At 35.6% G+C, this 64588-nt stretch overlaps 5 protein-coding genes across 7 annotated transcripts; 2 read left to right on the forward strand and 3 right to left on the reverse strand.

The window, feature by feature from the left end:
• Positions 1-5316: 5316 nt before the first annotated feature.
• On the reverse strand, positions 5317-6051 carry LOC111701798 (enhancer of split mbeta protein-like). Its single transcript, XM_023473225.1, has one exon. The coding sequence runs from the start codon at positions 6013-6015 to the stop codon at positions 5422-5424; it is 594 nt and encodes a 197-aa protein (XP_023328993.1). The 5' UTR covers positions 6016-6051; the 3' UTR covers positions 5317-5421.
• Positions 6052-8510: 2459 nt separating this feature from the next.
• On the forward strand, positions 8511-24204 carry LOC111701797 (phosphatidylinositol 4,5-bisphosphate 3-kinase catalytic subunit beta isoform). 3 transcript variants are annotated; one of them, XM_023473222.1, is made up of 33 exons: positions 8511-8817; positions 8876-8901; positions 9164-9264; positions 9997-10151; positions 10209-10291; positions 10802-10926; positions 11080-11173; positions 11285-11356; positions 11424-11510; positions 11623-11710; positions 12412-12497; positions 12634-12757; positions 13145-13338; positions 13960-14045; positions 14146-14179; positions 14235-14318; positions 14372-14483; positions 14617-14707; positions 15718-16163; positions 16864-16970; positions 17117-17233; positions 17675-17775; positions 18631-18774; positions 19332-19395; positions 19592-19662; positions 19861-20168; positions 20306-20440; positions 20497-20579; positions 21079-21186; positions 22574-22770; positions 23129-23200; positions 23426-23525; positions 24098-24204. In XM_023473222.1, the coding sequence occupies exons 1-33, from the start codon at positions 8752-8754 to the stop codon at positions 24174-24176; spliced, it is 3840 nt and encodes a 1279-aa protein (XP_023328990.1). In that variant the 5' UTR covers positions 8511-8751; the 3' UTR covers positions 24177-24204. The 3 variants fall into 3 exon arrangements, with proteins under 3 accessions (XP_023328990.1, XP_023328992.1, XP_023328991.1); XM_023473224.1 differs by having other exon boundaries at positions 23426-23506; XM_023473223.1 differs by having other exon boundaries at positions 8512-8817; positions 23129-23194.
• A 1045-nt stretch (positions 24205-25249) lies between these two features.
• On the reverse strand, positions 25250-34892 carry LOC111701804 (golgin subfamily A member 6-like protein 22). The gene is made up of 4 exons (XM_023473233.1): positions 34881-34892; positions 34654-34776; positions 33218-33361; positions 25250-26707 (listed from the first exon to the last, which is right to left on the reverse strand). Exons 1-4 carry the CDS (start codon positions 34890-34892, stop codon positions 25250-25252), a joined length of 1737 nt encoding a protein of 578 aa, XP_023329001.1.
• Positions 34893-39645: 4753 nt separating this feature from the next.
• Positions 39646-40802, reverse strand: LOC111701800 (enhancer of split mbeta protein). Its single transcript, XM_023473229.1, has one exon. It carries the CDS (start codon positions 40731-40733, stop codon positions 40119-40121), a length of 615 nt encoding a protein of 204 aa, XP_023328997.1. The 5' UTR covers positions 40734-40802; the 3' UTR covers positions 39646-40118.
• A 7860-nt stretch (positions 40803-48662) lies between these two features.
• Positions 48663-50053, forward strand: LOC111701799 (enhancer of split mdelta protein). The gene has a single exon (XM_023473226.1). The coding sequence runs from the start codon at positions 49308-49310 to the stop codon at positions 49899-49901; it is 594 nt and encodes a 197-aa protein (XP_023328994.1). The 5' UTR covers positions 48663-49307; the 3' UTR covers positions 49902-50053.
• Positions 50054-64588: the final 14535 nt, after the last annotated feature.

A 64588-nucleotide genomic window follows, 5' to 3' on the forward strand; every position in this document is an offset into this window, starting at 1 on the left:
CAAGACTAGTGGAACTATTAATAGATCAGAGATCAAGGGACTAGGATCTATATGCAAGACTAGTGGAACTATTAATAGATCGGAGATCAAGGGACTAGGATCTATATTCAAGACTAGTGGAACTATTAATAGATCGGAGATCAAGGGACTGGGATCTAAATTCAACTTGAAATAAAATCTTCTTTGTTCCCTCTGCTTGATTAATTAGTGTTGCATGGAAACTGTGTGGCTCGGTTTAGGTTTCACGATGCATTAATTTAATAAAAAAGTTGGGGCGTGAGAATTTTAAATACTTTTTACGAGTCTTAGGTCATCAGAGAATATTTAAACCCTCCTCCAACGTTAAAAAATATGCACCAATAACTTCTTAGATTAGGTTAGATTACAACCATGGCACGTTAAGAACAGAATCTGGGGCTATTTTACATTTCTAATGTTGTAGTGTGTCCTTGCGAACGTATCGTCTAATGCTGCAATGCACTGTGGTTGTGAGAAGGCGTGAAGAAGAGTAAATGACGTTTTTACGTGTGAGTTGATTGATTTGAAAAGGTTTCGTAGAATCATGTTGTTTCAGCCTCATTGTTAGATCTAGCTGTCTAACACAGGGTTGAATGTAACTAGTGTTTTTGTGCCCGGAGTACGGATCTATGACTGGGTGGTCCGAACCTTCACACCCTAGCTCCTATTCAGTATATTTAGCTCACCAGCTTACTCATCATACACCCTGAGAAAGAAGCTGAATGAGAGTAAACCAAGACTAAATCCAACCTTGTCTGATCCTAAGCCCGGATAATTGGAAACCTTAGCTCTCGACAAGATTTAAATAAACCTAGATTGCTCCGATATCAATTTTATCTGAATCTTTATGAATTTTGGTCGAGACGTGCACCTGAGTATTTGTGGATAGGTTTGGACTGGATAGGGTTGGGTCTCCCTACTTCTGTCATCTGTGACTTAGACGTGAATCTCAGGATATTCCAAGATTCTTAGATTTGAGCAAATTTAGAAGAGAGGAGGAGAGTAATCCAACCCAACCCTTATATCTCTCAACCTCATGAACTCATTAGTACATGATACAGATCTTAATTAGTTGGATTTTATAGATTTCAGTTCGGAGAAGGACTCGGAGACGCTTGCTCCGGATAGGATCTCAGATAGCTGTTAACTGTTCCAGACAAGAATAACACATGGTTCAGAACAAACAAGTTTATAATTTTTGAAACAAATACGGCGCCTACATTTATTTAATAGAGAATTAAGAAATTATTGGCGTTAATCCTTTTTGTTTAAAATATACTAATTTTAAAACATTTAATTTAATATTAAAACAACAAAAAAACAAACATTTTTATTTAACTAAGCCAACACAAATTCTGCTGGTCTTTTGTTGAATTCCGATATATTTAACTTTTTAAAAGATATTTTTAAGAATTTTAACACTTACCTGAAAGTCAAAGTTTGAAATATTAAAGATTGCAAAGATAAGAAAATTAGAGTTTGAGGCAAGAGTTCAATTCTGTAAAGATATTTAACTGTGTTAGGGGACTGTCCTTGTAATTTAAAGTTACCTTTCAATTAAAGAGGGCTATGTCCGTCCGCTAAACCTTTATCTGATCAATAATGTGGCAGTGGAAGATATCGTCGTTTTTCCAACTGGAAAAGTGTTTATTTCTAATAATTTCCCCAATCGTATCTGCAGTAAATATATGCAAATTACTTTTCTAGAGAAACCACAATTGAAAATAATGATTTGTTAAAGAGTTAAATATAGATATCTTCTTCATTCCTGATCAGATAAACCCTAAAGGGTGATGTTAGTCACGTTCCCAAAGGATTTTTTTCCAAGTGGCAACTTCCCAATGGTATTTTCCATAGTGGCAACTTCCCAAATGTGAAATTTCCCAAACGGCAACTTCCCAAATCTGACCTAGCCGCAGCACTCAGCCCCCCGCCTGTTCTAGCCGCGGCGCCCTAGCCCATCCTAGCCACAGCGCTCGGCCCTAACTTAACCTTTGGGAAGTTGCCGCAATTGTGACTCGGGAAGACGCCCTTGGGAAAATGCCTTTGGAAAGTGCCTAACGTCTAAAGTGTACTGTTTTTTTTAACGGAGAGTCACTTGCAATTCCGACTACAGTCCCTTTAACTAATTTAAAAAGTTATATAAAAGTATTTGCAGATGCAAGAACAAAACCAAATCCTTGACAAAAGAATTTCCAAATATTTTCTTAATGAATAATTGTTGTCTCCAATCCAAATTGAGATCATATCCGAGGAGATTAAGAAATTCCTCTGAAATATCTTGGATCCGTTGATGTAAAGAATGATCTAATATTGTCTAATCCTAGTCTAGTATTGAGTAGAGTGGGAGAGAGGAGCAGGTGTGGGTTGGAGAGGGTTTGACCGCAAGGGGGTTGGATGGAACCCATCCAGCTGCTCCAGGTCCCCAGTGCTCTGTATTCTCACGTTAATCTCTCCCACGCTCCATCTCTATATATACGGATATATTTCCCTGGGTTCAACATGTGGATATTTTAACTCACCAAATATTTTAATGCATAAAAGCGCTGGGAATTCCACACGTGCTTGGGTTAATGTATGTACGTAATTCTAGGCTATAGCTCTGGGTTGAAGGGCTTGATGGAAATTTAAATAAGGGGAAGGGTTGGAGATTTTAGGAACAGGATTAAATATTTTACATGCGGTGAAATATGTAAATAATCAAACTTTTCAAGGGTATCTGTAGTTTCCAAATGAAATCATAGTAAAAAATCTGATTTAAAAAATGTCTAGTTTTAAGCGGAACCAGTCTGCTGAAGTTAAAACAAGGGTTAACGCGTTTCTATCAACCTTAAAATTAACAAAATAGTTTTTATTTGGTTTTTTTTTGTGTAATACTATAGAGATTATTTTGCTTATGGAAGATACACCAGACACCCCAATATCTTTGTTTATACATTTGTGTACAGCCATTTCTAGGCAATCCAGAGCATTGAGTTTGTTTACCATGCTCCCAGAAACTGCAGTACACTCACTATGTAAACATAAATATATGAAAGGTTCCATTGTATCTTCATGACTTCATGTATCAAGTTTTTTATTCGGAGATTATTTCCTTGAACTATTATTACTTTGTTTTGTAATTTTAAACGTTCATTGTAAATCCCAACTCTTCAAAGAGTTACCGAGATATGGCCTGGATCAAAGTTTCGAGGACCAGCGAAACTGAGGTTTTAACAGAATCACTTTATCTTTGCAACCCAATGTCGTAGACCGTTTATATTTCAAACTATGAATCCAGTTTGATCAAATAATCTAAGTTAGGAATATCAAAGGTTTATAACATTAGGTTTCAAAGATATAAAGATCAGAAAATAAACTTAGTTACATTGAGAGTTTGAAAAAAATGTATAAATAAAGACGCCGAAAAACGTGATTTTCTTTTTGATCTGATGAAAAAGGGTGAAAAATAGAAAACAGAAAAATGTAATTTTATTTTGAAATCAGAAATAGATCCATCCGTGAAGAATTCAAAACTTAACCGTTTACAGGTAATCTACCGGCCCTCCCCCCCTCTCTCAACCACCCAACCAATCCCCGCCCCCAGCTCCCAACCACTGACCACCCCCGCAACCACTGGTATAAAAGCCAGGTGGAGGTGGAACCCATTTCAGTCATAATCCGATATTCAACCCCAAACCATCCTCATCATGAATACTAAACCCACCACCAGGAGAATCAAATCCATCCTCAAGAAACTCATTTCCGTCTACAGGAAGCAGGAGGACAACAAGGAGACCTTCAACACAGAAATGGAGGACAACGCCATCAACGAGGCTCTCGAGGCCAAACTTGCTCTGATGATTGCTCAGTCTCCGTCCTCCCAACAGATGAATCTGAGATTAGAATTGCCAGAGTTCGGACCAGTTTCAGTTTACTCCGGGTGCCAGGTTGCTGGACCTCAAGTAGCTTAAACAATACCGGAGAAGATGATTAAGAAACCTAGAAGAAACTGATATTAAAAAGGCCTGCAGTCCCGCTACAACCTGGAGAAATGAAACCAGAACAGCAGAAGCAATGCAGCAATAAGAAGAATTAAACTGAGAACGGATGGAAATATATAAATTTATGTACGCTATATAAAAAAATATAATCTAATAACTAAATCTAAAAATCTTATCATTAAAATTTGAGAAAAAGAGAGAGAAAACGTTAGATATTTTAGGGTTAAAACATATTGATGAAATCATTGTTTTAATTATTGTTTTGAACAACATATAAATTGATTTACACAATTTTATGAGTAACAAAAATCAACCAAAGCAAATTAACGATATGGGAGAGTTAGTTTATTGCTGGAGAAGAAATTTAAAACCGTTCTTAGAGTTGAACATTCGAGGTTGCGAGATTATTTTCCTAAAGTTTATTGCTAGAATTCAACATCTTTGTTTATTCAGTCGTCCACATCCATATTCTTTTTTAAGGTACTGTAAACGTAATTAGAACCGACCCTCCATGCAAAATGGGAATTCCCGATTCACAACGGTACCCTGATAAGTTTTGTCTGTTCAAGTATCGATGTTTATATTGTTGAAAACTAATCATTTTTAATTTTGGTTTCTCTACAAGTAAATTGCGCATTTCTGCTGCAGGAAAACATATTGGAATACAATATCTTTTACATTATTGATCAGATAAAGGTTTAAATGTAGGTTCGTTTAAGATTATACTTCTTGTCCCTTTCAGTGCTTTTAACAATTATTCTCACCAACCTGCGTTTCATACGCATTTATTCTTTATCTTTTACAATAATATAATAATGATATGATCTGGACCAAAGCTCGGTTTTTTCATTAGTTCTATTTTCTGTTCTTCCGTAAATATGGATTCTACGCTAGGCACTTTTATTAATCTAAATTTTGTCTCTTGTTTCTCAACTTAATTATTTTTATTCTTCTTATTCTCATCTTTAATTCTTTGCCTTTATTTATATATATCTCCTACATTGTTGAGTGTTTGCCACAAACTCTAATTTCTGATCCCTATATCTTTGCAACCCAATATTGCAGACACTAGATATTTCAAGCAATGAAACCTGTTAGATCAAATAATCAAAGTTTGCAAAGATAAAGGGATTGAAAAATTTAAGTTTGTGGCAAAGACTCAATCCCTTTTATAAATGATTTGATATTTAGTTCAAAACTTGTTTTTTTACCAAGGTAGTCTATAATGTGTAAATCTAACCTTTTAACCTTTCATATTTTCTCTATTATTCTTATTCCTACGATTTAAACTATCAATAAATAATGAACAAAGTTGTTTGAGATCAATATAGTTATATTTATTATTATATATTCTTGTACTTTATGTTGATAAACTATCACAGATGGGGAAGGTTGGAAAAATGAAGCTTCTAATTAAGGTTTAGAATGGTCTCCAGACAGGGCTGAGCTGAGGTTCAGGTTTGATGGAAGGACTGATCTGTAAAAGTCCGGAAACAGGAGAAATAATACTGCTCGGAGAAGGAGATGAATCTCTTCCTGAAGAGTATCCACAGTCTGATGAGGGAGAGGATGGAACTCTTACTCTCAAAGGAGAAACTCTTGAGGTTTCTATTGTGTTTAGTTTATGACCAAGATGAGACATAAGACGAGATCCAACTGTAATATCTACTCCGGTAGAAGCAAGACATTTGCTTACTTCAGTAGCACAGGCAGTATATCCTGCATGGAATCTATCCAGATCAAGTCCAGGGTTCAAGGCCAACATCTGCTGTCTCTTCAGCTTCCTCAAGTGTCTCACAGTCAACTCCAACACGTCAGCTTTCTCCAGCTTGGAGATGCTTTCTCCCTCTGTCTGCAGAGCGAACACCATGAGATCCTTGAGTTCATCAAGACAGGCATTAATCCGTGCTCTTCTCTTTCTCTCTAGGAGAGGTTTCATCACCTTCCTGTACTGATCCGTCCTGGACATTGGTTCTTCTTCAAAGTTATGTTCGGTTTTAATGACGGGTGCCATGTTGTTTTCTATGTGGTAGCTCTTTACTATGTGAAAGCCAGAAAGCGACTGCCCGTGCGCAGTACGTGCCTGGTTTATATAGGCTAGACGGGACGGGTCGGGACGCGTGGCGGCAGGTGAGCTGTAGCGTGGGAATGGATAATTGTGACTATATCTGCCAGATGCAAATTTTTAAATTGTGACATTAGAATTAAACATGGAAAAACTGAAATCATTAGCCATGTTTATCAAATATAGGAGAGTCGCTGCAATATAAGTTTCCATATCCGTCCTTATAGTAAAGAACATAGACCAAGTAAAATAATAATGGAAGAATAGATAATATGGAAACCAATGGAAGAATAGAGAATATGGAAACCAATGGAAGAATAGAGAATATGGAAACCAATGGAAGAATAGAGAATAGGGAAACCAATGGGAGAATAGAGAATATGGAAACCAATGGAAGAATATAGAATATGGAAACCAATGGAAGAATAGAGAATATGGAAACTAATGGGAGAATAGATAATATGGAAACTAATGGGAGAATAAATAATATGGAAACCAATGGAAGAATAGATAATATGGAAACCAATGGAATAATAGATAATATGGAAACCAGTGGAAGAATAGAGAATATGAAAACTAATGTAAGAATAGAGAATATGGAAACCAATGGAAGAATAGACAAGATGGAACCAAATGAAGAATAGAGAATAATAGAAAATATTAAACCCAATGGAAGAATAGTAAAGATGAAACCAATGAAAGAACAAAAAATATGGAATCAATGGAAGCAGAGAAAAATTAATCAACCAATGAAACTGAAGGAAGGAACCCAATAGAAGAAAAATCAATTTATCCTAATCCATCCTACCGTATCGCATCTAAGTGTGGATTGATTTAACACACCTTTTTAACCTTTTTATCTATCTATCAATCAATTGTTGTTTGATACACAACCCCAGGACTCAATATACTCCAGATATACTGTTGCTATTTTCGTAACAACTAGCTGGCTTTGTGTGGTGCTACCGTATAGGAAAGAAGGGGTGGGGGAGGTGTAAACATATATTGAACAGAAAAGTAAAATGAAGAGAAGGAAAAAAATTAGTAAAAAGAAATAAATGAGAAACATTGTTTCATTTTGATCTGGTCGCGATACGGAACTTGAATTAATACAATACTCTAAAATTAAATTGTTCACCTCAGACGTTCGATACACCTCCCCCCCATCTCCACCCCCCTCCTCCTCCTGCAATCTGCAAACTCTACGATTTAAAAGACATGCAGCTTTATGAGATCTTGCTGTGTTTATGGTTTAGAAGATGAAGCAGTATAAAAGAGAGTAGTAAACCCTGCCACCCACACTGATTTGAACCACCTGGAGCAGGACGGAGAAGAACTCAATCTCATCCTAGCTCTGATGAATGAATCCTAATTAAGTGATGTAATGACGGTCAGACTCAAATAGAATTATCATTAACACTTCTCCAGATGTTTCCAGCTTTCACGGGATTCCTTTAAATTAGATTCGCTCTAGGTAGGTGGTTAGGTAGGTAGGTACGTAAGTAGGAAGGTATGGAAGTGGCGGGAGATCGAGTTCAAGAGTTGGAGGGGAACGGAGAAATGAAATAAGAGGTGGGATTAAAAAAGGTTAAGAAGTGAAATAAAATAATGATAAGGAACACTTTCAGAATGATGATTGTGATCATATAAGGGGTAGAGAACAAGACTGGAGAAGATCATACAAGGGGTAGAGAACAAGACTGGAGAAGATCAAAAGAACCAGAACGAAAAATTAGAAATTAGAAGGATGGGAAAATGAAGAAGAAAGAGAAATAAACGAAGAAGAAGAAGGAGACAAAGGAGAAGAAGGGGGAGACAGAGGAGAAGGAGGAGTACGAGGAGAAAGAGGAAAAGAAGGTGATGGAGGAGACGGAGGAGCAGGAGAAGAAGGAGAAGAAGAAGGAGATGGAGGAGAAGAAGCAGATAGAAGAGAAAGAGGACAAGGATGAAACGGAGGAAAATGAATAAAAGGAGAAAAAGTAGGAAAAGGAAGAAAGGAAGAAAAAGAAGGAGAAGAAGGGGAAAGAGGATAAGGCAAAGGAGTCGGTGTAGATTGAGGAGGAGTAGGAGAACGAGAGGGGGGAAAAGTAGGAAGAAGTGAGAAGGTTAAGAAGGACTCAGTTCAGGATATAGACCGGAGTAAATGTATTTAAGATAGGATCATCTTTGAACCCTAGGACCCCCAAGAAGGGTGAAAATTGAGCCAAAAAAGATCAGATTTCCAGATTCAGTCAGATTTATTGTAGATTCAGTATTTGATGCACAGGAGAGATTTCAATTTTGGAAATTCAAGATTTCAAATAAAAAGTCAGGTTTTTGTCTCCTAAAAATATCCAGGGTTTTCAGTCCTGGTTTCTTATCAACATGTCGACTGTGAGAAGTTTATCAAGCTTAGTATCATTCACACAAGTTTAAGTTAACCATTTTAAATTAAGTAAATAAATTGTTTGTTTTTTCAAACACTAGATTGTTATTTGAATCGTTAATTATGTTCGCAGATCATTAAAAATTTGAAATGATACTATTTTTCAAAACACAATTTTATTTTTCTTAAAATCCAGAATTTAAAATTATCTTTCTTGGTTAGTGTTAAAAAGAGGTCGATTTGTGGTATATTTTCTGTCTTTCAATAACATAGAATTAGGAGCAGCGAGACACACTAGAAAAAGCTGTCTATGGTTTAAGATGAGAAAAAAGCGATGGCACAGAATTCGGAAACTCAGCTGGGTTAGTCCAACGTCTAACTCCAGGGTCAGTCAAATTTAATTTTAAAATGATAAAAAAAATTTCTTACATTTTCAAATTTTAGGGAGAAGATATTACAGGAGAAAGAAGGTGAACTAATTTTTAAAGAGATTATAAACGAAATTCTAATTGATACTAAAATAAATAACATAATTATGCTGGTGGAGAATTCGTCTTTTCCGTATTTTGATCAGGAACTTCAGCTCGGCCATTTGCCTGCTCGTCATTGTTACAAAAATCCACAAGACAATCTCTAGAAAATAATCGATAAAAAGTGGCTTTCAGAATTCCGTTCACAGTCCCTTTAATTTCTTTTATAACCAAGATAAATATCTATCTTGATCCTGTGCAGGTTGTCTAAGACTGATTTATCAATGGCTCGGGTTGAGACTGAATCCATATCTCAAGAAAAACCTTCTCCATGCAAATCTTACCACACCAGGATCAGACGAAGTATAAGATTCATAGTTTAAATCCTTCTTCACACCCATCTTACCACACCAAGATCAGAGGAAGTTTAAAATTCATAAGTTAAATCCTTCTCCATACCCATCTTACCACACCAAGATCAGAAGAAGTATAAGATTCATAATTTAAATCCTTCTCCATACCCATCTTACCACACCAAGATCAGAGGAAGTATAAAATTCATAATTTAAATCCTTCTCCATACCCATCTTACCACACCAGGATCAGACGAAATATATAATTCATAGTTTTAAACCTTCTCCATACACATCTTACCACTCCAGGGTCAGACGGAGCATGAAATTCATAGTTTTAATAAACAAAGGTTTTAAATATAGAAAATAACAAAAAAAATACAAAAAATCTTGATTCTATTTGATGAACTAAATGTGTTTTATAGTTTTTTTTTCTAAAGATGTCGATTGTTTACCCAAATATTTACATAGCTCGAGACTGTTGTTGTAATTTCAGGTGACCCTTTATTAAAAAAATGGCCTGCCCGATTTACAATGGTAGCCTCTCAACAATTATCTGATCAATAATGTGAAAGATATCTTCGTTATTCTAGCGCAAAATGTGTTTAATGATGCTAGTACGTGATCAGACTTAGCTTCTTAGGGTAAAGTTGTGAATAGGAGATTCATTAACTGATAAAAGAGGGTTTGAACGTCTTCTAAATTCCTAAGTATGTATGTTGAGACTCTTTGCACTTTATAGTTGATCCCCTGCTTGAGAAGCTACCGGAGAAGTTTATAAACCCGGAAACAGGAGAGCTAACCCTGGAGATTCTGCTCCCAACCGGTATGCTCATGAACCTGGTGGCTGAACCACAGATCCTTGTTGAAACTTTGAAGGGATTTATCATCGATCAGGTTAGATCAGGCAGGTTGGAAATATGATGTACAAAATATAAAACATGGACGTTTTAGATTCTCAACAGCTCCGAGGGGTTTCCCCTCTCTGGTTTGATGGTTGGGGACCCTGATCTATATACTCTATCCGCTATATCCAGGAACAGTTTCAGTTTCCAACATTTCTAAAAGTCTTGAGGAAATGTTCCAAATAAACTTTTTTCTAAGTTAACCTTTTCTTCAATGACTATTTAAATCAGTTAGCTTAGGCAAAGCAGTGTCGGTAACGCTAAGGGACCCAGCCCTAAGGGACCCAGCCCTACGGTAACGCTAAGGGACCCAGCCCTAATGCTAGGAATCTCGATCAATAGACAATTGGATAAATAAAGAAATTGAGTCTTTGCCACAAATTCTTAATCCTAATATCTTTGCAACCTAATGATTTAAACCTGTGATATGTTAAACTTAGATAATTTAATCTAACTGTGTAGTCATGGTTTGAAATATGTAAGGTATACGACATTAGGTTGCAAAGAAAGATATAGGGATTAGTTTATGGCAAAGACTCAATTCCTTTGAGAAATTATTATGTGTTATGGCTTAAATTTCGAATTTAATTAAGAGTTTGGATAAGAAATAAATGAACTATTTGATGATGAAACGATCTACAGGGAAGGGCTGCTAGAGGAGCTGGACGATGATATAAGTTTAGAAGATGTCAACCTAACCCAACCTATTATTAAGATGTCGAAACTACAACAACACCAACTCGGAGAAATCAGAGTCAAGAAAATAGGAAATAAATCATATATTTATTTTTGCAAAAATAGCTAGTTTGTTTAAGACAAATCTTTCCTTTGGGATAAAATACGATGTTTCAGAGACCTAGTTTTTTTGTTTTAATTTTAGATAAAATTTTTTATTTATATTTGAAATAATGGTTGGTTAGGAATTTTGGTTGGAAAGAACTTGAGTCAGCTTGAGAACTTGCAAAATACAGAAATAAAAGATTTTCGATGGAGATTACAGATTTTTGTTCTTAGGTAAGTTAACGTTCGAGAACCCTCCGAAAAACCCGGGGGCGGTAAACGACCCCCCCCCCCCCCCCTCCGTACCAAAATATTTGCCGATAAGATTGTCTAAAAACATTTTAGAATTGCCCAGGAGAGGAAACAGCTGTTGGAGCAGGATTGGAAGAATATACTCCGGTATTATTTCCCGCCCCGGTAGGTCAAAAGAAGACGACATTCAACAAATCCGTTAATAAAATTTTTTTCGTACACTTCATTGCAGAATCCGCGAAAATGAGGTTGGAACTTTCTCCTCCCAGTTCTCTCCTCAGATTGAGAGTAAACTTTATCGGACTGGAAATCATCTTTGGTAAACAAATTTTGTGAAAATGAAGAAAAAAATCAATCAATAAACGATTCAATATTTTGCGTCGAAAGCGGTTAATTTAGATGACTCAATTTGAATTTCATCTTTTTCTTAGGATTTCAGTTATTAAAGAGAACGGAGCCCAAATAAAGCTTAAAGTTTCATCAGACATTCTTCCTTCTCAGATACTAGAGTTGTGTAAGGTAAAAATATTAATATTCACATATATATAACAAGGCTTTTTAAAAATAATAAATTTCGACATTTTTTACAAGCAATATTTGTCAACATCGAACAGTCATAAACCTACCTTGGGGTAATGTGAGTTGCCTCAAAAATTTTGGACTCGATCGATTGAAGTATTAAAAAAAATTATGAAAATAAAAAGATGGAAACCGCTGTATATCTCAAGCATATACTGCTTGGAAGATATCTCTACCTATCTAAAGATCAACTGTTTAGGAAGATATCTCTACCTGTCCAAAGATCAACTGTTTAGGAAGATATCTCTACCTATCTAAAGATCAACTTTTTAGGAAGATATCTCTACCTATCTAAAGATCAACTGTTTAGGAAGATACTCTAGCTGTCTAAAGATCAACTGTTTAGGAAGATATCTCTACCTATCTAAAGATCAACTGTTTATGAAGATACTCTAGCTGTCTAAAGATCAACTGTTTAGGAAGATATCTCTACCTATCTAAAGATCAACTGTTTAGGAAGATATCTCTACCTATCTAAAGATCAACTGTTTAGGAAGATATCTCTACCTATCTAAAGATCAACTGTTTAGGAAGATATCTCTACCTATCTAAAGATCAACTGTTTAAGAAGATATCTCTACCTATCTAAAGATCAACTGTTTAGGAAGATATCTCTACCTATCTAAAGATCAACTGTTTAGGAAGATATCTCCAGCTGTCTAAAAATCAACTGTAGAGAGGAGTTCTTAGTGAGAGAATGTTCTCTTATCAACTATGATACTTTAAGGTCCAAATTATCATATTTAAAAATCATTTAATTTCTATAAATAATATAAAAATTTAGCCAAACCCAACCGTCTTTGTAAAGGAATAAATTTGGGAATAAATAAATAACAACAATTTTAATGTCTGTCTTTGTTCAGGGATCTATTCCTGCAGGGTTCGGAGATAATTCTCCTGGTGCGGACCCGGAGCAGTCTCTGTTTAGATATGGAACCGGAGATTGTAGATGAAGATATCTATTCCGACTACCAACTCCGCTCTAAAGTACGTTAAAAGAGATCTTCCCTCCTTTAGGACTGTTGCTTAAAGTGTCTGTTAATGTAATTTCGAATAACGGACTCTCCATGCAAAAAATGGCAGTGCCCGATTCACAACAGAACTCTTAAAAACTTTGTCTGATCAGGTATGAATTAGATCAATGTTTATAATTTTAAACACTAATCCTTTTCAATTGTGATTTCTGTACAAAAGTGAGTTAGGTGCATTTCTACTACAGAAAACGTAAAAGAAGTATCAGATTAAACCTAGAAATTGATTACATGAAGGTTTCAAGGGTACCGTTGTAAATCAGGCATTGCTATCTTCGAATAAAATGCCACTTGAAATTATTCTTGGATAAACCTGTCGTTCCCAGAACTTTATTTATTACAGAACAAGCTGGTGGAGGAAGTTCCCCGCAGTTTTAACTCTGTTTCCTCACTCCGGTTGCAGACAAGGTTTCTCCTACTCCTGGATTGTCTCATCCTTAAACCTGAACTCCATATGCTCAAACCTGAAGTTTACTCTGACCTTAAGCTAAGGATCGGAGTTTATCATGGCAGGAAATCCTTGTGCTCTGAAGTTAGGTGATTCAATGCCTAAAAACATTAAAGGAAATGAGTCATTGCCACAAATTCTGATTTCCTAATCCCTTTATCTCTACAACCCAATGTTGTAGACCTTAGATATTTCAAACTGTGAATTCTGATGGATCAAATAATCAAAGTTTGAAATATCAAAGGTTTACTATATCTTGTTTTAGAGATATAGGTATTAGAAAATTGGGATTTGTTGCAAAGACTCAACTCCTTTATGCTAAAAGCTTTAATCCAAACCCCTAGGAGAATTAATGTTCATTATAGTCTTTTTTTGAAAAGAGAAATTCTAATGATGAGGAGATAGACATTTAGGAGTTTTGCTAAGCAAAAACAGTAATAATAATGAATATAATCAAAATAGTCAAAATATTAATGTTAAAAATGATAAAACGTTAATGCTAATTGCTACGCTAGCCATAAAGTGAAATCCCAAACGATTAAATAAAAGATCTAAGCTCGTTATAAGAATGTTCATTCAAAATCCAGACTTGGTGGACTTGTACGTAAACTAATGAGAGGTAGGGTTAAAAATATTAACTAAATGGTTGAGATGCTTCTTAAGGTTGCCTGTTCAGTCGAGTTCTTTGCTATAAACATATATTTTTATAGTTTGAGTTTTGGAGAACGGGTAAAAACAATGGTGGATAAACATGGAACTTTCTTCAAATACGTTCTGGACCAGTGTGTTGAATTAGGAATTAATCCTTATCTTTAAAATGCATTTATTGTAGCGTGAGTCAATATCAAGCTTTCAATAAGAATTATTTACTCAGCGTTAAAGGATTAAAATCCTAGATATCCTGGTGTCTAATCTACCAAGAATGGCACGGTTAGTTCTCCAGGTATAAACTATAATACAGGAAAAATGTTTGATTCTACTCTAGGTTATGTTTTGGACTTTACAGGGAGAGGAAAAGAAGAATTTTACCGCTGGCCTGGGTTAACACGAATATCTTTGATTATAAAAGGTTGTATCTAGTCAACCAAAGGATCTAACAATGTTAATCTAATTATTTTTTAGAGTTTTAAAAAAGTGTCTTACTCTCCACTTCTGGTCCTACTCAGACACCGAGTCAATCCATCCTTGTCAATCATCCGTCCTGCAACCAACCCTTTTATCGGAGCAAAACAAGGTTAAAACTAAATTATATTTAAAAAAAGATGTTTTGATAATATCTTTTGAAATTCTGAATATACTTGATTTTTTGTGTGTTTGCCTTAGTTCTTTAAATCTTGATTTTTAAATGATGAGATTAAAAATTTTAGAACTTTAAGCTGGCGTCCTCTCTTGTCTTCAAGTTTGGAAACCAGAAGAAAGGAAACCTTGTCGAGTTTCCAAATAATATTTCACAAGAAGGTATTTTTAGAAGGAAAGGATCAGATTACTCTTCTCAATACTCTCTAATCTTCTAATAATTTGCAAACATGAACTCTGCAAAGTCAAATAATTAAAGTAAAAATATTGGGATTAGAAAATTGGGGTTTGAGTTCCTTTGGAAAGTAACCAGAAAGTAACTTAGTTGCATCAAGTATTGGGTTGTGATTAAAGGGACTGGGTTGTGATTAAAGGGATCGGGTTGTGATTAAAGGGATTTGGTTGTAAATAAAGGGATTGGGTTGTGATTGAAGGGACTGGGTTGTGATTAAAGGGACTGGGTTGTGATTAAAGGGACTGGGTTGTGATTGAAGGGACTGGGTTGTGATTAAAGGGACTGGTGACGTAAGTATAAGTGAACCTCTATTTATAGAGTGGCATTTACAACGGTTCCCTTTCATTCTTTGTCTGAATAATAATGCATAAGATATCCTTCTTTTTCTTTCGGAAATTTGGTTATTTTAAACTGTGGTTTCTCTATGAAAGTGACTTCCAGATTCATGCTACGGAGACAGTGAAGGAAATTTTCAAAATAGACAAGATAGAAAATGACGATATCTGTCTGCTTGTTACTCAGATAGAATCGGATAAACCACTTTTTTAATGGAGAGCAACTTGAAATTACTTCTACACTCTACAGTTCTTCTTTATCACAATTTTTTTTTAATGTAGAGGAAATAATCCGAAGCTAGATGAACGGGCTTTAAATATGTGGAACGATGCTTTGAAAGATTCATTTCCGTAGTTGAAGAAACGAAAAGATGACTTTAGCTGGCTCCCTAATCGTCTTAATTGGATAAAAAATTATAATATTTTCATAATCATCAGCCGGTGATCCTTTGCTTAGAAAGGAGCCAAAATTTTACCCAACGACCATCTAGATCCAACATAAATTTCGATTGCACATTTAGCGTTTTGAAAACAACCTTCAGCATTTATTCATGGCAGTTGGTTTTGACTAGTTTTCATAAATAAATCTTAATGTTTTTAAGAAATACCGAGCAGTGATGAACTCAAAAAACAAAAACTTCGGTCAGAAAATCCGACTCAATCTTCCCAAAAAGAAACATTAAGAACAAAAGAACCCCGAATAAGTTATACGTCAAAGTATCAGAATGAACCTGGAGATTCAGTTCCGAGATCAGAGAACCCCAGAGAACCAATCCTTCTCTGTAGATCCGGAGAACCCAACCTTCTCTGTAAACCCGGAGAATCCAACCTTCTCTGTAAACCCGGAGAATACAACCTTCTCTGTAATCCCGAAGAACCCAACCTCCCCTGTAGACCCGGAGAACCCAACCTTCTCTGGAAACCTCAAAGAAGATCATTGCTCCGGGAGGGTTCCGTTCTTGTTCCTCGTCTAAAAATGAGTAAAACTTTTAACGAGGAGTTACAGAGGATTGCAAGACGTGATCAACATCATCAGATGACGGAGCAGGTTAGATACTTTTAGGATATAGTCGAAATATTGTAAATCATTGTAAACCTAAGATTTAGGCTGTAACTTAAGTCTAAGTAAGATCACTTTTTACCTGTGGTGTGGGTTGGATTATCGTTAAGCTTAGGTTCATGATTCATCATTTAAACCTTAGGTAATGGTCAGCTAGTTTGAAATCTTAGGCTTAGGTTAGATCATTGTAAACTTTAGGTATATGTTAGATCATTGTAAACCTTAGATTAATGATTGATCATTTTAAACCTCAGGTTTAGATTAAATTATTGTAAACCTTAGGTTTAGGTTAGATCATTGTAAAGATTAGGTTTAAACTGGATTATTGTAGGTTTGATCCTTGTAACTTTAATAAAGTTTAGGTTTATTCATTGTAAACCTTAGGTTTTCTTTGAACCGTTTTAAGCCTTGGGAATAGATAGATAGATATATATTTGACTAAATATTTTAATAAATAACAATTAAACAATTTTTACATTTTAATTTAGTCAGGACCTCTCTAATCATTGCTGAATGAGAGGCCCTTTTTCAGCGATAAATAGAAGGGATCAAACTCTATATAATCTAGGAGATGACACTACTTCTAAGTTTGTAGGATGATTGTAGAATGGATTAAACTCTAATCTAGGAGATGATACTACTGCTAAGTTTGTAGGATGATTGTAGAATGGATTAAACTCTAATCTAGGAGATGATACTACTGCTTAGTTTGAAGGATGATTGTAGAATGGATCATCCTAGAATACTTCCAAGAATAGTTGACTGTGTAGACTATACTAACTACCAGCAAGTCAGGTTTAGTTTAATAATATTCTTTATTAAAAAATGCTGAATACATAGTAAGAGATTCAACCAGGAAAGTGTGATGTGTTTTATAATTTCATATTTGCTTCAAAAAATAATCAAACGATTTATGAAAAAAACAAAAAAAAATTCTTTAGGGATCTCCATGATCTTCTGGAAAGATGGCCACGGGTTCCAGTTGAGTGTGCTTTGCAACTTCTAGATCAATCTTACCCCGATCAAAGGGTTCATGATTTTGCAGTTCAATCACTCAGGTAGATCAAACATACCCTGACCAAAGGGTTCATGATTTTACAGTTCAATTTTAAACACAAAGCACAGGGTATGTCATAACAGTTTTATACTCTCCTCGATAAACCTTGTATTTGCTCAGTTTATGGATGTTATGTTATCTTGTAAAATTAGTCTCTAGATATCTGCATACAGGAACCGAGCAATAAAATGTTTTTCAAAAACCCTTAAGTTTATGCTTATAAAAGGGCCCCCCCCCCATTCCTCAAGGACGAGACTCCAAGAGACAGAATTAGTTTCTTTTATTCGTTTAAAAACACTTAAAGTTAATCTATCATTAGGACATTGAATCTATTGTTAAGAAAATGCTGTTTAGTCATAATCTGTAAAGATTTTTGGATCGTGAATTGTTTATGCATAACTTGCCTAAACTATAATTTCAGTTACTAATGATTTTATCCTAGGGAAGGGTCAGATGAGGAGCTGGAGATGTATCTGAACCATCTTGTTCAAGCTGTTAAACATCAGAACTTTTTCCATAGTTCTCTAGTAGAGTTTCTTCTAGGTAGGTCTAGAGTACTATAGGTTTAAGATCCTAGAGAACATGTTCAAAATTCTAGAGAATAGGTTCAAAATTCTAGAGAATAGGTTCAAAATTCTAGAGAATAGGTTCAAATTCTAGAGAATAGGTTCAAAATTCTAGAGAATAGGTTTAAAATTTTAGAGAAGAGGTTCAAATTCTAGAGAATAGGTTCAAAATTCTAGAGAATAGGTTCAAAATTCTAAAGAATAGGTTCAAAATTCTAGAGAATAGGATTAATAGGTTCAAGATCCTAGAGAATAGGTTCAAAATTCTAGAGAATAGGTTCAAAATTCTAGAGAATAGGTTCAAAGTTCTAGAGAATAGGTTCAAGATCCTAGACAATACGTTCAAGATCCTAGAGAATAGGTTCAAAATCCTAGAGAATAGGTTCAAGATCCTAGACAATGCGTTCAAGATCCTACACAATACGTTCAAGATCCTAGGGAATATATTTAAGATCCTAGAGAATATGTTCAAGATCTTAGACAATACGTTCAAGATCCTAGAGAATAGGTTCAAAATTCTAGAGAATAGGTTCAAGATCCTAGACAATACGTTCAAGATCCTAGAGAATAGGTTCAAAATCCTAGAGAATAGGTTCAAGATCCTAGACAATGCGTTCAAGATCCTACACAATACGTTCAAGATCCTAGGGAATTTATTCAAGATCCTAGACAATACGTTTAAGATCCTAGGGAATATGTTCAAGATCCTAGAGAATAGGTTCAAGATCTTAGAAAATAGGTTCGATATCCTAGAGAACAGGTTCAATATCCTAGAGAATAGGTTCAAGATCTTAGAGAATAGGTTCAAGATATCTAATCAATCTTTGCTCAGAGAGAACCCTGAAAAATCAGAGATTAGGACATCAGTTCTTCTGGATTCTCCGGTCTCAGATCCGTCCTGACTCCGCAGCTCTGAAACTCCCACTAGTTCTAGAAGCATATCTTCTAGGAGCTCCAGGGCATATGAGAATACTAGGTTGGCAAAATAACCAAATTATATTGTAATATTTTTGAGAGAAAAAAAAACTTTTTGGGTCTGAAGAAAAGGTATTAAAAAACCTTGAAAATTAAGCACTTTAATAATATTCTTGTAACATTCAAAAGCGATTTATAAAGAAACTAATTAGTCGCCAAAATCTCTAAATTCTTTTCTATTTATCTTTACAACCTGCGGCCAAATTTAAAGAATTTAAACCCCGTCGCTCAACTCAAATCTCGAAAAACTTAATACATTTTAAAGTTGAACCATCCACGTTTGAGCCGCGGCTCAAATTCTTTGAATTCGGCCTCTGATGGTGTAAACCTTGATATTTTATACTTGGACTATTTGATCTGACAGAAATAAAATTTTGAAGTATCAGTGTTCGGCACCAAGTTCAAAAGATATATGGATTAGAGAATCTAGAGTTTGAGGCAAGCAATCAGTTCTTTTGAGAAACTTCAAAGAATTTTAGGTAGGACCGGATTTATGCCCCCGCCCCCCCCCCCCCAGTTGCGCCAATAATGAAATAATAAAAATAATGAATAATTCAGAGAAACAACGTGATTTTCTCCGAAAATTGAAATCAATGTCAAACTGTCTGGAGATGTATGACAGGTTGGATAAGAATTTAATGTCTTAATCATAATAGATAAATTCAAGACAGAATACAGTGACCTCGATAGTAAAGTGGAATATGGCTTTTGATTAAAAATACAGCTGAGAATTTAGACCACTATTATACTACTGCAAGACTTTCAAAATATATGATGTAATTTAACAGTGAAACCGTACCCTGAAGATATTTGTTTAGAAAAGGGTTTTCTATCCAGACAAAACGAAAACTGTTTCTAGAGAATATCAACAAGTTTCTGTCTCCTCTAGGAAACTGATGTTACGAATAGAGAAAATCCACGAAATGTTTTTTTTAAATCCACGATTCCAAATTTTAAATTTTTACATAGAAAACAATGAGGTAATTACATTTAGGTTTAATATGAAGGACAAACTAAAACTACTTTATTCCCTGCAGTTTCGAAGTTTTAGAAATATTCTAAATTCGAAACATTTTTACAAGTATAGTTTTGGAAGAGGGATTTATTTGTCCTTTGGATCCAACCCTCCGATGTAGTCGGATATCACTAAAATCTTGCTCTATCATGAACTCAAAGAAGATGCCGATCAAACTGGTTTTTCAGCACTACGACTCCAGGTACCAAGGCAGACAGGAAAACCAGAAGTCAAGGGAGAGTGCCAGGATGGTTGAAGGTAACCGGAGTAAGGATGAAACTGTGGAAGATGGAGAAAACGTCCCTAGCAAGAGGATTTGTTTCATGTATAAATGTGGCGATGATCTTAGACAAGATTCTTTAGTTCTCAACATAATAAAGGTTAAGACTTTTTAACTCTACTTTAGCTTTCACCAGGTTAAGGCTTGAAACAAGACTTTATCATTTAATGTAAAAAATGGAGATACTTGAGTATTTCTTTGACTCCATGATGGTTTTGTTTGATCCAGTATATCTAGTTGATGGATGCTATCTGGAAGCAAGGTGGTGTAGATTACAAGATGAACAGTTATCAATGCGTCCCAACCTCACACAATGAAGGTTTGATCGAGATTGTTCCCCAGGCACAAACTATCTGTCAGATACAAATGGAGGTTAGAATTTTACTCCGTCCTGACAACAAGGTTGGATTTAACCTAGGTTTGTTCAGGAGAGTTCTCAGGATAGATCAGGAGATAGAGCAGCATGGACTTTCAAGTATACAGCAGTTTTCCAGAGGGAACTTTTATACAGGTAGTTTCAGTTTAAACTAGTTTAAAGTTTGAGGTATTTTCAGGTCCAGGTGGTTCAAGTTCCAGGTAGTTTCATTCAAGCTAGTTTAAAGTTTGATGTAGTTTCAGGTCCAGGTGGTTTTAGATAGTTTCATTTCCGTGTAGTTCAAAGTAGTTTTAGTTCCAAATTGTTTAAGTTGCTGGTAGTTTCAGTTACAGGTAGTTCCAGGTAGTTTCGGGTAGTTTCGGGTAACTCCAGGTAGTTCCAGGTAGTTCCAGGTAGTTACAGGTAGTTCCAGGTAGTTTCAGGTAGTTTCGGGTAGCTCCAGGTAGTAAAGGTAGTTACAGGTAGTTACAGGTAGTTTCAGGTAGTTTCGGGTAGTTACAGGTAATTCCAGGTAGTTCCTGGTAGCCGGTAGCTCAAATAAGTTTCGGAAACCGGAAAATGGTAAATGAATATCATCAAAGTGTAAGTTAGATATATTTAAATAAGTAGTTTCCTCATGCCACATTGTTTAAAGATGGATTTGTCGCCACAACCCGGAGAACTTATCCAACGCTTTAGAGAACTTCAAGCTCTCCCTGGCCGGGTATACAGTAGCCATGTACGTTCTCGGCATAGGAGACAGGTATCTACATAGAGTACAATTATCAAATATTATAAACTTTTTTCGACTTCTTGAAACCCCATAACAATTTCAATGAAAACGATGCTCAACCTTAACTGAAATGAGAGTATGAGACTAGAGGTATAAGGTTTGTGTCAAGGAGTATGGAATAGAGGGGAGATACAACTGACGCGGCCCAACCTACCATATGATTATGCACGCTTTGCAGACGGGTACTCCATTTGTATAAGAAATATTCAGAATAGGTTATTGTATACGCAGTAATTGTACATCAGACAAATAATTCTTATACAAATGAAGTACCGTCTGTAAAGCATGTATAATCATATGGTTGGTCGAACTGCGTCAGTTATATCTCCTTTCTATTTCATCCTCCTTGGTTTGTGTACAGTCTGCTATCTAAGATCGCTCTAGAACTGCTTAGTTTTATTTTGAGGAGCAAATCCAACACTACTAACAGTTAAATCTAAACAAAAAAAGTAGTTGGACTAGTCGTGGTTAGTTCAACTGCCTTTCTCTCGTTTCCACGGCTCTTCTCTAATTGCTAGAGTTTATGTTGTATATGACTTTTTGGTGTTTAAGAAATCTAAGAAGTAATCATTCAATATTTAAGATTAATTGTATCTTCTAAAAGGTTCTATTTTCACACTATGAACAAAGTTTACTAAAATTGAACGAAACTCCAGAGTTTTTGGGGTCTTAACATTTGTGTAGATTTTGATTTAAGAGATTGGAAAAAAATGAGAATATGAAGTAACTAAATAAAATATTAGTCCATAACAAAAATATTGATATCCACAAAACTGCCTAACCCCATTCCTGAAACCTGGGTTTCATAATGATACCCTGTCTTAAGTTTTGGGCTCTGAGGATAAAATCGTGTACATTTAATATTGATTAACCGACTATAAAATATCTTAACGCAAATGAGCGTTCTGTAAAACCACATAAATCTGACTTTTTTTTAATCAAATAACGATATCCCTACCATGGGTTCAATTGAGATATTTTGATTTGTAAAGAAACTACAGATCAAGGATGATACACCAGAAACCTTCGCACTTTAGTTTCGGGACGGAATGGGACTGTGCACTATGCAGTTTTCTTAAATTTAATTTTATATCTTTCTTAGTCTTCCTTAACAACTGTGTACCAAACCCTAAAATCAAATTTGACCTTCAGATCGTCAGAATTGTAGAGTTTTATGTCATCATTAAAGTTTTATAACATAAATTTCACTACATGGGGATCATTCATTAGGTGTACCGTCCCGTTTTTCTTTATAAATTCGGTATTTACACTGTACAGCATGCTCTAGCTGATTAAAATTCAGCCCGGTAATTGAAATATTATTATTCTTTCTTGGTAATAATGTATCATGTTCCAGGCACAATGATAATATAATGCTGCAAACCTGTGGAAAACTGTTCCACATTGATTTTGGGCACATGGTCGGGAACTTTAAATCCAAGATGGGAATTAACAGGGAACGATCTCCTATGATTCTTCCTCCCATGTTCCTTTTCGTTATTGAGCAGATTGGTCCGGAGCAGTTTCAAGTTTTTAGAAATTTGTGTGAAAAAGGTAATTATAATAAACCACTTTTTTCAAAAATTTCCTTTATTATTCATCTATTATTTTGTCAATTTAAATAATTTATCAAATCTAAAAAAATTCTCTATGATTTTTAAGCTCAATTCATAATTTTTCATCCCATTTAATCATAATTCGTCATATTTCATCACATTTAATCGTATTTCATCCTTTTTCATCACGTTTTATATCAATTAATCATGTCAAGTATCGTATTTCATCATATTTCATCATATTTCATCCTATTTCATCCTTTTGCATCCTATCATATTTCATAAATTTTCATAGATTTTTACCATATTCAATAATTCTGTAATATTTTCATAATTTTAATTTAAATTGCTTTTAGGGTACCTGATGCTGCGTGAGTGTGGATCTTTAATAGTTTCTCTTCTTGCGATGATGGTTTTTACAGGTTCAGGTTCTTTTTCCAATTTTCATGTAAATAAAAAATCGTATTAAATTTAATTATTCAATGTCACGTTAATTTTTTGGAAGTGTCATTGATATTTTAAGATAGCTCACATTGTTCTGAAATTGTCCGAAGTGTTCCGAAAATGTCTGAAAAGTTCCCAAAATGTTCAAAATGTTCCCAAAATGTCCGAATGTTTCAAATTAAACCGAATTGTTTGACTGATATCTACAGGACTACCTGATCTACAGAGTGTGGAGGATCTAGAGTATATTAGACATAGTCTTCAGCTTGATGATAATATTGATGATGAAGGTGCTCTGAAACACTTCAGGTTAAACTAGAGATATTAAAGGGAGTGTTCGCGAAAAATGTTATGATACTTATAAACTATATAAGTAAAGCGGTATCTATATCAATTCATTATTTATGAAACTATTGTGTACTTTATCATTCTTACTCACTTCATCGTGAATTTCATAATGACCGTGCTATAAAGTTAAATTAGCTGTACATTATAGCATGTGTGCTATAAAGTTTTAATTGGTTCCCGGATTTTCTCCAAAATATTTAGGATATTTCCAAAATATTTTTTCAATTGAAATGAAAATAAAATTGAAATCAACTTCTGTTGTTTCAAAGCTTATTTGATCTAGAAACAGCCATTGAAATATAAGACAAGCACACAAACGTTTCATAAAATTACCTATAACCCTATTTTCTCGCCTTTTTAGATTATATTTTGTCCCGATCGCTAAAGTTCGGCAGAAAATTAAATCTAAAAAGGCTTGAACCTTCTCGATAAAGAGAAAATGTCTGTCCAAAAACTTTATAAAATTGCGAATCAAAATAACAGCGTTATAAACAGTTATTATTGAATATTTTAAGGGGTTATTTTTTGTTCAGGCAAGAGTTTGATCTTTCACTGAAGGAGTCCTACACAACAACAATAAACTGGTTTTCCCATACCCTCAAACAAATGTAAACAATAACAATAAAATATAAACAATCAGTGTATACAGTGTATACAGGGGCGTATACAAGATTTTCCCAGGGGTGGCTTAATCTTTTTTTGACATTCCAGGGGGGTTCTCAGCAATTTCGCTGGGTGGCTGAATCTCCCCTCAATCATAGTGTTCACATCCTCTAAGGGGCATAGAAGGTAGAAAGGGGGGGATGTATACAGGGGGGGCCCTTGTATACACCCCTGAGTGTATATAAAGAAATACTTGTGATTAATACTTTAAGATGAAGTCAGGCCTCCCTTGAGCTTATCTAAACAGCTCGTGCTGTGGGAAAGATAAACAAGGCTTGAACTGCATGAAAAACAAGCAACTGCTTGGAATTTGTTTGCTTTTCTCAGGTTCAGAGTCAGGCAGTAAAATTTGTACAATATAGGTCTATAAGGTCTATAGGGACAATGTTTGAATTCGAACTGAATTGTTTGAAGAGAAAAATAAATAAAGAATGTCAAATAATGGTTGTTTAAGTGCAAAGGTGCAAGAATTCTTTATGCTAGGTTTGTTTATTTGGCGTTTCAAGATTTTACAATTTCATGACGTAATTACGTGTTGCAGGCAGATTTATGTCTCCGTTTTGCGGATTTTGAATACAGATTTCGTACTTTCTTCATTTTCATGGTTTGTTTTAAAAGTTTCCTCCAGGGGGGGGGGTCATGATACAAGGGAGAGGGAAGAAAGTCTATTTCAAGCCCCCCTCCCCCTTCCTTGCCATACACAAACAAACATTTTCCTAGATAGTCGGCGCTGCTAGAGATGTTATAAGAGGGAGGGAAACCCTGTGAATGGGAAACAGATTAAGACTTTTTTCAAAAATAGTAGGCTTTTAATTTCACAGTGGCAAATGAGATACTTGATGTGGGAAGAGGGGATGACCCCCCACCCTCCTCCTGTTCCTTTGTTATGTAGGAGAGAAAAGTGTTGAAATAACCCTGGGTTTCTAATTATTTCTCCGGGGGGGGGGGGGGTTACATCGGTGTCCACCAGGAATCGATTACACGGGTTGAGGGTTTGCACAAAACTAGGAAAATTGAGATCTTCAACTTGGTGTGAAGGATCCTAACAAATTTCTTTCTATTCTCTCCTCTCCCCTCTCTTCTCTTGATTCTCCACACCTTCTCTCCTCTCCCCTTTCTTCCCTTGATTCTCCACACCCTCTCTCCTGTCCCCTCTCCTCCGTTGATTCTCCACACCTTCTCTCCTGTCCCATCTCTTCCCTTGATTCTCCACACCTTCTCTCCTGTCCCATCTCTTCCCTTGATTCTCCACACATTCTCTCCTGTCCCCTCTCTTCCCTTGATTCTCCACACCTTCTCTCCTGTCCCCTCTCTTCCCTTGATTCTCCACACCTTCTCTCCTGTCCTATCTCTTCCCTTGATTCTCCACACCTTCTCTCCTGTCCCCTCTCTTCTCTTGATTCTCCAAACCTTCTCTCCTGTCCCCTCTCTTCCCTTGATTCTCCACACCTTCTCTCCTGTCCCATATCTTCCCTTGATTCTCCACACCTTCTCTCCTGTCCCATCTCTTCCCTTGATTCTCCACACCTTCTCTCCTCTCCCCTCTCTTCCCTTGATTCTCCACACCTTTTCTCCTGTCCCCTCTCTTCCCTTGATTCTCCACACCTTCTCTCCTGTCCCCTCTCTTCTCTTGATTCTCCACACCTTCTCTCCTGTCCCCTCTCTTCCGTTGATTCTCCACACCTTCTCTCCTGTCCCCTCTCTTCTCTTGATTCTCCACACCTTCTCTCCTGTCCCCTCTCTTCTCTTGATTCTCCACACCTTCTTTCCTGTCCCCTCTCTTCCCTTGATTCTCCACACCTTCTCTCCTGTCCCCTCTCTTCCCTTGATTCTCCACACCTTCTCCACTGTTCCATCTCTTCCCTTGGTTCTCCACACCTTCTCTCCTGTCCCCTCTCTTCCCTTGATTCTCCACACCTTCTCTCCTGTCCCATATCTTCCCTTGATTCTCCACACCTTCTCTCCTGTCCCCTCTCTTCCCTTGATTCTCCACACCTTCTCCACTGTTCCATCTCTTCCCTTGGTTCTCCACACCTTCTCTCCGTCCCCTCTCTTCCCTCGATTCTCCACACCTTCTCTCCTGTCCCCTCTCTTCTCTTGATTCTCCACACCTTCTCTCCTCTCCCCTCTCTTCTCTTGATTCTCCACACTTTCTCTCTAGTCCCCTCTCTTCTTTTGATTCTACACACCTTCTCTCCTCTCCCCTCTCTTCCCTTTTGGTTCTCCACACCTTCTCTCCTGTCCCATCTCTTCCCTTGGTTCTCCACACCTTCTCCACTGTGACACTGTCCCCTCTCTTCTCTTGATTCTTCACACCTTCTCTCCTCTCCCCTCTCTTCCCTTGGTTCTCCACACCTTCTCTCCTGTCCCATCTCTTCCCTTGGTTCTCCACACCTTCTCCACTGTGACACTGTCCCATCTCTTCCCTTGGTTCTCCACACCTTCTCCACTGTGACACTGTCCCCTCTCTTCTCTTGATTCTTCACACCTTTTCTTATTTACCTTTTTATTTAATTTATTCTTTCCCTCTTTATTATCTGTCCATTTAGATTAAAGGGATTGCCAACGTAATTCCAAATAATGATTATGAAAAATTGTCCGTATTACATCTTTACCCTTTAAACCTTTATCTGAGTAAAAACAAGAAAGATACAGTCTTTTATCTGAAATGAAGATAAATTATGTAAGTCACCCTTTAGTCTCCGCTGTTTAAATCCGCAAGTCATTCTTATCGAGAAACTCCAATTTTCTCGCAGGCAAAGGTTTAGAACAAGGGTATGTAACTCCTCAAATGAAGGGTCACTTTTGGTTCAAGAATTTACGATCTTTTTTGCTGAAAACTTTAGTTTTCTGTGAAGCACGTTTCCCTGTTTTGCAAACTTGAAGAGCACGGAGTTCTTTATTTGCAAACTTGGAGAGCACGGAGTTCTTTATTCGCAAACTTGAAGAACACGGAGTTCTTTATTTGGAAAATTATCGGAACCAGGTCGTGTAGACTGTATGTAGTCCTTAAAGCAATTATCTCGTCCATGAATAGTGATAAATTTTTGTTCAATTTGCCTGGCTTAAATCCTCCTTCTCTCCCTTTACAATGGGCATATACAGGATTTTTCCGGGGATGGGGGGTACTTATAATTTTGAACTTTCCAGGAGGAAGGGGGGGGGAATTAGCCGTCATCCCCTGTAGGAACCTTAAATTTCAAATTTCCCCTGAATACGCCCCTATCCTCGCCCCTCTCCACCCTAAAAGTTCGATTTCCATCACAATATATTTATTGAGTAAAGAATGTAATCCAGGTTAAAATCTCTCTCCTCTCAATCTACTGGAAACTATTGACATTCTGTAAACTCATGCAGCTGAGATTCATTCTAAAATCTACTATTTTTATCAAACCTTGGAGATAATTAATTTCATCGTGTTTTAATTCTAGCAGGGTTCATCATAAAAACTTGTACAACCATATAAATTTCTGGCATTCACATAAAATGGCATATTTTCGTATTATGTAAGAATTTAGATTATTATTATTATTGTTGTTGATATTGTTATTAATATTAATATTACTATAATCGTCATATTAATATCATTATTATTAAGATAATTATCATTATTATTATTATTAATATCATCATTACATTATAATTATCATTAATTTCAATATTGTTTTAATGATTATTGATATTATTATTATTATTATTTAACTGAATCCCTCCAGTGGAATTATAAACCCCCAGGAAGGATATCTGAATCCCTCCAGTAGAATTATAAATCCCTAGGAAAGATATCTGAATCCCTCCAGCGGAATTATAACCCCTAGGAAGGATAACTGAATCCCTCCAGTGGAATTATAAACCCCCTGGAAATATATCTGAATCCCTCCAGTGGAATTATAAACCCCCAGGAAGGATATCTGAATCCCTCCAGTGGAATGTAAATCACCCTGCGTAAAGTACCTCAAAGACATTTTTAAAGGGACTATAAGCGTAATTTCAAGTGACATTCCATGTAAAGTTAGCACTGCCCGATTCACAACGATACCCTTCAGGCTTTGTCTGACTAAGTATGAATTAGATATGAAGGTTTATAATTTCAAAAATTGATTATTTTAAATTGTGGTTTCTCTTCAAAAGTGACTTGCGCAATTATTATTATTATTATTATTATTATTATAATTATTCAGTACACGTAAAATGCAATTTAAGTGGCTAAGGTCCCTTTAGATGAAAGGTCACTTAGAACTACATATTCAAGTTTTGAAGTTGGTTTGTATCTCCAGTTATTTATTCTAGTTAGCCGATTATTTCTCCCTATTTAAGCATTAACTGATCAAGTTGGCAGTTAGCATTGAAGGTTTGTGGGGTAGAGGAGAGGTTAGATATCTGCTGTCAGAAAACCTGATCAGTTCTCCCTAGATTCATTCTCATTATTGTCTGGATTAAGACGAAGGTGTTTGAATTCTCTAGGCATGTGTCCCATCTCGGTTCCTTCATCTGATAAGCATGACAAATATAAACCTGAACGTTTCTCACGGATACAAAGATACCTAGTTAGGGATACAGAAGTGGGATATATAAGGATACAGGAGTAGGATATAGGAAGGGAATACGATACAGGAGTAGGATATAGGAAGGGAATACGTCGGGATACTGGAGTAGGATATAGGAGTGGGATAAGCAGGGATACAAGAATAGGATATAGAAGTAGGATACATAGGGATACAGGAGTAGGATATAGGAGTGGGATACGTAGGGATACAAGAATAGGATATAGGAATAGGATACATTGGGATACAGGAATATCTCTATGATGATAGGGAGGCTACAAAGAGAATGAGGATCAGGACGCTACACAGAGAAGCATAGAGATAGTAGGGATATAGAAGTATGATACATTGATATATAAAGATGCAGGAGTAGGATACATAGACATAAGGGTGCAAGAGTATGATACATAGATACATGGGAATAGAGAGGAGTAGGATACATAGATACATAGGTATACAGGAGTAGAATGCATAGATACATATGGATGCAGGAGTAGGATTATATACACAGAAATACCTGAGTAGAAGCACCAACAACGCGTTTTCTTACTGAACGTTTCCTTACAAAACTTTTCTACACAAACCGTTTCCTTACAAAACGTTTCCTTATAAACGTTTACTGAATGTTTTCTCACAAAACGTTTCCTACACAAAACCCTGCCACAAAAAGTTTCCTTACAAAACGGTTCCTTACTAAACGTTTCCTCGCAAAGCGTTGCCTACACAAAACGTTTCCTATAAAAAATATTTCCTCCAGATAAACCTTTCACAAAAGGATACATAGAGATACAAGGATACAGGAGTAGGATACATAGATACACAGGGAAACAGTAGTAGCAGGATTATGGGGATATTTAACCTATTGGATAATTATACTGAAGTATCATTATTTTGATCAGGATTCTCGTCGTGTTCTCCTAGTCTTGAGAACTCTGAGAAGAGAAAATAATAGATTTAAGTGCAAGATTTAATCAAACTGTAGTGTAAAACCAGTATGCCAAAAAATAAAATCTTTACAGAAATAGATTAAATTGGAGACAGGAAAAAGGCAGCTAATAAATATAAAGAGTTTAAATATCAAAGTCGAGAAATAGTGTCACAAGAGAGTTATGAAAAAAAGTCCAGTTTTTGAACTTTTACAAAACAAAACGTTTTACTTACCTTTAAGAAAGGGGGTTTCCTTTCTTATTGTTTGAGAAAGGAGAATAGAGTTCCATTCATAGATAGTTCTAGAGTTCCATCCATGGATAGTTCTAGAGTTTCATCCATAGATAGTTCTGGAGTTCCATCCATAGATAGTTCTGGAGTTCCATTCATAGATATTTCTAGAGTTTCATCCATGTATAGATCTAGAGTTCCATTCATAGAATGTTCTAGAGTATCATCCATAGATAGTTCTGGAGTTCCATCCATAGAAATTTCTAGAGTTTCATCCATAGCTAGTTCTATAGCTTCATCTATAAATAGGTTTAGAGTTCCATAAATTCTAGAATTAGTCTAAAAAATCTAAACAAGAATTCGAGCTGTACCCTGGGAAGGACGGAGCTAAAAGCTATTATTTCGTTATTTCTTTATTATCTTTACTGCAAAATATTTAGAATTTTATCCTTTTACTCCTGGACCACACACTTTACAGTCCAAATGTACCGTCCACAGAGAGAAAATAGATTACGGAGTAACAGCAAATATATGAAAGAGTACAGTAGATGAAACTGGAGAATAAGTAAACATCCTGGTGACATTTCAGTATCCAGTCTTAGACAAAATGTTTAAAAATGTAAACTAAAGTGCTTCAATTTGTCGTAAAATTAGTGTTTTATGTTTTTTGTTTTCTCATTTACTGTGTTAGTTAATGTCTATATAAAAAACCACGACATAGAACTGTGTCACATTTGACCCTTGACAACATTCATATTTTCTTCCAAAAGGGAATGGGCATATTTCCCCTCAAATGACACAAATTTTCACCACGCCTTCATTTTTAGAGCTATTTTCTTGAGATTTTGCAAGAAGGTCAGATTAGTGATAAACTCCAGGAATATATTTTCAACATGTTTACAATAAAAAATATAATAACGTTTTTCCCGCATTTTCCTCGTTTTCTTTTTCCTGATTTAAGGCACAAACTGGGCCTGTATTATGATGGATAATATCATTCCTGATTTTTGTTTTTTGTTTATTTTTTCCTTCTTTTGTTTCCCGCATTTTTCCCTTGGAAATTAAATTTGATTTCCTATCTTTATTTATGGAGATTTCCCGTTCAAACTTTGGATTCAGATCAAAATTAACTTTCTCGACTATAAATAAAATTCCCCTCAAAAAAAATTTTTGGTATTTTTTCTATTTATTTCTTTAATGAAAACTTTCGGCCCATTGACAAAAAAATATTTTGGAGTAAAAAAATACGCACAATCCAACAACTGAGGTTTTATTCAAATAACTAAATAGGTGAAAATTCAGTTTATAAATATGTCTTTCCAAAAATAAGGCGCTTAGCATGCTAAATTCGACAATGGCAAAATTGAATGCTAACTCTGTAAATCCTCCTTCGCTATGGATGGAAATGTACTAAACCTTAACCTTGGAGACGGTATTTGCTAAATACAGATTCCTAGAGTTCAGCAAATATTATTATTGGAGTAATCCAGGTTAATGTTTGTCGGTCTATTTGTTTCTATCCAAATACATGGGTGTGTACAAATCAGTTCTTAAGTATACGTAATATATGTACAATGAATTCGTTACGCTCGGCGTTTCTCTTCTCGTAAACATTTCTGTTATTCTACTGAGAGACCATGAGGAGAACATGAACCTTGGAAAGAGTAGAATAGAGGAGAACATGAAGGCTGAAATAGAGTAGAGGATAATATGAACCTTGGAATAGAGTAGATTAGAGGAAAACATGAACCTTGGAATAGAGTAGAGGAGATCATGAACCTTGGAATAGAGTAGAGGAGAACATGAATCCTGGAATAGAGTACAGTAGAACACGAACCCTGTAATAGAGTAGAGGAGAATATGAAACCTGGAATAAAGTAGAGTAGAGGAGAACATGAACCCTGGAATAGAGTAGAGTAGAGGAGAACATGAACCTTGGAATAGAGTAGAGTAGAGGAGAACATGAACCCAGGAATAGAGTAGAGTAGAGGAGAACATGAACCCTGGAATAGAGTAGAGGAGGACATGAACCCTGGAAAGAGTAGAGTAGAAGTGATTAAAGCAGATTAAAAGGGCCTTATTAAATAGTCAGAATAACTTTTGCATTAGGAAAACATGAACCCTGGAATAGAGTAAAGGAGTACATGAACCCTGGAATAGAGTAGAAGAGTACATGAACCCTGAAATAGAGTAAAGTAGAGGAGAACATGAACCCTGTAATAGAGTAGAGGAGAACATGAACCCTGGAATAGAGTAGAGTAGAGGAGAACATGAACCCTGGAATAGAGTAGAGTAGAGGAGAACATGAACCCTGGAATAGAGTAGAGGAGGACATGAACCCTGGAAAGAGTAGAGTAGAAGTGAACATGAACCCTGGAATAGAGTAGAGGAGTACATGAACCCTGGAATAGAGTAGAGTAGAGGAGAACATAAACCCTGGATAGAGCGGAGTAGAGGAAAACATGAACCCTGGAATAGAGTAGAGAAGAGGAAAACATAAACCCTGGAATTGAGTAGAGTAGAGGAGAACATGAACCCTGGAATAGAGAAGAGGAAAACATGAACCCTGGAATAGAGTAGAGTAGAGGAGAACATAAAACATGGATAGAGCGGAGTAGAGGAGAACATGAACCCAGGAATAGAGAAGAGGAAAAAATGAACCCTGGAATAGAGAAGAGTGCATAGAGAGAGATTATTGTAATATGTAAAAATATATGTAATTATGTAAAAAACACTCCTTCGTCCAACAAGGTATAAAAGTAGAGATTAAGAGTAGAGCAGATTAAAAGGGCCTTATTAAATAGCCAGAATAACTTTTGCATTAGGAAAACATGAACCCTGGAATAGAGTAAAGGAGTACATGAAACCTGGAATAGAGTAGAGGAGTACATGAACCCTGAAATAGAGTAAAGTAGAGGAGAACATGAACCCTGTAATAGAGTAGAGGAAAACATGAACCCTGGAATAGAGTAGAGGAGTAAATGAACCCTGAAATAGAGTAAAGTAGAGGAGAACATGAACCCTGGAATAGAGTGAAGTAGAGGAGAACATGAACCCTGAAATAGAGTAAAGGAGTACATGAACCCTGGAATAGAGTAGAGGAGTACATGAACCCTGGAATAGAGTAGAGTAGACGAGAAAATAAACCCTGGATAGAGCGGAGTAGAGGAGAACATGAACCCTGATCATAATAGTATATATTTGAATCCTGTAAACCTGATTTCACCTGATTAAGTTTCTTGGCAATATAGGTTGAATATCATATCATCTCTCGCCCCCATGTGCTACCGTGAGAACCTGAGTTGGCCTATCCTCCCATGCCTGTGTCCAGCAAGGCAGCTGCTTGTCTCCTATTGGCCTGAATATATGCGTAGGTGTGGCGGCAGGTTGAGCACAGGCCAATACTAGTTTAAGAACAATGTAAAGAATAATCTGAATGATTTAATTTTAAAAAGATTATAATTTAGGGAAAGAATTTCAAAAAGTTTTTTTTCCAGTTTCCGACATAGGAGTTGGGAGCTTTTGAATTGCATCTTGTTGGAAGAGCTTAAATCTGTATATTTAAAAGTTTCTAGCTGTGATTTGTGGTTACTACCTCAAGGAGAAGAATACAATAGATTCAGATGAAGACTTGTTCAACATAATTTCATGTTTTATAAATATGTAAAATTGCTATGGGAAATGATTTTTTAAACAGAATAATGTATCCTTTTATATCAATGTTGTTGAAAACTAAAACTTTAAACCTTCAGATTTTAGAATTATAAAACAAAAGTTCCGAGATTTTCTTGATTACCAAAGACATGAAAGATTTTGTAAGATCTTTTTTAGCCAACTATGAGAATACAAACAATATAATCTAAACTAAAGAGATTGTCAATAAAGTAATCTGTCATGGAGAGAATATGCTTTACAGTGGAGAGAATATACTTTACAGTGGAGTATATACTTTACAGTGGAGAGTTTATACTTTACAGTGGAGAGTATATACTTTACAGTGGAGAGTATATACTTTACAGTGGAGAGTATATACTATACAGTGGAGAGTATATACTTTACAGTGGAGAGTTTATACTTTACAGTAGAGAGTTTATACTTTACAGTGGAGAGTATATACTTTACAGTGGGGAGTATATACTTTACAGTGGGGAGTTTATTCTCTACAGTGGCAATCATGTCAAATACCAAGGCGACTATGTAGAATACTCATTTAGAATTTCTACATGTCAACTGTGACCCAACTAGGAACAGATTTGAAAAATGTAACTTTTATAATGGTATTCTCTTCCGTTATAAGCACAATGTTCAACTATTCCAGCTATTTACTAGATTCCTTTTAACCCTAACAAGCCATTGTTCAATCCTTCCTAGAACTCCTGGGTTAGAAGTCAAAACTAGAAAATGCGGGGTTAGCCAGAGTTCTCAACAGTTCGACAACCATGCCAACCCTCTGGGAAAAAAGATTATAAGAAAGAAAATTCCTTTGAATAGTTTAAATTCCAAATACGGGATCAGGAGTCGCGGGTAGGATTAGGTTTACAATCATTTATGCTCAGGTTTGGGATATTCTTCAGGTTTAGGATGGATCAGGGATCTCTAGGTAGCAAGGAGAACAGGCCCGGAAGAAAGGCTCATTATTATTCAAGTTAAGAATTAATGAGGAGAATTGTGTATGTTACAGGATTAATTAAGTTTCTCCGGGTACCAGCACCAGCTCAGATAACCTGTGACCCGAGCTCCAGGTTCTCATCTACTCCTCTAGTTTCTAATTGACCCGATCTTGCTCTGATAATAATCTTGTTCTCACACTCAAACCACCCCAGGTTTCTCTCCGGGCCAAACCCGGCCTGAGACGCTCATTCAATCCTAACCTTTACATCCTTTCTCAGATCCTCTAACACTCTAATTCTCTATACTTAATATAATCTCAGCCATTATTTTCCTTCTCAACCTGCTCCTTCATATTTCTGAGCTAATATTCTCGACTCAAGGAACTTAAGTATCATATTAGTTCGACTCTTCTTGTATCATGAAGGTTCAAATTCACATGCATTTTGGGCGAATATATTGTATTCCTGTATTGTATAGAGAACTTAAAGTATAGGTTGCATTCCTGTATTCCTGTATTATATACAGAGAACTCTAAGAAGTAAGTAGTCTCAGGAATTGAGAGAACTATACAGAGGGATACATTATAATATATAGTCCTTGAATCGGGACTACAGAGGACTACAAAGAGGAGTAGTCTCATGGGACTACTCAGGACTTCAGAGGGCAATACAGAACTATACAAATGGATACATTGTATTATGTAGTCCTTGAATTGGGACTACAGTGGACTAGAAAGGGGAGTAGTCTCAGGAGACTACTCAGGACTTCAGAGAGTAATACAGAACTAAACAGGGGATACATTGTAATATATTGTCCTTGAATACTAAATGGGCCACCTAGGGGACATGTAGTAGACTTAATATAGAATAACAGCATTTTTAAGGCCAAGGGGGGGGCAAAAAATTTTTTTCGCGCTTCGCGTGAAAACTTGCCCCCCCCCCCCGCTGGCTTAATTCCTGTGTACGCGCCTGATTGTATGCATTGCATCCCTGTATTTCTGTAATATATATTGTATCCCTGTATTCCTGTATTGAATATTGTACCTCTGTATTCCTGTATCCCTGTACTATATTTTGCATACCTGTATTCCTGTATCCCTGTATTCCTGTATTTCCAATATTTCCCAGCGACCAGTTCTGTAATTGAATTGATTTAACCAGAATCAAATCTCCGGAAACAAAGGATTGAATCAATCTTAATGTTAAACCAAAACATCATAATTATGTCCATTGATTGCACATTTGATTCAAGTCTTTCTTCACACCTGGAAACCGGAAGATACAAGGTGTGTCATATAAAATTGATTTTGATAATTTCCTATCTCTCGATTTATGGACCCCTCCCCCTCCCTTACATTAAACATATGCTCCCGTAGAATACTTCCCAGGTTGGTCCTAGCCATAGCGGTCAACTCCCGCGCTAGTAGTCTCAGCTGCAGCGCTCTGTCCCATAGTCTGTCCTGAACGCGACGCTCGGCCCATAAAATCGGAAAATCGAAGAAAAGTTAAAATCAAGGTTTGCAGGATTATCTTCAAGAATGAGAATGTTATAGTGAATAAAGTATGAAATAAGTATGAATAAAGTATGCATGCGAAAAAAAATAAAAGGAATGATCGAATAAAGTTTAAAATCAAGTTTCGCAGGTTTATCTACAAGAAGGAGAATATAAGAATAAATAAAGTAAGAAAAATAAGGTTTGTGCATGCGAAATAATAAAAGGAATGACCAAAGGAAGGCTAAAATCAAGGTTTGCAGGTTTATCTTCAAGAATGAGAATGTAAGAATGAAGAAAGGATGGATAATGTTTGTATTTAAGCATGCGAAACATACGAAGGAATGAGAGAAGGAAGGTTCGAATCAAGGTTTTGAACCATCAGAATATGAAGACTAAAGTAGAAATGGATAAAATCTAATTTTGAAGTATTATATTTAAAATTGAACCTTTAAGCTTGAATACAGACATTCAAAAAATAAAGGTTTAGAGGGTTTGTATTTAAGAAAGAATATATGAGAATAGATAGATAGAGGGAGGAGAACTCCAAAAAGAATAGAGGATGGATACGATCATGGTTCATGATTAACCATGAAAGAATAAATAAGGAATGTATAAAATCAAGGTTGATGTTTAAGAAGGAGAAATAGAAAACGAAGGAAATATTTAATCAAGGTTTTAAGCATGGATAAAATCTTGGTCTGATGAGTCAGGATTAAGCATGAAAGAATGAGTAAGGAATGTATTATATCAAGGTTTGATGAAGAATATGTTTAAAGTGCATGCCTTGTATTCTCTACAGGTGCATTTGCTCCTTATCGCTCCTGAGAATGTCAAGTCATCTGATAGCCATGACTGAGACCGGAGTTAAGGCAGGATTCCCACGACCTGACAAAACCCTGTGTATCTGGGCCCGACCCAACCACTGCTCAGAGATCAGTCACGTGATCAAACTAGAGTACTTTCCCTCTCCATGAGATAAGGATTGTTTTCTCTCCAGTATTGTCTAAACCACCGCCCACACAACAACAAGGATGAAAACCGGTAATCTCGTCAGGATTTTGAAAAAGTTGTTGAAAAGACGGAAACCCTCCTCAGTCTCCGCTCCTTGCATTGAGGTTTTAACAGATGAATTCACAGACCTGGAGAATGAAATGAACTCAGCTCTGGAGAAAAGACTGATTGAAATTATCCGATCTTCGCCTCAATCCTGGGAAGATTCTGGGTTTGTTGTTAAATCAAAACCCGGAGTTCCAGCCAAGCCTGACAGGATTTGCGAGGTGTTTTTCTTCTCTTCCAGTTCTAGTTTGCATACGGAGAACGTCTCAGGATGATTAAGAAGAAATACACGCCGAGGATTGCGACGATAGTTTGTGTTAACTACCCAGAGAAATAAAAACAAGATTCTAAAAATCTAAACTGTTTACTGGAAAGATTAACACCCTGAGAACCATGTTGACATTTAGATCAGGATGTAGAGAAGATTCGAAACAGAAACTGGGACGGAGAAAAACCTGGATATCTCCGGTGCTTGAATACAGAACGAACTGATGCTGGATATCTACAATACATGGATACAGAATTAGAACCAGAACCCGTATTACTCCATTACTTGGATATAGCATCAAAAGGACCTGGATATCTTCGATAATTTGATGCAAAATAAGAATCAGAACCTGGATATCTCTGATATGTGGATATAGAAGGATCGAAACAAACCTGGATATCTCCGATAATTTGATACAAAATAAGAATCAGAACCTGGATATCTCTGATATGTGGATATAGAAGAATCGAAACAAACCTGGATATCTCCGATAATTTGATACAAAATAAGAATCAGAACCTGGATATCTCTGATATGTGAATATAGAAGGATCGAAACAAACCTGGATATCTCCGATAATTGGATACAAAATTAGGATCAGAACCTGATATCTCTGATATGTGGATATAGAAGGATCGAAACAAACCTGGTTATCTCCGATAATTGGATACAAAATTATAATCAAAACCTCGATATCTCTAATATGTAAATATAAAAGGAAACAAACCTGGATATGTCGGAAAATCTAAATATTGTATTGAAATTAGTTAACATTTGAAATAAATAAATGATTTTAAAAGCAATATAAGAATAATAGTATTAATTCTTTGGATTGAATTTCTGAGAAGCTAAGTTTGATAATCCTTTATCATATTTTAACTGAGTAATGTTACCCATAAAACTACAGAATATAAAAACGACATTTAATCATTATTTTAAGTATCTGAATATAATGCTAAAGAACAGTCTAACAGTCTTACTTTTTTATATTTTTATGGGTCTAACTGTATCCATATTCAATTATTTTAGTAATTGTTGTTAACGTAATGATAGAACAATTGATCATCAAAGTTACCTTTTGATAGTTTTAGCTAACATTTGTATTACTCTTTGATCTGATATATAACTTGTTGAGAATTCTCTTGAGGATAAAATTCAGAAATGTAATAAAATGATATTCTGCTCAGAAAGAAGTGCTTATATAATCTGTAGCAGTAACAAATAAATTGAACTATTTTTTTTGTCCTAGGACTACCTTAAACTTTTTACCTATTATTCTATTTCCAGGTGTTTTTCCGGAAACCTTTTCCCGTGACCTTTTTTTACATAGATTCGTAAATACAACTGTTCACTGCAAATGTAAACGTATCTTCAATTACCTTCCGTCTGCTATGCTTGATGATCTATTTGTGACAAACTGTATTTTTTTTTATCATGTTTGCTTTGCTTTTGATTCTGAGATCATCATTATTTAATTAAGTTTTTTTTTCTGATATCTATATAATTTCATAATAATAGTTATGCAAACAAATCATTTTTTAACAAGAGGTTTTTAACGTTTAACTTTTCTATCCAATTTTTTTCCCCAGACTTTTTATGAATTCAAAGAACTTTTAGGAATCGATTTGGCATAATTTAAATCTGATTAATAAATTAAATTTTTAGTTTAATATTTTCATAAAAGGAACTCAAATTTTCTAATCCTTAGATCTTTGCAACCTGATGTAGATCTTTGATATTAAACTAAGAACTCGGTTAGATAATTAGTATGAAATAAGCAATGTTTGCACCAGGTTATAAAGATATAAGGATCAGAAAATTAAAGTTTGTGCTGTGTGTGTTGAGTTCCTTTCTTTAATATTTATCTGAATTGGAATTATATTATATACAACTACATGACGTCTTAATTGTTGTATTGAGATTTCCTTTTCTTTTATAAACATAAAGTTTTCTACCTTTAGAGAACAAAAAACATATCTTTTATTTCAAAACGTTGAACTCACCTCTCAGTATTCTAACCATGTCTTATATGAATGCCTTCTTGTTTCTATCTATCTATTTATCTTTCTATCTAAATATCTATCTATCTATCTATCTAAATATCTATCTATCTAGTTATCTATCTATCTATCTAGTTATCTATCTATCTATCTATCTATCTATCTATCTATCTATCTATCTATCTATCTATCTATCTATTTATCTATCTTTCTATCTATCTATTTATATACTTGTCCTCCTTATAAATCTGAAATATACGTGATAGTGTTGTTGTATACAAGCATAGTATGTATTTATTATTTATTAAGATTAAGATTTATCACAGTAAAGAGAAGTTTTATGGTGTAGACATTTATCAGGTTTTATGTCCACAGTACATAGTGTGTATACTTGAGCTTACAATATAATCCTACAAATGAGCTGGGATTGAGGATTAGCTCCAGATTCAACAGAGAGGTTCAGGTTAATCAGGTTCTCCAGGTTTCAAGGTTTATCTGGTTCTCCTGCTCCATTAGTTCTCCATTTTTATCAGGTTTATCAGGTTCTCCAGGTTTCCAGCTTTCCAGATTTATCAGGTTTTCGAGGATCAAAAGAGAGCTTCGATCAGGTTTTCCAGGATCAACAGAGAGCTTTGATCAGGTTTATCAGGTTCTCCAGGTTTCCAGGAATCCACGTTTATCAGGTTCTCTATGTTCTCCAGGTCTACTGATGTTCTCCAGGTTCTCCAAGTCTACTGATGTTCTCCAGGTCTAAGGGTTTTACCATGGTCTCCAAGATGAATCTGAAGCTTGAGATCTTGAAAGATCCAGGGGACGGTTTTCCATATCTTTGGAAGGTTTGGTTTGAAGAGTGAAGGATTGATGATGTTTCACTCTCTCCAGGTTCAGTAGTCGACTCTGCTCTCCAACTACGGAGATAACGTTGGGTGGTAAGTTGTCAACAATATTCACTGAGTTTGACATCTGAGACAGGACATGATCTACTGCTTTTCTATCCACACCCAGACCCGGAGTAGACAGAAACCTTGCAACCTCGGAAGCACAGGCGGAGAATCCGCTCCTAAACCTATGAGAATACGTAACACTCGGAGTAAGAACTAGAGAATCTGAATTCTTGAGTTTATTCAAATAGTTTACAGTAACCTCCAATATATCAGCTTTCTCCAGTTTACTGGAGTTCTCTCCATTCTCCTCCACCAGAGCACTCATCATCAGTTCCTTCAACTCATCTAAACATTTGTTAATCCGTGCTCTTCTCTTTCTTTCTAGCAAAGGTTTCATCACCTTCCTGTATTCTAATGATCTAGAGATTGGTTCTCCGTATCCATCTAGAACCTGATGTTCGGGTCGGGTTTGCAGAACGGAGCGACCCATATCAAATGTGATTACTCCAACTAATTTCGATAAACTGAAGTTTTAAACTGATACGGATTCTGCAATGTTGTCTGTGAGTGTGTCAACAGTAGCGCCGGGTTCAGGAATTTCTCTCTCCCGACCCTCAACCCCAGTTCCTCTGTTCTCAAGGTGTACCCGGGGCAGAATTAACGACTGCTCCCACGCTCCGGAGCTAGGGGACCACCCTCGCAACTTCTTGCGAATGAGGGGTTGGAAATGCGGGGCCATTACGTGAAATTAGCGCTAGGATTTTCCTAGACTAATTTGAAAACCCTTGGGACAGAAAACACAGGATTATCGGCGTGAGAACGCAAACGAATAAACTCTGGTTAAATGCGAAATAATTAGGTTTTCTTAAACCGTCGCTCTTCTCCTCACTTAATAGGTTTTCAAGCAAACAGCTATTAAAACAAAGTTTAAAAAATAATTAACCTTACGTTGCGTGTAATTAAAAATGGGCAAAATTTGAGCAATTTCATATTAGATTGTTTGTAGATGGAAATGTATGGGAACAGGGTGTCCCCTATCATCTAATTAAAGGGCTCGTTTTTTTGACGACGATATTTTATGTAGATGCGCTTACTAAGTTTTTAAAATATCTTTTTCATGTATTGTATTGATTTGGTACAATCGCACAAAGGAACTGTCAACCATGGCGACCGAATTAAAATTTTTTCATTAATTCAAGAAAGAAGTTTTTTAAACCAAATGTTTATCAAATTTTCGCATGTTAAAGTGAGTCCAAGGGTCATGATGATCCAACAACTTTTTCTAGTGAATTTCCTGGGCTTAAAGCAACAATGTTCAATATCAGAAAAAAATGTCTCTCGCATGGATATCTAGCAAATCCGGGTATTATTGATAAAATACATGAAAGAGGAAAGGGAAAAATAATGAGGAAAACGAGAAAGGATACCAAGGCGACAATAAATATGGAAAATATGAAAAAAGTGTTCAGAAAAGGGTTGAGTAAGAAAGAAAATGATTTAATAAGAAAAAGACAGAATAAATATTCTTCCAGATCCTAAATTAGAACCTATCTTTCTAGAAGGGTTGAATTTGCAGTTGAATTTGATGAAAGAGACGGTGCCGTTTTACCCTTTTTTTCTCTTTCAGAACTGATTATATTCAATTGTGGCGTTCCTTCAAAGGCTTTTAGCTGCAGAGACAATAAAGGAGTTGTCAGAATTGAATACTTTTCAAGCTAAAAAAACTACAATATATTCCACATTATTGACCAGAAAATGGGTTTAATTAAAGGCAAATTGTGAATCGGTCATGTCCTTCTGTAAATAAAGGCTACCTTCAATTACCTTCACTGTCCTATTTAAGAAGTTTGCAATCGTGGAAATACAGATTACAGGAACAAAGAATGGAAGAAAGGGATGAAGAAAGAGAGGATGAAAGAGAGGAAGAAAGAGAGGAAGCAAGAGAGGAACAACGGGAGGAAGAAAGGTAGGAAGAAAGGAAGGAAGAAAGGGAGGAAGAAAGGAAGGAAGGAAGAGAGGAAGAAAGAGAGGAAGAAAGGGAGGAAGAAAGAGAGGAAGGACGGGAGGAAGAAAGAGAGGAAGAAAGGGAGGAAGAAAAGAGGCAAAATTAAAGAATAAACTAAGCAAAAATGCATAAAGGAATTTATGAGGGTGAAGGGAAGGGAGGAGGGATCAAAAAGAACTGTGAGGAGAAAGGAAGTGGATGAAAGGGAGGTGAGAAAGAAGGAGCCGGGGAGGGGGAGGCGAAAGAAAAGGAAAGGAATAGAGGGAGGGGTAGGAGGAAGGAAGGGAAGGGTGGAGAAGGATGGAGGAAAGGGAGGAGAGAGGAAGGGGAGGATCTCTAGGACCTGGATAAAAGCCACGGTTACCAACCACTCATTATTTTCCATTCAACTGAGATTTAGTGTCCAGAGTAAATAGATTTCACACTTCCAGTTCCTGAGTCCCGGCTCTCAATAATTGGTAACCAAGATCTCTCCGTCCCTGTAATTACGTCCAGTCTTCTACTCCCACTTAATCTGCCTGCTGACAATATATGGGTTGGGTTGACACATGAAATATTATCTGTTTTTACAGAAAACATACAGATTGCTCTCTGCTCCTTTATCCTGTAAATTATTATCATTTAGGGAATTATACAGTAGGATTTAGAGCCGGGATCTTTTAAAGGATTTCTATACAAACAGTTTTTGCTCATTTTCCTTCACAATACAGTGTAATGTTAGGGTAGATGGGACACTTCGATATATCTTGGGAATTCAGTTCATCCGTCCAGACATGACCAGATCAACAAACCTAGATGTTCTTAAAAATTCATTCTTGTCTGAGGTGAGTTTTTATATATCACCTTTCATTCAGTATATCAGAATCCAGTATCCAGTATCCAGTATCCAGTATCCAGTATCCAGTATTCAGTATTCAGTATATCCAGTATCCAGTATCCTGTATCCAGTATCCAGTATCCAATATCCAGTATCCAGTATCCAATATCCAGTATCCAGTATCCAGTATCCAGTATCCAGTATCCAGTATCCAGTATCCAGTATCCAATATCCAGTATCCAGTATCCAGTATCCAGTATCCAGTATCCAGTATACAATATCTATTATTCAGTATTCAGTAACCTTTTTCTAGTTTCCACTTCCAGTTTACAGTGGCTTTTATCTAGTATCCAGTTTCCAATATCCATCATTTAAAACCTGCAGTATCCAGTATCTAGTATCTTGTATCCAATATCATTATCTAGTATATAGTATCTAGTTTCTAGTATCCAGTATCAGTATTCAGTATACAGTATGTAGTATCAAGTATACAGTATGTAGTATCAAGTATCTAGTATCTAGTATCTAGTATCTAGTATCAGTATCTAGTATCTAGTTTTTAGTTTCCAGTATCCAGTATCTAGTTTTTTCTAACTATTATCCAGTATCCAGTATCCATTAATCAGTATCTTCTATCTATTATCCAGTATCCAGTATCCATTATCCAGTCTCTTCTATCTAGCATCCAGTATCCAGTATCTAGTATCAAGTAATATCCAGTATCCCGTATCCAGTATCCAGTATCTTCCATCTATCAGTCAGTATCCAGTATCTAGTATCTAGTTTCTTCTATCTATTATCCAGTATCCAGTATCTATCATTCAGTCTCTTCTATCCAGTATCCACTATCCGTCATCCAGTATTTAGTTTCAAGTAATATTCAATATCCAGTTTCTAATGTTTGTGCTGAATATGTATCCAGTATCTATTTACTAGAATCTAGTTCTTAGTATTGAATATCCAGTATCTAGTATCCAGTATCCAGCATCTAGTATCCAGTATCCAGTATCTAGTATTTAGTATCTAGTATCCAGTATCGAGTATTTATTATTTAGTATCTAATATTTGCACAGAATATGCATCTAGTATCCAGTATCGAGTATTTAGTATCTAATATCTAATTTTTGCACAGAATATGCATCTAGTATCCATTATCTAGTATTTAGTATCCTGAATCCGAATAACCTCATCTAATATCTTTATATAATCTTTACAGGAAACTTTTCCTAAAAGCTGACAGTTTTTCCTTTAAACATTTAATCAGAGTATTCAAAAGCTTATCTTGAGTCTAACAGTCGTCTTCCTACTCCACCGTATTATGGGTCCCACTGCATGTACATAATTAATGCAGAAAGATACAGGGTGTCTCTAAAAAATTAGTATTGATATTTGACCATTGTGATTAGAAAAAGAAAAATTATCATCCCTTTCACATTTTACTTCAATAGATTAGAATACGGTTCACAATTACACAAAAGTGATTAAGAATATTGATAATTATAATATGATAAATGCAGGATATCTTGCTGGGTAAAATTTGCGCCCGAACTCCATTAAAAGAGCAGACATAAAGTTTTTCTGACCCTTTCTTTGTGGTCCTCAAAAGCAAGGAATTAATTTTCCTGCAATGTAGACAAAGGTCTTGCTATTCTTCCAGAATAACTGGGCATGTGTTCAGAAGATTTACATGTTTTTCAGACCCTAATAAAATTCCATAACACGGTATTTGAACTGTTTTTACTTCTTTAATTTGTAGTGCTACATACCTCTAATTGATATTAATTGATCGTAAATGTGCCATAGATTTCAAAAATGTTCAAAATTTCTAAAATAAAACCATGGTGGTACAATGCCTAAAAAGAGCGATTTTTAGAGACACCCTGTATGTACTACAAATTGGTATGTATCTACAATATGTATTCATTATACACATCGTGGTTTAAAAACAATAACCTGTATCTCACACTGAGGTTTAATTAATTTAATTGTTTGTATGCTGGCCCCCTACGGACTACCTAGTCCTTTGTAGTCCAATTATCTTATAGTAGAGGTCTTTATAGAGGAGTGTAGAGAGCTATGGCTCTGTTCTAGCCACAGCAACATAGGTTTATTTTAGTATGAAATAATTAAAGAAACCGCCTGATTTAGGAAAGTATCGAACTTTTCTTTAAAATCAATTTTTAAAAAAATTTAATGAAGTTTATGTTTTTATAATCTTCTTTTTCTTAAAGGGACTGCTGGCGTAGATTTACGACGGTAAACTATAACTTTAATCTGAGTACAGGTGAGGAACATATCGTCGTTTTTCTAGCCATTTCCTCAGACAAAGGTTTAAAGTGTAACCATTTGAAATTAAGTAGACAGTCCCTTTAAACTGTAAAATCAATTTTTTAATAATCAATTATTTTATCTATTTAATCCTTTTGAAGAAATTGAATTTGAGAGAAGCTATATGTTATCTCTAGGTTCAATCAATTTATGTTGAACGAGGTTAAACTCAATCACAGCGTGTTTATGAGAATTAAAATTGTTAAGGTTGAGTGGTAGAACTACTAAACTGGGCAAACTCTCACGACCTTGCTAGTAGCCGGGTCCAGAGCTCCAGGTTCTCATTATACAGGGGGAGTAATCATCCAACCCTGATTAAAGACCTAGGTTCGGTTCCTAGATCTAGACTCTTTTTCACAAGATCAATACACTATATTTAAACTTGACGGATCGGAAGTAAGATGAATGTGTGGGGTTTGGAAGTGGTTAGATTGTGTGTGTAGACTGTGAACCGTGATTATATATTTAAAAAGAACACGGTTTGGTCCTGCTGCCTAAGGAGGAAGGATGAGAGACGAAGCTCTGGGTCAGAATCAGGGCTGGAGTTCCCACGCTTCTCTCAGTCTACAATCAGCATATTTATGACGGACTGATTACGAGCCTTTCAGATCTGACCAGTAAACCTCTCTGCCTGACTTATATTGCAGCAGGTTCAGGTTTCAGAGAGAGAGAAACAGGTTCGGAGAATGGTTTAATGGGTTTATGAACTAAATATTGTTCATTACAAAATAGAAATAGTTGAGTAGGAAAAATATCGTTAAACTACTTAGGATATTATGTCACAATCTTATCAAGATAATTTTTCCAGGATTTGATATCTTTTACATTTTTGTTAGTTTAATAACTTGAACATGATTTAAGTTCTGTAGAGACAAGTATAGAGTATAAGCTCCGAATTTAAAAGTACAAAATCCGAGTTTCTGGAGGAACTTATACACAATCTAGGTTCTGTATTGGTATTTTTATAACCTAGATTATATAATAGTCTCTTCAGAACCCTACTTCTGTAGTAGTCTTTAGAGAACCTAAGTTTTTTAATAGTCTCTTCGATGTTTACAGAATCTAGGTTCTGAAGGGACTAGTACAATATCTGGAGAGAATAGTGCATGATTTCGTTTTAAAGATTAGTACAGATTCTGAAGAGACTAGCACATAATTAAGGTTCTATAGACTACTACAAAATTTTAAGAGACTAGTACACTATTTAGGTTCTATAAGCTACTACAAAATTTGAAGAGACTAGTAAATAATTTAGGTTCTATAGACTTGTACATAATCTAAAGAGACTAGTACATAATCTGAAGAACCTAAATTATGTACTAGTCTCTTAAGATTCTGTACTAGTCTATAGAACCTAAATTATGTACTAGTCTCTTCATATTTCTGTTCTATTCTTTAAAACCTAAATTACGTACTAGTCTCTTCAGATTCTGTACTAGTCTATACAACCTAAATTATGTACTAGTCTCTTTAGATTCTGTACTAATCTATAGAACCTAAATTATGTTCTAGTCTCTTCAGATACTGTACTAGTCTATACAACCTAAATTATGTACTAGTCTCTTCAGATTCTGTACTAGTTTATAGAAACTAAATTAAGCACTAGTCTCTTCATATTTCTGTACTATTCTTTAAAACCTAAATTATGTTCTAGTCTCTTCAGATTCTGTACTAGTCTATACAACCTAAATTATGCACTAGTCTCTTCAGATTCTGTACTAGTCTAAAGAAACTAAATAAAGCACTAGTCTCTCCTGATTTATGTACTAATCAATAGAACCTAAACTATGTACTAGTCTCTTCAGATTTCTGTACTATTCTATAGAACCTAAATTATGTACTAGTCTCTTCAGATACTGTACTAGTCTGTATATACAAATTCATGTGCAAGTCTCTTCAGATTCTTAACTAATCTATATAACTAAATTATACGGTAGCCTTTTCAGATTCTGTACTTGTCTAGTAGAGAACCTAGGTTTTGTGATAGTCTCTTCGATGTTTACAGAATCAAGGTTTTGAAGGGACTAGTACAGAATTTTATGAGAATAGCGCATAATTTAGGTTCTATAGACTAGTACAGAATCTGAATAGACTAGTATACATAATTTAGATTCTATAGACTACTACAGAATTTGAAGAGACTAGTACACTATTTAGGTTCTATAGACTAGTACAGAATTTAGATTCTATAAACTACTACAGAATTTGAAGAGACTAGTACACTATTTAGGTTCTATAGACTAGTACAGAATCTGAAGAGAGTAGTACATAATTTAGATTCTATAGACTACTACAGAATTTGAAGAGACTAGTACACTATTTAGGTTCTATAGACTAGTATAGAATCTGAAGAGAGTAGTACATAATTTAGGTTCTATAGACTAGTACAGAATTTGAAGAGACTAGTACATAGTTTAGGTTCTATAGACGAGTACAGTATCTGAAGAGACTAGTACATAATTTAGACTCTATGGACTAGTACAGAATCTGAAGAGACTAGTACATAATTTAGGTTGAATAGACTAGTACTGAATCTGAAGATACTAGTACATAATTTAGGTTGTATAGACTAGTACAGAATCTGAAGAGACTAGTACATAATTTAGGTTGTATAGACTACTGCAGAATCTGAAGAGACTAGTACATGATTTAGGTTCTATAGACTAATACAGAAATCTGAAGAGACTAGTACATAATTTAGGTTGTATAGACTACTGCAGAATCTGAAGAGACTAGTAAATAATTTAGGTTGTATAGACTAGTACAGAATCTGAAGAGACTAGTACATATTTTAGGTTATATAGACTAGTACAGAATCTGAAGAGACTAGTACAGAACCGTGGTTGAATCTAGGTATGATTCTGGTAATCTAATTTGAAAATTAAAGTATTTGTTCTAAGGAGCAGAGTCGTGGATAAAGTGCACGACCAGAGAAGAAAATATTTGCTGCATTCTAGACTTCTGAAAAATTAAAATTGGAGGAAAATTGATGAGGGATTAAAAAGAGGTTCAGAACGCTTCCTAGGATTTAAAAGAAATACGTGCAAGCCAACCTTTGCATGTTTGAGAAAAAGTACATAGTATTAAGAATTTTTTCTTATATCAGTATCTTATTTTCATAAAATATATTTTGAACACAAGAATTAACTACTCTATTTTTGTTCATCGACTCAGTGCCTGAGAATCTTTCTTTCAAGATGATCTCTCATCATTTGTATCAATTATGTGTGGAGTATAGCGTGAAGGATGCTGGTCCTGGTTACGCTAGAATCAATGGTTATATTGTAGGTTTAGGCTGGGACGGATTGTGCCGTGCAGACTCCGCTCCCGTGCTCTACACGAGACCTGGAGCAGCCTGTGCTCAACCTGCCGCCACACCTACGCATATATTCAGGCCAATAGGAGCCAAGCAACTGCCTTGCTGGACACAGGCATGGGAGGATAGGCCAACTCAGGTTCTCACGGTAGCACATGGGGGCGAGAGATCAAACGATACTGCTTAAATTGTTCTTCAGTTCGAACCTAAACTTCTTTGTGGACAGTCAACTTAGACCTAGACCTAAATATAACAAGCAGGAGTGAACTGTTTGTTACTTATCCACTCGCGAAACTAAGATTTACAAACACGAGTGTTGCTCCTAAACTTGGATAAGTTCGAGTATCAACTCCAGTGGCACCTGTTACAGTTTAGACAGTCAGTTTTACTCCAGTAGCAAGCGAGATCAATACTCCAGCACCTACCCGAGGATTTGAATAGTCTACTTCAACTCCTGCCAGAGACTTAAGTAAAGAATTGTACTTCAGTATTCGTGATGTATTGAAATATGTCATGATTAAACAACAACATGTGAACAGCTGGAAACAGATTTGAATAAGTCTTGATATTTCCAGGTTTGCCGAATCCAAGAATAAAAATGCAAGTATCCGGCTCCACCCGAGTAAGTTCAAGTGAGGAAGCCCCCATCTCTAAAACGCAAAGATACAAAAAGATCACAAAACCGCTCCTAGAACGGAAACGACGAGCGCGGATAAACGCTTGCCTGGACGAATTGAAAGATATAATGACAGTTGCTCTTCAGGCAGAAGGAGAAAATGTCTCAAAACTAGAGAAAGCGGACATTTTAGAGCTTACAGTGAGACATTTACAAAAACTAAACCAGTCCCATAGATTAACAATCCGCAATCCTATTGAAGAACTACAGAAGTTTCAAGCCGGATATTCATCTTGTGCTCAAGAGGCCACATCCTTCCTTCTGTCAGCTCCAGGTCTTGATGTTAGAGTGGGACAAAGATTGATAGGACACTTATTCAGTCCTAGTCAAAGTGTTAGTCCTGGATATCCCAGATTTCCTCCTCCCGTCCTACCTCCAGCTCCGACTCCTCCCCAACCCGTCCTGGATATTAAACCCAAGATATCCGAAGAGAAAACCATTCCTGTTAAACCTGCAGCCGTCAGATTAACTGCTAATAACACATTTTTCGAGAATGTTTGGAAACCCTACAGTTAATTCTAGTTTATAGTTTAGTTTGGAGAAATTAAACCTTTCTGATTATAAGTGTGTTACAAAGTCTATATCAAAAATGCAACACGTGCATGGTTGCAATAATAAATACATCTTTATATAAACTATTTATGAATAAAACTTTTGTAAGCCTTGAATTCAACTGTTTTAACAATAGATGCATGGGGGGGGGGCATTTAATCGAAATGTGTAGTTAGGCGATAGAGAAGAATAATGGAATGTAGAAAAAAAAAAATCTGTTTTTCTTTTACAGGTGGCTTTATTAGGAATTTAAAATAGGGTTTTAAAAAAGAGAAAGAATGGATTTATAAACAAGAAAAGAGAAAGAATGGATTTAAAACAAGAAAAGAGAAAGAATGGATTTATAAACAAGAAAAGAGAAAGAATGGATTTATAAACAAGAAAAGAGAAAGAATGGATTTATAAACAAGAAAAGAGAAAGAATGGATTTATGGGGTTAGGATAGAGGAAGGATGGAGGGATGGAATTAGGATGAAGGAAGGATGGGATTAGGATGAATGTAGGATGAGATTAGAATGAAGAAAAAATGGGTTTAATGACGGAAGGATGGGGTTTAATGAAGGAAGAATGGGTTAATGATAGAAGAAGAATGGGATTAAGATAAAGAGAAGATGGGGTTCGGATAGAGGAAGGATGGAGGGATGGGAATAGGTTGAAGGAAGGATGGGTTATGATAAAGGAAAAATGGAAGGATGGGATTAGGATGAAGAAAGCAGTGGGATAAGATTGAAGAAGGATGGAAGGATAGGGTTAGGATTGAGGAAGGATGGTAGGATTGGGTTAGGATTGAGGAAGGATGGAAGTATAGGGTTAGGATTGAGGAAGGATGGAAGGATTGGGTTAGGATTGAGGAAGGTTGGAAGGATAGGGGCGGGATTAAGAAATGATTGAATGGTAGGGGTAGGATTAAGGAAGGATAGAAAGATTAGGGTTAGGAATAAGGAAGGATTGAAGGATAGGGTTAGGATTAAGGACGAAGGGAAGGATGGGATTAGGATAAAGGAAGGATGTGGAAGGATTGGGTTAGGCATGAGGAATAATGGAAGGATGGGGCTGGGACTGAGAAAGGATGGGGTTGAGATTGAGAAAGGATGGTGTTGGGATTGAGGAAGGATGGGGTTGGGATTGAGGAAGGATGGGGTTGGGATTGAGGAAGGATGGGGTTGGGATTGAGGAAGTATGGGGTTGGGATTGAGGAAGAATGGGATTGGTATTGAGGAAAGTTGGGGTTGGGATTGAGGAAGGATGGGGTTGGGATTGAGGAAGGATGAGGTTGGGATAAAGAAAGGATGGAAGGAAGAGGTTATGATAGAAAAAGTTAATTCTGGAGAGTGGAGAATACTGAGAATAAAGTAATAATCCATTTACAGTGAGAGAAAAATAAAAATAAGGTAAACGAAGGATGAAGAAACATAAAATCGAAGAGTGTTACGAATTTGAGAGTTTGAATAGAAGAAGAAAATGTTTAGAAAGTGTAGTATGAGGAGGGTTCAGGTGAATCTGTTGCTCTAGGTACGCTTGTCATCACAAGAATCGGAGAAGAATGGTTTAGAATCAACATTTCAGGGGAATTCAGGCAGAAGGTTAAACTGACAAATAAAATGGTTTCTTCACTTCACGATTTCTCTTCTAAATCTTCTACCAGTAAACACAAAGGTATCAGGTTACAATTTACAACTCTTATAGTAGAAACCGATAATATACAGTTTTATTGATTTTTTTACAAGTCAACGTTTAGGTTTGAAAGTTGTTATTTCTCTTTTTCTTCATTGTATACAGAAAAATATGAAATATTTTTCGTCCTATGGTCTCGAATTTCGTCTGCCCACCGCCCGGCCCTGGGAGAAAAAGAGAGATATTTTGTAAATTTATCTTGAACCTGTGAAAGACGGAAACTTAGATTATGATCTGCAAGGTTCCGAACCTACGGGGATTGATTGAGTTGAAGAGAAGATAGAATCTATAATTGCTTCCTCTCTCTTCTCTCTTCAACAATAAGTTTATTCTTGGAAATTTAAGCCGTGAACATGGATTCAGTTTTCCCCGCGTTTTTTTACTTTTTTTTTAGAAGATTTTTACAAATTTGCACAAAAGCGTTTCTTAAAGTTTAACACTTCCTTTTTTTTATGAAACCTTTTAAATCCAAACCTTTAAAAGGAACTGTGAATGCAGTTTTAAGTGAACCTTAACAAGAGTACAAATTGTCGTTTTTTTATTCTTTCAATCCCCCGCATTCCTTCCTAAAATCTAATGATAAATCTGGTAAATCGCTTTTAAAAAGAAATCACAATAGAAAATAAGTCAATTTTTTTTGGAAAGGGCATTTTTGAAAGTTTGACATATTACTCCTTTAATCAGTGGGTCACTTAGAATTACTTGAACAATCCCTTTAAATTAATCTTTAAAATTAGAAGGGATGTAAAGAGTAAAAATTCCCCAGATTTAAACAGAAGCCAATTTATTTTAGCGTCCAGCGATGAAAGCTTTGGAATGATGGATTTAATCATTACATTTACTAACTTTCCTGCGCTCTCAAAGTGTCCGCATTGGATATTCAGATTAAACAATCGGAATTAGAGGTATCCCATTCTAAAGTTCCCAGCTCAGATTTCAGTTAGATCTTGTAAATCAGAGTCTAAAACTAAAGAACGAAAAGTTTTGACTTAAATTTTAAGTTCATGGTTAAATGCCACTTCTGACTTAATTTAAACCTGAACTTTAACCGTGAGGTTAAATATTTAACCCTGTGGTTAAATATTTAACTCGCCGAAATCGACGAGTTAAAATTCAAACACAGGTTTAAAATCTTGAAATCCTGCATTTTCCCTATTTGTCTATTATTCAATCATCATTCAGCTGCAGCTGAGAAAGCGGCATTCAACTTACGATATATTTAAAAGTGAAAATCTTGTTAAAGAAATTTCACGTTTTAGATAAATTAATTTTTGGATGTAAACCCAAAAAAACGGTTGTATGTTTTGTTTTCGGTTACGTAAGAACAGCTGATTAGCGATGGTTATGTAATATTCTCCGTAAATCCTTTTCTCTGATTGGTTCAGATTTTTCCCGGAAAATTCAAATTTAATATTGAGAAAGTTTAATGTTTAAGTAGCTATTCATTATTTTACAAAACTTTTAACCTCGAACTTAAAATTCGCGCATTCTTTAGTTTTAGACTCTGGGATGGTAAAGGTTTCCAGTACTATTCCAGTTCGTCAATAACCGAAAGACTCGTTCATTTATTCATTCATATTTTTATTCAACTACAAAGCATAAGATATTACAAACAAACAATCACAATTTACTATACAGTTTGGACCCGCCTAACCAGGGTAGGTTGTTTTGAGTGTTTGGCCCTAAGTTAGTTAACGATAATGAATTGAACTGGATACTGACATCAAATTATGTTTTTGGATAGGTAAGGAGTTGATTGGAAGGAAGGAGATTGTCAGGTGATCTGTGGCAGGGTCAGATCAAAGGGATTAATGTAGAGATAAATTTAAATACAGGGTGTAGAGGATAGTAAACACAATTAGGCTAATAAAGTTTTAGTTTTTTTTTTATAAATCTACATGATATACAACTAGTTTTTTCGCATTTAAACCTCTCATAATTCTCAAGATAAATATTGACTAACTTTTGTTTAAATGTTTTTGCAGATTTAGTTTCTTTAAGGTCAATTTCAATTGTATTCCACTATTTTGGAAACATTGGAGCTAGAAAACTTTCTAGATTTTTGTTTAAAACCCGTTCTAATTTATGTAGCAATGTTTTAAATAACCCGGAATAATATAAATTGATTGAAACTTTAAAGTCGTCTTTGACGCTTAGAAATAGTTTGCAGCATTCAAAATAAGTAAATTTTTTAGCAATATATTTTTATGAAACAATAATCACATGATAGCTCTAATCCTGCTATTTCCGAAATATGGTCTGCCGTTTTTGTGGCTTCATACTTCCCGGAGATATGATTGATTTTGGTGAAAATGAGACATTTTCATGGTTTAATTCATTAAACTGAAATTTAAACCGAATTCTTAATATCTCTGGTTTTTTTAAAAACAAAAATGGCAGACCACATTTTGGAAATGGCAGATCAGAGCTATTTTGTGATTATTGTTTCGTAAAAAATATTGCCAAAATCAAGTGACCTTTATGTTGAATGCCGCAAGCTTTTCTAAGGTCAAAGACGACTTTGAAGTTATCAATCAATTCAAATTATTCCGGGTAAAATTACTGTATGATTTTGTTCTTTTCGGTTCAACTAGAGACTTAAACATATTTTGGAAGCGTTAAAGTCTATGCAGAAATATATTATTTAGAAGTACCAAGACTAAAGTTGGTCATCTGTGAGTAATTAAAATATTTCCAACGTTACAGTTGAATTAATGATGGAACAGACATATAAATGAACATTGTGTAAGCAGGGTCCCAACGTCCATATATAAATAGGTTTGCAGACCACCCTGTGTTAGAAGGTACCCGGAGAAGTATGCCCGGTAGGCGGCTGTCGGTTTGATTTGAAGGTTTCTAACGGACATGATACATCAAGCATCTTCTATATACAGGTTATTCTTAACAACAGGCGAACTATCGGAACCTTATCATTAAATTTAAACCTGGACCCCCCCCACCCCTATGTAAACAAAAGGACAATATCAAACTATTGAAAGAGAAAGAAGAAAAGAAGAAAGTCTAGAAAATATATTTTATATCTCTGAGATCTGATCCAACAACATTGTTTGCAATATGTCCGTTACACAATGTTGTAAAGAAAATAAAGATTGATGGGTTGGGACGAGGAGTAGGATCAGGTTGGTATTAGGAGCAGGAGCAGGTTGGGACGGATATTACAAGATGCGCGGACATGAGAAGATCGTTATCTCTGCTGTAGGTTTCATGAACCGAGAAAATATTGAATATTTACCTGTTCCTCCCTCCTTCTCCCGCTTCACATCTGTTCCCAAACCATTCATTCTTTTCATCCAACCTTGCAGCTAAACTAGGGAGTCTTTCAGGTGGATTTCAACCCTGGAGAAAAACGAACCTATATGATGAGATGAAACCTGAACAATGAATATCAAAAATGTATTAAGCCTTTAAGTCAACTTAAATTTGTCCGAGTAATAATGATGAAGATATCTTTGTTTTTCTCTCTTGAAAACCGACAAACTCGGTCAATTTCTTTCCTTTTCTGTAAAGGTTTAAAGGATACCGCTGTGAGCCAATCATAAATCTTTAAATGGATGGTCATTGGTTACTTGACAGTCCTCTCAAAAAGAAAGGGAAGTTGTGTCGTTATTACATTAGTTCAATAAGGTTTGTACATGACATCCTTTCAGTAATCAGTCTCTAAAACCCTAAATATTTTTCTTCGATTTTATATCTTTTTGTCTCAATTGATTTCAACTTTCTAAAACCCCCGCTCTGTTTAATCAGAAGTTAGTCCTATGTTTTTCTTCTGTCAGAATCCACCTTATTTCAAACATTCTATTTTTTATTTACAAAATCCCCCCCCCCCTTTACCTCTCCCCCATTATCCCTTCCCCCTTCTTTTAAATTCTTCATCCTTTTTATAAATAATATATCTGGCCTGAGCCCTATCCACACTCCGCTGTTGTTTGTTGTTTATTAAAAACCGGATATAAGCGCTACTCATTCACAATTTGTATTTTGTATTTTAAACATATAAAGTTTGTAAAGAATTGTTCATGTTTATCTACTAATCCCTTCATTCAGACATTCATCATTATTCGTCTAATAATACTGGAGAAGAGAGGACGGAATGTTATTCTTTCTCCTTCCTGTTCAGAGCTGGACACGGAGCAGAGGTATTTAGCAAGACAGGAGCCGACACATTAAACCTTCAAACATTTAGAGCTTTTTTTCTCTGGAATCCCTCTCCGGTTAAATTGTAAAAATATAACTGTCCAAATCAAGAACTTCAAACTATGTCTATATGTACTGCAAGTTGGTTATAGTACTGAACTGAAAATGTTCTGCATTGTTTACACTTTTTCCTCACAAAATTTAACCCAGAATAATGAGAGTTTTGAGGAAATATTGGAAAATAAGACTTCTTTGCAGAGGCGCAACTAGGACTTTTGATATTAAACTCATTTTTCCGCGGCATTTGATCTTAAATATGTAATACGACATTATAAAAAACTCTTGCTAGCTATGTATTCATATATCTGGGATTCTATATATATATTTAATGAAGACCTGAAACTCATTAAATTTGACGATCTGAAGATTAAATATCATACAAATTAAAATATACATTTGAGAAAATTGTTTTAGGATTGTTTTGAATATTGTCTTTTAGAAGAAATAAATTGCGTCTACTAGAAATGCATGCTTTCTACGCAAAGCCTTCACAAGTCAACCCCCTTATATGTCTGTCAAATCCCTATCAATCAATCAATCAATAGGATATTTTCCACTGCTCTCAAAAGCCTGATTGTGCATTGAATCGAATCCCGGAATATTTTCTAGATAAATGTCAGTTTTTATTTAGTGTTTTGTCCGGTGTGTGCAGGACCATGGTATAGGGTTGGATAACAAAGAGAGGAACTAGGTCTGATGTATATGTACGTGTATACTCCCTGTATTGTGGGGCACCCGGAACCAAACCATCCAACCGTTCTATCATTTTCATCTCATTTCATGACAATACATTTAATCCACTGGACTAGATCCTATACATGCAGGATCTAGATCTAAGATTGGAAGATAAACATCCCTTGGTTTAATATTTATTTACTCAAACAGTACTTAGAACTTGAGTATATGGATATCAGGTTGAGGTTGAGGTTTACTCCCAGTATGTATATCTGACTGATAGGTTGCTCCGCCCTGGAAGATAAGTAGGTTTGGCTTCTCTACAGCTCGGTTGCCAATTCTGCTCCAGGTTTGATGGTTCTCATTACAGCTTCTCATCTTAGCCACGCAAACCAGTGATTAGTTCTTCATCCCACACCATTCATTGTTAAAGGGACTGTTAATGAAATTCAAAGAAACACTACATTTAAAAGCAAAGATCTCTGAATCATAGTTCCCGAAATGTATGTTCCAAGGGTGAAGGAACGGAACTCAAATTAATTTTACATTTTCTTTAATAATCCTCTTTTCCTTTGTATCTATCTATCTATCTATCTATCTATCTATCTATCTATCTATCTATCTATCTATCTATCTATCTATCCATCTATCCATCTATCTATCTATCTATCTATCTGGTAATGATTAAACCAAGAGTATCTACTCTAGATGTAAAATATAGTAATTACCGAGTTGTCTGTATCCGGTGAGCTCTGATTGACCTGAGGATGGATCAGGACGGATATCAATGTTTAGTCGGATACCAGGCTTCGACTCTGGGGATGAGAAGAGAGAGGGGGGGGGCCAGGGTTTGACCGGAGGGAGGGGGGGAGGTAGCCAGGATAAGAAGGATATTTTAGTGTAAAACGGATCTACAGTTTAACGTTAAATAACCCCAATTAAAGGGAGAAGGTCGGATGAAGACTGGAAGTGTGTAGAGCAGGTTTCAAACCAACTGATTTTCTCACGGAGTAGTTGTATCCTGGAGCATCCAGTTACAGGGGATACCTGGAGATAATCATGCAAACCTCAGATATCAAAGGTCCGAACATCTTCTAATAAATTGAAGAATTATTCTCATAATTTCACTTCCTGCTGAGGCAGCCGGGAGCTTGAGTTAATCATTCGATTAATCAATATTCTCCTGCTAACATCAAGCATCATATTGTGCATTAAAGGGACAGACCGGCTATGTAGGGTAGTTAGACTGAGTATGCAGTGTTGTGGACAAATTCATTAGGATTCATTTAAGACATATAAAACGTTTCCACGATGTATAATTACTGAGTTTGAGCGCAATGTCGACGTTCAAAATCATGAATTTGCGTGGGTAGGTTTTCAGAATCGGTTTTTTAAATTATTAAAAAACGACGACGAAAAATATATTAAAAATTCTATAGTAAAAAAATCAGATGTTTAGGAACATATTTCTCAAAAGAAATTTGTCAATGAATCGAAGTTAGAATTAATTATTTCCTTTTTTCAGTATTTTATTGGATTTCTTATTTTCTATAAATTTGTTCGCAGATTTCTTCAATTTCTTCAAATGTCGTCTTTTTAATAAAAGTTCCAGAAAATCTTTGTAATTAAAGAGAGATTATAGAAACTAATAATTGAAAAAGAATACTTATTATCGATGATAAGAGTTAATTTTTATTCTCTCAACCTGTTCCTAAACATATCTAATTACTTTACATTTTTTGTCGTCGTTATTTAATAATTAAAAAAAAAACAATTCTGAAAACTTATCCACCCAAAAGTACGATTTTGGACGACAACGTCGACTTTGCGCTCAAACTCAGGATTTACAGATCTTTAAAAAGTTTTATATGTCACAAATGAATCCTACAGAATTTGTTCACAACACTGCATACTCGGTTAAACTACCTTACATAGCCGGTCTGTCCCTTTAAGCCAGTGATGAAAGTCGTTTTCGACCAATAAAATATCTTTTAAATTTGTCGGATTTATTTAATTAAAGAACATTCTTTTCGCCTTAAAGGTACTGTCAACGGAATTTCAAGTGGCCCTTCTTTCAAAGAGAATAACGGCCCGTTAAACCTTTGTCTTAGATAAAATTTTGAATATTTTTTTATATCTGAAAGTTGATAATTACCATTCTTCAAATATGACTTAAGATTATGCAGCAGAGGCAAAGAAGGAAATTGTCCGAATTTAACACTTTAAAGGGTGCGTTGTAAATTGGGCATATTTCTTTTATTAAACTTTCAATTACGTCTATACTCTACAGCCAACAGTCCCTTTAAGACTTTCAGATTCTTCGTTTTAACGATAAATGATTTTGAAGGCAATATCCTGTATAAATTGCAACTGAGGGGACTTAAACAATTTTGGAGCGAAAAGAATTCACTTTTTGATATTCTACAGGGTGTCCCAAAAACATGGGAATTCAGTGACGAATTCGATATCGTCTTTTTAAATAATTCTTTGATTTAGTATAGTGATACCTAATGAGAAAGCTGTAATCTGTAAGAGTTTCGTCTGCTATGTTTACAATTTGTTTGTTTATGTTTTGACTGCATACGGTTGTACTTAGTAAAACAAGAAAATTGCAGTATACAAACAGAGTAAACTTGTCCGTCTTCACTGTTCATCGTGCGGAGACATTATAGACACATCTTTACAGTCTTTTACCGTTTTCATAAAATAAACTCTAGCAGACATAATAATATTGTTGCTTTTGAAATTAGGTATATTACAATGCTAATTCATAACAAAGACGAATTCGTCACTGAATTCCCATGTTTTTTGGGACACCCTGTATAGGAAGCAGAAAATACCTCATTTATCTGTATATAGAGAAGCAATTAAGTATCGCTTAAACCCTAAAACTACCACTAAAAAATACCTGTTCAAACTCCCCTTCGTAATACCCCCCCCCTTAACTCCCCCCTTTTTTTTGATTGCATGTCAGAGACCTTTCACCCAGTTAAACATCGACGCCGGGGAAAGGAATTTAAGGAATTCTGTTTAGCGTCGTTTTTATGACAGGGGGAGACGCCATTTTGTTGTCATTATTCACCAAACCAAACCCGACGTAAATGTTATCCATTAATAAAACAGGTTTACTTATATATATTTATGTCTAACAAACTTAATTATGGGGTATTTTTCGACCTACGAAAATCCGCTATACTCCACTTCTGACCTACGCCAAATCCGCTATACTACACATCCCATTACTAGCACGTGCTATAGGCAGACTTGTGGCCGCAGCGCCCGGTCCCCTAGCCTGACCTAGACGCGGCATTCTGCCCTCTAGTCTGTAATAGCCGCAGCGCTCGGCCCAGAAATTGTCTTAACCTAACCTAACCCTCAAAAAATACAAAAATAAACAGCTGGCGTAGGTCCGATATTGCAGTCGGTCGGAAAGTTTGTAGGTCAACTGTTCAGTAGGGGGATGTTGCGTATAGACGATGTAACATTACCAACTTAATAGATTAAATATAAATCTACCAATAAGGTTTTAGTTATTTTTAACATTTTGTTAAATAGATCTAACAGTCTGATAGAAATAATTAACGAGTGTAACAATCTAATAGAAATATTTAGCAGGTTGCTATGCTTAGCATGTTTAACACGATACCGTTACAATTTTGTAAAACATTTCTGATAGAAATATCAAGCAAGTGGCTAGCTGAGCAGTTTACCAGGGTAAATGGTATTTTCATAGTTCCCAATTTCTGGACACCTATAGCATACTTATCTAATTTCAGTCCGAGCCACAGCGTTCTCCATCCTCTAGCATTTCATAGACACAGCGTTCGCGCCCCCCCCCCATTTTGTGTCATAACCGCGGCGCTCGGCCAAGAACTTATCTGAAATTAAGTCAATTCCTATGTCTATCGGGACTCCCATTATATAGTCTTGAAAACAGAATTCCTAGCATCTGAGTTCCTCCATGTTCTATCCCTGGAATTCTGCACGTTTTAGATTAAAATTATCAAAATTTTTGTTAAATTAACCAATCTCCATCCCACGGCCTGATAACAAGGGTCTAGCATGTTTTGATGGAATGGTTGTGATGTATGCGCTAGTTATCAAATATTTTATAGATTCTTTCCTAGAGAATTCCTCAGATATGATCTATCCCAGGCGTTCTGATCTCCAGAGATTGTGTCTACACCCCGCCCTAGATTAGAGAAACCAACCCTATTCTCACAAAACACAGGAACTTTCAAATTCTCAGAAAGTAAGCAACCTTATTTTTTTAGTTCAACATGTTTTAAAATATTAATGATAAAAGATTTAAGCTAAAATTCGACCTTCAAGCACTATGGGAAAAAAATCATTGAAAATTATTTTAAAATCTGCTTACATTATTTGCTTTCTTATGATTGAAAGGAATTGAGTCTTTGCCACAGACTCTAATTTTTTAACCTTATATATCTTTGCAACTCCATCTCGTAAAACTGAGATGTTTCAATTTATAGAATTCTGCAAGATCAAATAATGTAAGTTTAAAATATCAAAGGTTTACACCATCATGTCGCAAAGATATATTTGAATTTCTGGCAAAGACTCAGATCCTTTAGACAAGAATGGTTTTAAAGTGGCTGTCGTGATTTCCCTTTGAGAAGTTCACAACGGTACCCTTTAAACCCTCATCTTATAAATATTGTGAAACATATTTCTAGTATTTAATTCTAACCATTTTCTTCCATTGTTTCTGAAGTCACTGCATAGTTAAGGCACAATTGTAAATAATCAATTTTCTAATACAGTGAATCCCAGATATATGAACACATAGCAAGAGTTTTGTATAATGTATATTCTAAAAGAGACTTCTTTTTATTTTTAATTCAAGGTAAATGAATAGCCCTAAAATATGAATGCAATTGATATATTAATATTAAACTCATTTTTCCGCGGCATTTGATCTTAAATATGTAATACGACATTATAAAAAACTCTTGCTAGCTATGTATTCATATATCTGGGATTCACTGTAGAAAATGATGGATATCATTAGAATAAGCTGTTAAGAGTACCGTTGTAGATTAGACAAACTATTCTACTAGAAATTATTTAGCCAGTAGGATAAGGAAGATGGCTATTTCTCCCTGTTTGGACTTAATTGATCGGTTGATTTTTTTCCTAGACTATTTTTCCTGTTGAAAATAGAGCCTCCTTTTTTTCCATGCTGAAATCAGGCAGTTTTTTATTGAATTATCTGGTTTCAAAGATAAAGTGATTTGAAAATTAGAGTTTGAAGCGAGTAATCAGTTCCTTGGTTGAAGAATTATCTATAAACGACTGACAGTGGAGGGTAAGGACGGGTGAGAGCACGAGAGAAGTGAGAAGATCTTCAAGTGTTTATGGTTGGGTGTGGAGTGTGTAGAGAGAGGTGTGTGAGAGCTGAGAACTAGGGTTTCTCACGCCCTGACACAAGGATGAGGAGGAGACAAGGAACCTTAAACTCTCAAGATCCTGCTGTCTTCTCTTCTCAGATCAAAAACAAATCTAACAAAGTAAACTGTATAGACAAAGTTCTAAGTGAGCCTACATGCAAGATTTGCAATGTTAAAAGCTTCATTGTATTTGTTTTTTGAAAATCCACCTATTTAAATAGAAAAATCTGCAAAAAATTGTTGTTAATTGGAGAACAATGATAAATTCGAGTACTTCTACTTTTGATGCAGAAACCTTTTAAACAAACTCTGTGTGGTATCTTTCATATAATTAATCAGATTAAGGTTTCAAGGGTACCTTCGTGAATCGGGCATTGCCATCTTTGCATATAGGGTCACTTGAAGTTAGAGTTACATCCCCTTTGATATTTTTTCAATAATATCATGCTTATTGGAAATTACAGAGAACAAATACAGGCAAAGTCGAAATAAAAAAACTCCTGATGCATGGTTAGAAAAACCTGTCGAACCCTGAGGACTCCGTTTAGGTTGTATTAATTGGGAGTAATGAAAGGTTTGATGAACCTCTCACCTCTCAGTAGACTGTTTTTAGCACGTGAAGTAATGAATCCTGGAACCCGGAGAAGTTTTTGTCCGTCCTGCTCCAGGGTTCGTAATCCCAAACCTTTACTCAAAACCTAATTCTCGTCCCAGTGTAGGGATTATATCGGAGAAATATTATCCGTAAATTAACGTTTTCACATATTTTCTAGATTTAATTGTTGGTTTTTATCGATTAATTTTGTAGTTTTGTTTTTGTTTTTCAAGAAGAAAAGATGATAAGGGTTGGAGGAGAGAAACAGGTTCAAGATTTATGATTTCATGAGAGCAACCCGTAACCACAGGAAAATTATACCCTAGGTTTTCTATGGGATTCACGCCAGAGATTCATCTAGATTTCTCTGCACTTAGATATCTGGAGGGTGGGGGCGGGGCAAGGGTGAAATTGACCACGCCCCTTCAATCGATGATGCTGGTTGCAGAGCCTCCCACACACCCTCCCATACCCTCCAACAGTTCTGATTAATTCCTACAAATTGAGAAGTAATTAGAGACCGAACCTGACTGTTTCGAATCCGGTATTGAGTTCTGACCCTGATTACATGATCCTTGCAGGATCTCTCATTAGTCAAGATATCCGGGGGGTCCTAGATACTGGATCCAACCGTTCCACTGGACCACCGCTACTGGAGACTAATCTTTGCTCAACCTTTATTATTCTCCGTGTCACAGTCCTTGTAATGGTTGGAATCTCGTAGAGGAGAATAGAGCAACTTCTGGAATTTCAGGAATAATAACGACGGATAAAAGCTGATTGTCCGAGGGAAGTATCCCGGGGTTCAGCTGAATTATCAATGTAGGAATTACAAAAGAATTATGTATTCAGAAGCTGAATATATATCTGACCGCTGAACAGCTGGGACGGGTTGGGGTTAGCTCCGGAGTCTAGGAATGCAGAGGCAGAGAATAACTTGAGTTTGATTATGTTTTCCATTCATTATTATATTGATCAAATATTTCGTTCCATTTTGTAAGATGAGAAAGAAAACTGATTCCATTATGTTTCTAAATTCTGCTACTAAATCCTCTGTTGTAAACAGCAGAGGAAGCTTCAATGATGTTTTGTGTTCAATATTAAATATTTTCTATAAAATACAAGTAGTCACAAGAAAATAGAAAACTTTTAATTTTTGTATTAAATAAATACCGAAATTAACATTACGTCTGTTGAACGCTAAACATTTTCTTGTTTTTAGTTCTTGGTGGGTTTAAAAAGTCGATGAATATATACAGTGTTAACCAGAAAACTCTGGAATAGGAAGTTGACTTTTAGACTTAAGGTATGACTTAGTCCAATAACCTTGAGGCACAGTTATTGCGCAGTGTAAACAGACCAATTTCACTTAATAATTGTTTTAATAACTTGCTAGTAAAGATATTTGCTTTGAAACAAACATCTAACAGTCTTGATTTAATGTCGTCTTCCTATTCTACAGTTTTATGGTTATCACTGTAGCCTATTGTGATTCATATGTTTAGTAATAATAGTCAGAAAGCCTAAACTTTTTTGATCCATCTTGTCTATAAGATAAGAAGACCATATGTCGATTATATCCATCCTGTCTATAAGATAAGAAGTCCATATGACGATTATATCCATCTTGTCTATAAGATAAGAAGTCCATATGACGATTATATCCATCTTGTCTATAAGATAAGAAGTCCATATGACGATTATATCCAACCCAGTGACTCCTTTTAATTTAACCAAAACATACAAATAAATATTTTTTCCGATATCAAAGAGTAAAAAAGAACTGAAGAGCTCGAAAAAATATGAAAACCTTTAACTGAATAAAATTTATATAACTGAAATCAGAACTTTTATGCTGTAAATCAGAACTGATATGTTGTAAATCAGAACTTATATGTTGTAAATCAGAACTTATATGTTGTAAATCAGAACTTATATGTTGTAAATCAGAACTTATATGTTATAAATCAGAACTTATATGTTGTAAATAAGAACTTATATGTTGTAAATCAGAACTTATATGTTGTAAATCAGAACTTATATGTTGTAAATCAGAACTTATATGTTGTAAATCAGAACTT

The sequence above is a fragment of the Eurytemora carolleeae genome, unplaced genomic scaffold (genome assembly GCF_000591075.1).
Source record: "Eurytemora carolleeae unplaced genomic scaffold, Eaff_2.0 scaffold463, whole genome shotgun sequence".
NCBI lineage: Eukaryota > Metazoa > Arthropoda > Copepoda > Calanoida > Temoridae > Eurytemora > Eurytemora carolleeae.

Excerpts from the sequence above, each read along its gene's own strand:
- LOC111701798 (XM_023473225.1), bottom strand. The coding sequence starts at position 6,015 with ATGGCACCCGTCATTAAAACCGAACATAACTTTGAAGAAGAACCAATG.
- LOC111701799 (XM_023473226.1), top strand. The coding sequence starts at position 49,308 with ATGCAAGTATCCGGCTCCACCCGAGTAAGTTCAAGTGAGGAAGCCCCC.
- LOC111701800 (XM_023473229.1), bottom strand. The coding sequence starts at position 40,733 with ATGGGTCGCTCCGTTCTGCAAACCCGACCCGAACATCAGGTTCTAGAT.
- LOC111701797 (XM_023473222.1), top strand. The coding sequence starts at position 8,752 with ATGAGAAAAAAGCGATGGCACAGAATTCGGAAACTCAGCTGGGTTAGT. Across the intron at positions 11,174-11,284 it reads TTACAGATTTTTGTTCTTAG|AATTGCCCAGGAGAGGAAAC; the intron begins GTAAGTTAACGT and ends AAAACATTTTAG. Across the intron at positions 19,663-19,860 it reads CAAGTTTCTGTCTCCTCTAG|TTTTGGAAGAGGGATTTATT; the intron begins GAAACTGATGTT and ends TTACAAGTATAG.
- LOC111701804 (XM_023473233.1), bottom strand. Across the intron at positions 33,362-34,653 it reads ACCTGGAGCTCGGGTCACAG|ATTATTCTTTACATTGTTCT; the intron begins GTTATCTGAGCT and ends TAAATCATTCAG. Across the intron at positions 26,708-33,217 it reads GGCCAACTCAGGTTCTCACG|AATCAAGAGAAGAGAGGGGA; the intron begins GTAGCACATGGG and ends AAAGGTGTGAAG.